Raw genomic sequence first — 72,089 nt, forward strand, 5'->3', positions numbered from 1 at the left:
CGGGGCCGAGGTTAATCCGGCTGCTCACTTAGACAGATGTAGTGAGCTTATTATTATGGAGCCGAGGTTATTCCGGCTGCTCACTTCGGCTGATGTATATATATGTCCATGTGCATTGTTGTTGAGTTTGATATCTTTGTTGCTTCATTTCACTATTGGCATGACATGACACGTATTTTATGATTGACGGGAATTAGACTTTATTTTAAAAAGGCATGAAATGACATATTTCACGTTATTTCTTAAAATGGATTTAATTCTAGACTGCTTATAAGAAAAATATTTGTTTCAGGTATGCATGGCACCTCCGGGACAGAGGATGTCTCGGGATATAGAAAGACGGGCTGAGTGAGTGAACTTACATCTATTGTATTATATGTAAATTTTTAATAATGCGCTTTTATGGTTAATTTTAGCCTTAACACTGTATTGTGGGGCCAGAAGTAGGAGATGACGACCTCATGATGCAGTGTGATGGTAGCATTTCTAGTATGAGTCAACTGGGGGTGTTACAAGTTGGTATCAGAGCATAGGTTTGGTAGACTTTGGCTCTTGTGATTAAAATTTTTTTAAAAATAATAATGATATTGAATTGGTTTCGGTGAGGTTTGGGTTTTGTGGGTGCATTCATGTTAATGTGATTTATGCTTTAATGTTATACATAGTTTAGTTGTGTTGCTGAGTTGATATTGAATCAAGGAAGTCGGGGGCAGTATGTCGAATTCTCGAGGTGGTGGTTTACGTAGGGCTATTCGAGGCCCAGAGCTAGATCCTTCGTCTAATGAGTCACAATATCCTGTGCCAGAGAATGTACCAATAGAGGCACTTAGTCAGGATTTCTTCTGGAAGTTTATGGCTGCGATGATGCCTCAACAGAGGAGTTTTATTGATGTTGTGATACGGCATAACCTGCCAACATATTATGGTTCCGTAGAGCCTGGAGTTCTTGAGTTCTGGGTTGAGAAGATGGAAAAGGTATTTCATGTTGTTCAGGTTCCACCAGATCAACGAGCCAATATCGGGGCCTATTTCTTGGAAGGTCGAGCAAATCGGTGGTGGTTTGGTGAGGAAGCTGTGGGAGTGGACCAAGTGGATATGACTTGGGATGAGTTCAAAGTAAAATTAAAAGCAAGAGCTGCTGGACTTGAAGCAGGGTTCGATGTCAGTCGAGGACTATTTTGTAAAGTTCAATAAGCTGGAGATGTATGTTCCTGACTTTTTTTCCTGTGAGCGAGATAAGATTGATTATTTTGTAGATGGGTTGCAACAGAGGATTCAAGATGCTTTAGCTGTGTTGGATATCAGTTTGTTGTATGAGGCTTAAAAGCGTGCTGCTCGATTCTATCAGAAGCAGGAAGTCAGGCAGAAGAACAGTGAGAAGGAAATGGGGTATCAACATCAGTTTCGAGATAAGAGAAAAGCTAAGGTGGAGGATGAACCAAAGGGTAAAAATAAATGGTGGAAAATATTCAGGTCTGGGCCATTGTATAAAGGAATTTTGATTAATAAACCGAGTCAAGAGAGGTTTCAACAATCGGGGGTTGTTTGTCGGTGTCGTGGAACAATTCATTCAGATACCCGTTGTGATAAATTTCCATTGACATGTTTTAAGTGTGATGGAGTGATAAGAACCCCACATCAGATGGTACTCTTGAGCTCCCCATGGTTAAGTTGTCATTTCATGAATCGTTAAGACAATTGATATATTTATCCAAGTATGTCACCTTGGATGTAAGCTCCAGTTTTATTTGTGAAAAAGAAAGATGAAAGCTTGAGGTTGTGTATTGACTACCGTGGGCTGAATAAAGTAACGGTAAAGAACAAATATCCTCTTCCGATGAGTGATGATCTATTTGATCAACTGAGAGGTGCAAGTATATTCTCCAAGATTGACTTGAGGTCTGGATATTATCAACTAAGGATTGCAGAGCATGATATTTCTAAGATAACTTTTCGTACTAGATACGGTCATTATGAATTTACGGTTATGTCCTTTGGGTTGACCAACGCCCCGGCTGCGTTTATGGAATTGATAAATCAAAATTTTCAACCATACCTCAATCATTTTGTGGTGATATTTATCGATGATATCTTGGTATATTCTCCAGATAAAAAGACACATGCAAAACATTTGCGTGTAACACTAAATACACTGCGTGCGAGGAAGTTAAATGCCAAGTTATCCAAATGTGGGTTTTGGTTGAAAAAAGTTGCTTTCTTGGGGCATGTAGTTTCTGGTAAGGGTATCTCAGTAGATCCTTCTAAAGTTGCGGCAATCTCGGATTGGCCAAAACCTACCAATTAATTAGAAGTAAGAAGCTTTTTGGGTTTGGCAGGATATTACCGAAGATTCGTTCTTGATTTTTTGAAGGTTGCGAAGCCATTAACTAATTTCTGAAGAAGGACACAATGATTAATTGGGGTCGTGACTGTGAGTCCTCTTTCGTAGAACTGAAAAATCGATGAACTTCAGCACCAGTCTTGGCTTTACCAATAGAGTGTGAGGATTTTGAAGTTTATAGTAATGCTTCAAAAAAGGGATTGGGATACGTCTTAATGCAGAATCAAAGAGTTATTGCTTATGCGTCACGACAACTAAAACCTCACGAAGAGAATTATCCTTCACATGACTTGGAGATGACAACAGTTGTGTTTGCTTTGAAGATTTGGAGGCACTATCTTTATGGTGCCCATTGTAAAATGTTTACTAAGCATCAGAGTCTGAAATATATCTTCACCCAAAGAGAATTAAATTTAAGACAAAGAAGATTGTTAGAATTGGTGAAGTATTATGATCCCAAAATTGTATATCATGAAGGCAAAGCAAATGTTGTAGTTGATGCTTTGAGTCGAAAATCAAGTACTTGGACGGGGCATGACGCAGGGATATTTGCAAATGATGCAATTTGAGCCTGAAATTTATGATTATATTAAAGCAGCTCGAATGGAAGATAATAAGATGGTCGAGCTGGCCATAGAAGTTCAGTATGGCCAGACTCAAAACTTTAATATTGCTTCAGATATGAGTCTTCGATTTCATGGGAGGTGATGTATCCCAAAGGACCGAAGCGATTTGAATGAGAAAATTTTGAGTGAGGCTCATAATACACCATATTCAATGCATCCGGGAGGGATTAAAATGTATCAAGACTTACGTCGACATTTTTGGTGGAAGGGTATGAAGAATGATGTAGCCAAATCTTTTGCACAATGTTTAAACTGTCAAATGGTGAAAGCAGAACATCATAGACCAATGCGGTTGCTACAACCTTTAGAAATTCCGCTCTGGAAATATGATTCTATTGCAATGGATTTTGTGACAGGACTTCCAAGGGCGAAGTCGGGAACAGATGCAATTTGGGTGATTATAGATAGATTGACCAAGTCAGCAGTGTTCATCCCAGTACGTATGACTTGGAGTATGCAGAAGTTGGCCAAATTATATGTTCATCATGTGGTTAAACGACACGGTATTCCTGAGGTAATCATATCGGATCGTGATCCATGTTTTCAATCTCGATTTTGGCAAAAATTGCAAGAAGCCTTTGGTACTCAGTTACATATGAGTACTGCATTCCATCCAATGACTGATGGTCAATCAGAGAAAACTATCCATATTCTAGAAGATATGCTAAGAGCTTGTGCAATATAATTTCAAGGAAGTTAGGAGGACCACTTGGATTTAGTGGAAATTTTCATATAATAATAGTTATCAAACAAGTATTGGAATGGCTCCTTTTGAAGCTCTTTATGGCCGAAAATGCAGGATTCCTTTAAGTTGGGATGATATGAGTGATCGAAAAATATTAGGTCCATAAATGATAGAAGAATCAAAAAAATAAGATTCGAGTTATCATAGAGAAGATGAGGATAGCTCAAGATCGCCAAAAAAGTTATGCCGATAAAGCTCGACGTGAGGATCAATTTCAAGTGGAGATTTCGTCCTGGTGAAAGTATCTCTAATGAAATGTATTAGAAGATTTGAAATTAAAGGAAAATTGAGTCCGCGTTATGTTGGACCCTATGAAATCATCGATCGAGTTGGGGATTGGGCATATGGGTTAGCACTTCCAAATTCCATGGAACGAATTCATAATATGTTCCATGTATCACAGCTTCGTAGGTATGTCGCAGATCCTTCTCATATTTACTTTCCGGATAAGTTAGAGCTAAACGAGGATCTTTCGTATGAGGAAATGCCTCTTTGGATCATGGACACAAAGGTTCGAACTATGAGGAACCGAGATATTCATATGGTGAAAGGAATGTAGTCCCGGCATAGAGCGGAAGAGGCCACGTGGGAAGTAGAACAAGAGATGTTCAAAACATATCCACATTTGTTTAATTAAGTAGTGTTGTTATGCGTTTGACTTTAGATTTCGGGGACAAAATCTTTTTAAGGGGGAGTGAATTGTAGTGTCCCGATTTCGAAGTGTATAAAATAATATTATTATAGCAAAAAAATATTTCATAATATTTTGGGATCAAGAAATTAATATTTTGAAATAAATTTTATTCATATTTTATATATTGATTATAATTATAGAGACTGTTAAACGGATAAATATCGATAAAGATAAAAATAAATATAAATAAGAATAAATATAAAATATAATATATAATTTAATAATACAATACAATAAATAAATAAAGAAGATAACAGATTGTTTATAATAATAATAATAATAACGTTAATAATAATATAATACAATATAATAATAATAATAATAATAATATAATTATATATATATATATAAGAAAACAAACAAACGAACCAATTTTCGAAGGAAAGGCAGAAGCAACGTCAGGGAGGAAAGAAAAGAAAGGAGAAGAAAAAAAAAAGAGAAAAAAAAATATTTAGTCGTCCGATTTTGATTTTGATTTCGGTATTGTATTTCTTATTATACATAGAATTTAATTATAGATTTTAATATGAATTTCGATATTTGGGATATTAAATTAAAAAATCTTCAAAAATTCATAACTGACTATTTGACTATTTAATTGACTAATTTCTTTAGCTAATAGCCTATTCGTAGTCCTAGCATTATATTTTGAGAATTTTGTATGATCCGAGCCAAATTGAAAACGGCAGTGTACTGCACCTGCCTGTTTGTTCATATATTTAAGTATTTTTATTTAATAATCGGGCGATATAAATATTATGAGGTATAAGAGTTTTATAGCTAGAACATCGTATTATACTAAATATAAAAGTTTGAAATCCCTAATTATAGAAATTAGCTTCTGAATAAGCATGTAGCTCATATGACTAAGCATATAGCTCATCTGATTTGAGTAAATAATGGGGCAGGTGTACGTTGGAGAAGATTTGGGTGAGATTGCAAAAGTTATGGAGTGTCGATAAGAGGTAAGCAGTAAGGAATTAAATCTAATTTTAAGAAATCAGGTATGCATATTGCATGAGATTCTGATTAATATGTTAATGTGATATTATGTTAATCATTTTGTCAGTGCATGTATATATTTATATATATGTGTGTGTGTATGCACGTGGGAGACTTCACGGTTTATGGTATTTGATATACGTATTTCATTCCGTAGGAGAATTTATGAAAAGGAGGATAGATGAGCTGTCTCACCAGCCCTTTTCGGTAAATTCACTTATTTTAAATGATGCTCACATATTGCACGGTTTATCGGATATGTTTTATGGATCTATCGTTTAGTCGCCGTGTGCGGTAGTGCTAGGCGAGAGCATTCGACCACGAAGTACCGTAACACTTTGGCGATAGTGGACGATAGTAGTCGGACAACTGGGTGACTTAGTCGCACGGTCATTCAGGGATTAGACCCATGGTAGTTGAGACATATTTGGTCTAATCATTCGTGTTATGTGTTGTTTAACTCATTTGACTGATCAGTGGTGAGGTCTACCGGTAGTTTAGGATCATATGCCAAACTCCAAATGTGATCCCAGGTGATTCCAGGTTGCACGGATTCTACTACATTACACGGGATAGGGCTAGTCAGTGGGGGTTCTATCTTTGCTATCACAGACTATGGGGGTTCTATCTTCGCTATCATAGACTATGGGGCGTCTTGTGGTTAATGGCGACAACGTTCGGCTATTCATGTATTGATTGTGGGAGTCGTATGGTGGGTATATGGAAGTGACCGGATGACCGTTATATTATTATGGGTTTATCAAGTCCATCCTTGAGCTGAGGATTTTCCGGCTATTTATTGATGATGGTTTAGTGAGCTTGTTATTACGGGGCCGAAGTTAATCCGGCTGCTCACTTAGACAGATGTAGTGAGCGCATTATTATGGAGCCGAGGTTATTCCGGCTGCTTACTTCAGCGGATATATATATGTGCATGTGCATTGTTGTCGAGTTTGATATCTTTGTTGCATCATTTCACTCTTGGCATGACATGACACATATTTTATAATTGACGGGAATTAAACTTTATTTTAAAAAGGCATGAAATTGCATATTTCACGTTAGTTCTTAAAATGGATTTAATTCTAGATTGCTTTTAAGAAAAATATTTGTTTCAGGTATGCATGGCATCTCCGGGACAGGGAATGTCTCGGGATATTGAAAGACGGGCTAAGTGAGTGAACTTACATCTATTGTATTATATGTAAATTTTTAAACGGAAAAACCTCTTGTTTAGGAGTATGTTTTGTAAATATTCATAAATCTGATATTGTTATATAATAATGCGCTTTTATGGTTAATTTTAGCCTTAACACTGTATTGTGGGGCCCAAAGTAGGAGATGACGACCTCATGATGCAATGTGGCGGTAGCATTTCCAGTATGAGCCAACTAGGGGTATTACAGTTGCGGTTAATGTTTGTTTAGTGGATCTCCACGATACCACAGTACTGCCACAAGTAAATATATAGTCAGTCTGAGACTTAGTTCTATAACCAACAGGCTTAACACCTTCAGATTTTTGAACAATGGGTCCAAAAACTTTTCGTTTTGCGAGTGAATTTAATTCAGACTGGATCGCATCTTTCCATTTTGGCCAATATTTTCTCTTTCGACATTCATTAACTGAACTAGGTTTAAGATCCTCGTCATCTTCCATTAAATCAAGTGCTACATTATATGCAAAAGCATTATCGAAAATTATATCCTTTCAGTTCAAATGCTTTCGAGTAGTAACTCAATTTATTGAATTTTCAATAACATCATTCTCTTCAGGAGAAATTATATCTGGTTCAACTTCTTCAGGAAATTCATTAGGAATTTGATCCATGTTACGACTTGTTTCATGAGGCTTTTGATATACATTCAAATCTATAACCCTTTAATTTTTACTCTTTTCTTTTGAGGATTCTTATCTTTGGAACCTAAAGGTCTGCCACGCTTCAGACGTGCATTCGATTCACTATCCATAACCTTTTCATTTATTACTCTTTTTTTTTCCTAGGATTCTTATATTTGGAACCTAAAGGTCTGCCACACTTCAGACGTGCATTTGATTCACTATCCATAACCCTTTCATTTGTTACTCTTTTCTTTCGAGGATTCTTATATTTTGAACCTAAAGGTCTGTCACGCTTCAGACGTGCATTCGATTCACTATCCATAACCCTTCTATTTGTTACTCTTTTCTTTCGAGGATTCTTATCTTTGGAACCTAAAGGTCTGCCACGCTTCAGACGTGTATTTGATTCACTAGCACTTTGTATTTTCTCCTCAAGGACAATAATTTTAGCCAGTGCATTATTTGCAACTATATACGATCTCATGACTTTGCTAGCATCACAAAAAACATCAGATAAATGATGTGCTATTCGCTGCAAATGTAAAATTCGTTGCACTTCTAATTCACTTTGGCTATTACGAGGATCAAGAAAATTAAAAGGTATTTTTTAAGTAATTTTCTTTTTCAATTGATCAGTTTCTCCCCCTAATGTCGGGAAATGAGACTCGTAAAATGAAAATCAACAAATCGAGATGTAAGTAAATCATCAGTTGATGGTTCAAAATATTTAATAATAAATGGTGATTCATACCCGACATATATCCCCAATCTCCGTTAGGGTCCCATTTTTATGAGTTGGGGCGGTGCTACTGGGATATAAACTGTGCAATCAAATGTTTGCAAAAATGATATGTTGGATTTTTCATTGTACACCAATTGTAATGGGGAATAGCTATGATAGCTTGTCGGTGTTAATTTTATTAATGTTATTGTATGGATAATTGCATGTCCCCAAATAGATACTGAAAATTTATATTTCATCAACATAGGTTCTGCAATTAATTGCAACACCTTTATAAGCGATTCAATTAAACCATTTTGAGTATGTACATACGGTATATGATGCTCAATATCAATCTCAACAGACATGCAGTAATCATCACATGTCTTTGATAAATATTCACCAGCATTATCAAGACGAATTTTCTTTATTTGGTGATCTGGAAATTGTGCTCATATTTTAATTATTTGAGCAAACAACAAAGCGAATATCAAATTGCGGATGGATAATAAAAATACATGAGACCATCTAGTAGATGCATCAATAAGTACCATAAAATATATGAATGGTCTACATAGTGGATCTAGTGACCCACATATATCACCCTGACTTCGTTCTAAAAATACAGGGGATTCAGTTCCAACTTTTGCTGGTGATAGTCTAGTTATTAATTTCTATTTTGAGCAACCAACACATTTCAATTTATTTGTATTTAATAGCCTTTTATTTTTCAAATTATGGTAAGGGGTATTTTCTAAAAATTTTCTCATTATAATATTACTTGAATACCCAAATTGGTCATATCAAATTATAAAATCTGTAGACTTTTGGTCTACCAGATATGTTTCAACTGTATTAATATTTGTGTAATATAATCCGGAAGACATTAAGACAATTTTTCTAATATAAATTTGTGTCAATCAATGAATTTTTTAATAAAAAAACATTCATTATTTGTCTCGGTTGATGTTTCAATATGATATTCATTTCTACAAATATCATTAAAATTCAGTAAATATCTTCGAGATTTTCTAGAATATAGTACATTTTCGATATCAAGTTTTACTCTTTCAGGAGAAATATCATTGTTTTTCCAAAGTCCTCAATTAATTTTGCACAATCATCTATAGCGTCAGATTGCTAATCCGTTGTACGAGTTAGTCATACATAGGGTTCGAATCCCTCTCTTTCCATTGATGACTTGATTTTTTTTACCAATTTTTAAAAAAGTGAAATAGATAAAATCCTAAAAACATTGGAAAACGAACCCATTTGAATTTTATTCTTCACTTCAAGATTACGCCCGGATTCTAAGATAAGAATCCAAAGATAAAGAGAAACAAAAAAATTACTACGGCATAAACGAAGAGTTATATAATAATTGATTTTAACAATAATATAGTTTTATACAAACATATTGTAATTATGTTTTCATTCCCATATTTTCCTAAAATTCAGATATAATTGATTCTTGTTAACTTATGAATTAAATTAGATTGAATTATGATTTTTAAAAAAAAATACTATATAAAAAAGAATTTTTGTGTTTGCGCCAATTAAATAACACAGTCAATAATTTATAAATATCATCGGAAAAAAATCGCAGAAACACCCCAAGAAATATGATCACCAATTTTTTTTCCCAGAATTTTGATATTTGAGAAGGTGCCACTTTATTTAATTTTTTTATCTTGCAGTACTAGGAATAATTTTTTCTATTCAAGTAATTGGATAAAAATTACGGATAAAGTAATTAGATGTATTTTAATTAAAACTCCAAATAATGCTCCATAACTTTAGTTAGAAATAGTTTTATTTCCTTGAATAAGAACCGGTTAGATTCATTTATATATAACAAATTCAACAATTTTCTAAAATTCGGATATAAATTAATGATTGTTGTTAACTTATATAACAAAATTAGATTAGATTACGATTTTAAAAACTAGCAAAACAGTATTCTTACCTCTCTTTTTTTCCTTTTTTTTTTTCTTTTCCGTAAATTGGTTTATTTAGTCACTTTATTATAAGAATTGTCGAAAAAATAAATTGTAAAAAACTCCCAATAAAATGATGTGGACAAAAATTTTTCTGGTTGGATTTTGATTATTGCGAAACTGTTCGTTATGTTAACAAATATTTCTTCTGTTCTACTTTACAGTATCTCTTTCCTATTTTAGTAAAAATAATTATACATTAATATCAAAATAATTTTTAATTTTTATCTAAATTATAAACATACTATTATAATTATTTTATATATAAAGTCAACGGGCAAAAATGTCAAAAATATCTTACATAATTTAACTAATTAATAAAATATTATTATTGTTTAATTTATTAAAAAATAACTTTGGAGTGGAACAAAAGAAATAGATTTTTTAAAATTATAATAAAAAATATATCACCACAAACTACATATCTTTATGCTGTAATTAGGGACGGATCTGTTAAAGGGTAAGGTGCAGCCCCCTTTGCCCCATCCATCCCAACCCCTTTAGTTTATTTAGTTATTTTTGTGTTATATATACACATATGATATACATAGTGTCGATATACTGATTTATCGATATATCATAGACAAATGTGTGGATATTTGTTATTGGTCAAACATGTCTATATATATGTATGCTGCAATGAAATAAAAGAATACGACAAGATTTGTTTTAATTATTCTCTCTCTCTCCGTCACTTTACTCACTTCTCATTACTATCACTTAATAGCGCTTCACATCGATCACATCACTTATCTATCATACACATACATATATATAGTTATACATCATTACATATTTACATATTACATATATTCATACATCCACCATATACATATATATATATATATGTTTATACTTACAAATATTTATTATATAACACGTTATCAATAAGAAGGTTCTTGCCTATTTTATTTTTGGTAAGTTTTATTTTTATAATATCTATATTATCTATTTTCTACAATATGAAAAATCTTGCAAATTTTTTTTTTAAACCTTAGTCTCTCACCGACAATAATTTTCTGACTTGGTCCCTGAATGTAGAAATGTATCTACTTTCTATTGGCCTTGTTCATACAATTGCCAGTGAAAATACGGCTACAAGCCAAGATCGGACCAAGGCTATTATTTTTCATTCGTCACCATCTGGACATTCCTTGACAGTTCGAATATTTGACGGTGAAAGATCCACTTGATTTGTGGAATGAATTGAGGGAGAGATTTGGGCACTTGAAATATATCACTCCCCCGAAAGCCCGACATGATTGGCTTAACCTGCGATTGCAGGATTTAAAAACTGTTACAGAGTACAACTCTGTTATCCATCGGATTACATCTCAGTTGAAACTCTGCGGAGAAATTGTTACTGAGAATGATAAATTGGAGAAGACTCACTCTACCTTTCATGCTTCTAATGTTGTGCTACAATAACAGTATCGTGAAAAAAAAAATTAAAAAATACTCACAACTCATAGCATGTCTTTTATTAGCTTAGCAAAATAATGAGTTACTGATGAAAACTCATCAGTCCCGGCCCATTGGTCCCAGTCCGTTCCCTGAAGTGAACGTGACATTTTCTGAACGAGGCCGAGGACATGGTAGAGGCCGTGGATGTGGTCGCGATCGTGAGAGTCAATGCGGTCGATATACCCCTTACAATCACCCCGGTTTTGACATTAAGAGGAAGTAAAGTAAACCCCAATATGAGGATATAGCCGAAAAGGCTAAACAAGGAAAGAGACAAATCGACATTTGTAATCGGTGTGGCATTGAAGGCCATTGGACTAATACCTGCAGAACAACCAAATACCTAGCCGATCTTTATCAAGCCTCAGTACAGAAAAAGGGGAAGAAGATCGAGATTAATCACATTGATAATGATGACGACCCCGATGATGATCTTTTGGATTATGACACAACGCATATTGATATAGCGGATTTTGTCGTAGATCCAGCAAACCCCTAATGACAGACATATTATGTCATTTTACATATTTTATATTTTTTAATATTTAAATTATCGCATATTACCTTTTTTTAATGCATTTTGTAATATTTATTAATTCAACATTTATTTATATTTGAAGGTTAAATAGATGCCAATAAAAATGATGCAAATATGTATTTCATTGACAGTGCAATGACACATACTATATTGAAACAAGAAAAATATTTCTCTAATTTTCTACATACTTTTATCAATACTTTATCTTGTAGTGAAAAAAGAAAAAAAAAACTATTTTGCTCATATATTTTTTATACTGAAAAGTACATAAGTTAAAAAAATATATTTCCACATTATTACATGTAACCGGTCAACGAGCAAAGAATTACATAAGTAATTATTATTGGTATAAAAAATTAAGAATATTACTATATTTATATATTTTTATTATTATTTAGTTATTTTTTATTACATGATTATATTTAATCTAGACTATATTAATATCTAAACATATCGAAGTTTATCTTCACTATTGTTGTTTTCATCATGTACGCTACAGTTGTTTTTCTAGACTTTGGTTTTGAATAGAAAGCAAACACACTCTCAATATTTTTTATAATTTATTTTTTGTATTTAAATTCAGTATTTGATTTAACTAGTTACTAAGTGCAATTTCAACCGTCGTCATAAATGGAAAAATATGTCATATATGGAGGAAAACTTCTTTGATCGTCCCCATTCTTCCTATAAAATGGCGGAAGACAGCTTCTTCCATTCTTTTATAAAAACTTTTGAAAATTGTACTTTGATCCATTCATTTTAGTTTTTTTTAGTTGGTACTGGAGACAAAAAATTATGTTATTTTTAATAAACATAAAATTTGTATAAATTATATTTGATTTGCATTTAAAGCGGGTCCTATTCTCTACATGGGTCCTTTGATTCTCTTTCCGGGTCGATTTGTTTTCCAACTTGGTTTTCGATGGCTTCTTTGATCCGAAGAGATTTGGTCTTTGGTTTGATTTTGCCGGACTTTGGAGGGCTTTGGTCTCCGTGCAGGTGATTTGATCGTCGGATTTGGATTTGATGTCCTATTTGGACGATCCGAGACTTTGATATTTGATTTGGTTTTTCCGCCTTTTGGAGAGCTTTGGTCTCCGTGTAGGCAATTTGATCTTTAGCTTTAGATTTAATGTCTTCTTTAGACGATCCGCGGCTTTGATCTTTGATTTGGTTTTGCCGCCTTTTGGAGGGTTTTAGTCTCCGTGTGGGCGATTTGATCGTCGACTTTGGATTTGATGTCTTCTTTGGACGATCTCAGGCTTTGATCTTTGCTTTGATTTTGCCGTTTTTGAAGGACTTTGGTCTCCGTGTGGACGATTTGATCATCGGCTTTGGATTTGATGTCTTCTTTGGATGATCCGTGGCTTTAATCTTTGGTTTGTCTTTTCTGCCTTTTGAAGAGCTTCGATCTCCGTGTGGGCGATTTGATCATCGGCTTTGGATTTGATGTTTTTTTTGGATGATCCGCGGCTTTGATCTTTGGTTTGGCTTTTCCGCCTTTTGAAGAGCTTTGGTCTCCGTGGGGGGCGATTTGATTGTCGGCTTTGGACTTGATGTCTTCTTTGGACGATCCGCAGCTTTGATCTTTGCTTTGAATTTGCAGCTTTTCGGAGGGCTTTGGTCTCCATGTTGGCGATTTGATCGTCGGCTTTGGATTTGATGTCTTTTTTAGACGATCTGCGGCTTTGATCCTTGGTTTGCCTTTTCCGCCTTTTGGAGAGCTTCGGTCTCCATGTGGACGATTCGATCGTCGGCTTTGGATTTGATGTCTTCTTTAGACAATCCGCGGCTTTGATCTTTGAGGAGGTGGATTTGGTGCTCCATAACACTTTTGGCGGCGTGTCCCTTTGACTTTTGGATCAAAGAGGCCCTGGTTGATGCTTTTGACGAAAAACGCGACAAACACCTTGACGCTTTGGGATGAACTTTGGATGCTCTTCCTTGGCTTTGACGAATTCCTCAACGGCTTTGGGAGCTTTGGTCTTTCCTCCGGCTCGGACATACGACGAAGAATGTTAACTTCATCGATTTGTCAACCAATATTGGATCATTTGTCTAAATCAGTGACTTTCGATGAAAAACGCTTCGAATGACACGAAGAACATGATGAACAATACGGAGAGAGTCTAGAGACTTACCCATTTGCTTAAATCCTCGATGTAACTTCGATGTATTGAATGAACTGGCCATGGCTCCTATTTATAAGGGAGGGGTGGCCTCGGCTTCCTTTTTGGATGGTGCCACATGGCGCGTCTTGATTGGCCAATAAGAAGATTTTATAATCTTTTCTTTTCCATAAGATGTCGTTTTCCATTCTTGAATGATTTGATTGTGCGCTTTCCTTTCTCGCGAAGATATTTATATTATTGCCTTTTTCGAAAGATATTAATTTATATACTTCTTTTATTAACAAGATTAATTTATTTTGCTACCAAATTTATTATGGCTCTATTTATGCTCGTAATATTTGTACGCTATCTTCCATTTTAAGTAGATTTTTGCATTAAAGTTTGGTATTTATTATACACAAATTAATATATGTGCATAATTAATAATATATATTTATTTTATTGGAATTTTATTTTCTTTCAAAATACATGATATTTATTTGAATTTAGACATTTAGTTTTTAATGCCTACAAAATGTCCCATCGAGACTTGTTTAAGCTAACGCAAAACTTTTAAAGCTTGAATAAGTCTCGAAATATCAAGTTAGTCTATTTTTTGGACTGAAATTCTATTTTTTTTATGGCTATCATTTTTTTGTATTTTTTTAGTCAATATTTTTTTCAAAGGGCTTTTTCCTTTATTTTTTGTTTTTTCTTTTTTGGACAAGATTTTTTTTTTAGTCCAAATCATTTTTTTTAAGCCCGATTTTTTTGGACTTTTTTTTTCTGACATAATTGACTGAACTCAGAGTTATATTCTAAGTTTCTTACATATCCGGTGAAGGAATAAAGTAATAACGTAGTTCGAAACAAATTGAATTTTTTTATTTTTGTTAAACAGTTTATTCTCGTGTTAAGGAGTTTTGTAGAAACTTTATCCTCGTTTCTAGGAGGCTGTAGAAAGTTTATCCTTGTTTCTAGGAGGCTGTAGAAATTTTATCCTCGTTTCGGGAGATTGAAGAAAGTTTATCCTCGTTTCTAGAAGGCTAAAGAAAGTTTATCCTCGTGTACAGGAGATTGCAAAAAGTTTATCCTCATTTTCAGAAATTGAAGAAAGTTTATCCTCGTTTCCAGAAGATTGAAGAAAGTTTATCCTCGTTTCCAGGAGGTTACAGAAAGTTTATCCTCATTTCTAGGAGGCTGTAGAAAGTTTACCCTCGTTTCCATGAGATTGTAGAAAGTTTATCCTCGTTTCCAAGAGTGTGAGGAAAGTTTATCCTCGTTTCCAGGAGATTTTAGAAATTTTATTCTCGTTTCGAGGAGATTATAGAAAGTTTATTCTCATTTCGAGGAGATTATAGAAAGTTTATCCTCGTTTTCAGGAGATTGAAGAAAGTTTATCCTCATTTCCATAAGTGTTGTAAAAAGTTTATCCTCGTTTCCAGGAGTATTGTAGGTATGATTGCCCTCACTATTTGAAGTGTTATATTTCTCGTCGTCTAAGAGATCTTGGGTAGGCGGTTCATATATTCCACTAGTCATCATGCTCAATTCCATATCATGAGCGCGAGTGGCGAGTTCTTAAAAAACTATGGGTTCGGATCCCTTGTAGGATATATTTCAAGCCTCACTGCATTTCTTGAATACACATTTCATGCCGGAAGCCTCAGAAAAATGGTATTTGCAGTTGAGACTTAAACTTCTCCAACATTTGATGTATTCAATTACTGGCTCATCCTTTCATTGGCGGTTGTTGGTGAGTTTGGTCATGCTGACGGTTCTCTTTGTGTTGTAGAACTGGTTCAAGAACTCTACTCCAATTGCTCCCAATTGTCGATGGAACCAGCCTCTAAGTCGATGTACCAGTCGAAGGCGTTGCCTTTTAGTGACCACACAAATTGTTTGACTATGAGGTCTCCATATGTTCCAGCATCGTTGCATGTCTCGACAAAGTGCGCTATATGTTGCTTTGGGTTGCCTTTGCCGTCAAATTGTTGAAACTTTGGTGGTTGATAGCCTGTTGGCATTTTGAGAGCGTTAATCCTTGCAGTATAAGGCTTAGCGTAAGTGCGCGTCAGCCTTGAACTCCCTTCGATTTCTCTTTTGATTGCCCTCTTGATGTATTTGTCAAGTTGGGATATATGGATGAACGAGTTTGATGATCCTTGAAATGGATTTGGTTCCGCCACTTTTTCTTTACCATGACGTTGCTCCACAAATGTTGTTGTTTTATTTTGGACCGCTGGGAAAGATAGTTGCTTTTCGGTTGCATGGCCGGCTTCTTTAGCTTTGTCCAACTTTGTGAGAATTTTTTCGATGAGGGCGTCTTGTTGTTGCATGTGTTGAGACATCGCTTCAACGATTTTGGCCAATGCTGCAAATTGGTTTTCTAAATTTGAAGCATTGATAGCCATCACCGGAGCAGAGCTTGATGCGGTTGAATGACTTGAAATTGGCCGATGAGTAGGTGGCATGAAAGTGCCTTTGAAGGTTTGATCTTCCTTGCAGAGTAGACTTTGATCCGCGGTCTTTGGGTCCTCAATATTTGAAACTTTGGTAGTCATCACCGGAGCAGAGCTTGATGCGGTTGAATGACTTGCAGTTTGTTGAGGGTGGCAGTACTCTTGAAGCTGTCGTCTTCTTCGTAGAGTGGAATTTGCTCTGTGATTTTTGGAGGAATGTCTTCAGAGACCAACAATGCTCTTTTGGTCATGCTCTATGTTGTCATTCCAACTTTTGTCGAAGCACTTGAGTTTTTTGATGCGATGGATGCAACGACTCCTTTGGCGGCAGCGGCTTGAGCAGCTTTCGACGCAACGTTGGACGTCTTGATATTGTAGGAAGCCATTTGTTGTTGAAAGTTCGTCGGAAAGAGAGATGAAATGTAGAGAGGTCCCACTGGGCGTGACAAAAATCCGTGGACAAAAAATTGTATTATTTTTTATAAATACAAAATTTGTACAAATTATATTTTATTTGGATTTAAAGCGGGTCCTTTGATTCTCCTTCCGGGTCGATTTGTTTTCCAACTTGATTTTCGATGGCTTTTTTGATCCGAAGAGATTTGTTCTTCGGTTTGATTTTGCCGGACTTTGGAGGGCTTTGGTCTCCGTGCAGGTGATTTGGTCGTCGGATTTGGATTTGATGTCCTATTTGGACGATCCGAGACTTTGATATTTGATTTGGCTTTTCCGCCTTTTGGAGAGCTTTGGTCTCCGTGTAGGCAATTTGATCATTAGCTTTGGATTTCATGTCTTCTTTAGACGATCCGCGGCTTTGATCTTTGATTTGGCTTTGCCGCCTTTTGGAGGGCTTTAGTCTCCGTGTGGGCGATTCGATCCTCAACTTTGGATTTGATGTCTTCTTTGGACGATCCGAGGCTTTGATATTTGGTTTGGTTTCGCCGCTTTTGAAGGACTCTGGTCTCCGTGTGGGAGATTTGATCATCGGCTTTGGATTTGATGTCTTCTTTGGATGATCTGTGGCTTTAATCTTTGGTTTGTCTTTTCCGCCTTTTGAAGAGCTTCGATCTCCGTATGGGCGATTTGATCATCGGCTTTGAATTTGATATCTTTTTTGGACGATCCGCGGCTTTGATCTTTGGTTTGGCTTTGCCGCCTGTTGAATAGCTTTGGTCTCCGTGAGGGACGATTTGATCATCGGCTTTGGAGTTGATGTCTTCTTTGGACGATCCGCGATTTGATCTTTGCTTTGGATTTGCAGCCTTTCGGAGGGCTTTGGTCTCCATGTTGGCGATTTGATCATTGGCTTTGGATTTGATGTTGTCTTTAAACGATCTGTGGCTTTGATCTTTGGTTTGCCTTTCCGCCTTTTGAAGAGTTTCTGTCTCCATGCGGGCGATTTGATCGTCGGCTTTGGATTTGATGTCTTCTTTGGATGATACGCGGCTTTGATCTTTGGTTTGTCTTTTCCGCCTTTTGGAGAGCTTCGGTCTCCGTGTGGGCAATTCGATCGTCGGCTTTGGATTTGATGTCTTCTTTAGACGATCCGCGGCTTTGATGTTTGAGGAGGTGGATTTGGTTCTCAATAACACTTTTGACGGCGTGTTCCTTTAACTTTTGGATTGAAGAGGGTCTGGTTGATGCTTTTGACGAAGAACGCGACGTACACCTTGAAGCTTTGGGATGAACTTTAGATGCTTTTCCTTGTCTTTGACGAATTTCTCAACGGCTTTGGGAGCTTTGATCCTTCCTCCGGCTCGGACATACCACGAAGAACGTTAACTTCATCGATTTGTCAACCAATATTGGATCATTTGTTCAAATCAATGACGTTCGAAGAAGAACGCTTCAAAGGACACGAAGAACATGAAGAACAACACAAAGAGAGTCTAGAGACTTACTCTTTTACTTGAATCCTCGATGTAACTTCGGTGTTTTGAATGAACTGGCCATGGCTCCTATTTATAGGGGAGGGGTAGCCTCGGCTTCCTTTTTGAATGGTGCCACATGGCGCGTCTTGATTAATTGCACGCTTTCCTTTCTCGTCAAGATATTTATATAATTGTCTTTTTCGGAAAATATTAATTTATATACTTTATTTATTAACAAGATTAATTTATTTTGCTGTCAAATTTATTATGGCTCTATTTATGCACATAATATTTGTACGATATCTTCCATTTTAAGCAGATTTTTGCATTAATAGTTGATATTTATTGTACAAAAATTAACATATGTGCATAATTAAATATCATATATTTATTTTATTGAAATTTTATTTTATTCCAAAATGCATAATATTTAATTGAATTTCGACATTTATTTTTTAATGCCTACGTGTACTATTTATTTAATTTTTAATTTATTATATGGTAATGGAAGGGGGAATTGGTGGTTCAAGATGGTTTGATTTTTCTCAAAAATTATTACATAATATATTATATTATATATAAATAAACAACATAAATAATACATAATATAATATTACACATAAATATTACAATATAAAATTAAAAGAAAATACAATTACAAATATTAAAAAGCAACAATAATTAAATTATTAGAATAAAAATAATTTATTATTATTATTATTAAAATTGCCCACATGGTATAATTTGAATTTATTGAAAAACGCATTGTTTGCTTTTTTGCAAATAGATTTTTAATTATAGTATTATATTAATTTATAGTGTAAAGATAAAAATATCCTATTGTATAATATAAAAGTAATAATACATAAAAATATTCTATTGTATAAAATATAAAAATAATAATATTTATGTAATATAGTTAGAAATTGTAAAAATATTAATTATGTTAGGTTGATATTACAATTGCTAAATTAGAAAATATTACAATTGTTTTAAAATGAAACATAATAGAAAATATTTAAGGAGGGGCAAAGGGAGTATTATTTTTCTGCAATTCTTTCTCTATAGCAAATATATTCTTATCAATAATAATTTTTTTAAAAAATCATAGCATTAAATATTTTATTCAGTAAAAATCATTTTTAGTTCTATTTAATATTATAATTATCAATTTTCGTCCTATTCAAGAAAAAATTTATCAATTTTAGTCACACAACAAACAAAATACTTAACATAAAAGAACACTTAAACTAAAATCTCTGAACAAAATATGTTGTTCCCAAACACATAAATTATGGCAAAAGTGTAAAGACACAAATCCAATGTGCACACACCTTAACAAGTAACAATGTTCATCAATCATCAATTCAAGAACTCAATAATATAGATATGTATGTATATATATATAAGCTGCATAATCATCCACAGATTCAAATTTAGAACTTTACAATACACAGTTGATCATCATTCCATGAAACAGTTATGCATCCACAAGAACCTTCATCTCCAGGCTTCCGTTCGTCCCGCGCGTGAATTCTCGTGCCGGATCGCGCTAACTTCCTCGTTGGATCGAAGATTATGCTTTCTCGACCCTTTCTTGACGCCATTTGCATCACTCGACTGCCCGGTTTTCGCCCTGTGGATTCTCAGCAGACTTCTTCCACTTGACTTGTGAGAAGCATTCCGATTTGTCGTGTCAGCTGAACAAGTATGAGTCTCGTCGTCTATTTCAGGCTTGGACAAAGGAGGGTCAGCTGTCCGAGGTTGTTCGGCTACACTGACTGCATCATCATTGTCGTCGTCGTCATTGTCATTGTCATTGTCATCACTTGCTTCGTCAGCTTCTGCTTTCGTTGGCTTCAAAACACTGCAATGTCCGTCGTCATCCAATGGCTCCTCAGACTGCGTCGTTGGAGGAGCTTCCAAAACAGAATCTTCTCGTTCTTTTAGTGTTTTGACGATGAGGGTCTTGAGAAAGTTCATCACTTGGACAGCGTACATCAGCGCCGTTAGAGGATCCGACATTTGGCTCATGTTGGGGGCGAAGACCATGGCGACGTTGCGCGCGTTCATCTTGTTCATGTTTTCCAGCTGGGCAACATCAGCCATCAGATTGATTGCCCAATCCAGCAGTGCTGCTTCTGTCGGGGGAAGCTGACGGACGAGATGAGTGCACTCGTCCTCTGATTGCGCCTGCATTACTTGCTCCGGCGACAGCGAATCCAATATCCCTCTTGGGAGTTCTCTAAACCAAGCCTACAGAAGAATCAAACCATCAGGATCCATGAAAAAAAAAAGACAAAAATTCGATTCAAGAACTAAAATTAACTACTGAATTTGGGCAAGCAAACTTAGGATCATCTTACGAAGAGGCCAACATACGATACCTTTATTAGACCTGCTAAGCAATGGACATCGATATTATCTGGAATCAATCCATTGTTCAGCTGTTCCCTGACAAATGTTTCCTGTCCGTTCTCCGGATTGATTCTGAAGATGCCTTCAGCCTGTGAATTCGAATCAAAACCTCTAGTAAATGCATAATCAAGCACTTCCACATATATGGTTCATCAAATATGTTTTTTCACAGAAAACATATATGGAAGATGGTGTTACCTGCAAGCCGCCTTGTGAATACAATCGACGTTGCATCATCAACAGTATCGTAGGCACGCAGTTACCTCTGGAGTCGAACGAAAGGTGCATGGACTCTGTTGAAACTCCAAAGACTCTTGTGCTGAAAAAAATGGAGGTATAAAGACAATGAAGCCAATGTGGAGTCATTAATTACAGCAAGGGCCAAAAGCAAAACTTTATGCAGGACTAAAATCCATAAGAACAAACGAGTTTTATTCTGTTGTATAAATTTTTGTTCCTAAACATTTTCAACAGATGCAACAGTTAAGATCTCAAAGAAGCAGCAACCAACTTGAGAACAAAAACATAAAAACAAAATTACCACAAACATAAAAAGGGAGGCCAAGAAAGCAATTGAACAAATACTGACCTTGCACTGGGAGGCCTTCTGGGGACTTCAGGTTCAAACTCAACAGGGAGGCCAAGAAAGCCATTGAATCTATCATAAGTGACATGAGCCACATGCCTCACATTTGTGGGAGATCCAATTTCCATGAGCTGCTGCTGCTGCTGCTGCGGCACTTGCTCCTCAACCCCACCCACACTTGTGCACCCCACCAAAGATTTCCTCAAGACAGTGGAGAAAACATCAAAAACATTAATTTGAACCCCTCCAAGTTGTGAAGCGTTTCTGAAACCTCTCCTGTAAAGAGCTACAGGGCTTCTCCTAATAAGGGGGCCATGGCTGAAGAAGGTCTGTTGGGATAGCCCATCATTGGGTGAGTTGGCAGAACTTGAAGGGGAAGGCAAATGGTGTGGAGAGTGGAGGATTTCGGTCATTGTTTTTTCTGGGAGCCCTTTAAAAATGGAGAGTGAGGGTGGGAATTGGGATGAGGATGGGGGTTTGTGTGTTCTTGAAGATTGGGTGTTTTTAGGGAGGGGGAGAAGGGAGTTTGGTGGGGAGAGGTTTTTTGTTTTAGTTTTGGTTGTTTTTTTAGTGTGATTAGTAATGATGGGTTGGTGGGGATTAAGGTGCAATTTGTGGGAAGAATTTGAGGATGGGGAGGATTTAAGGTTGAGTGGAGTTTGATTCAAGCAAAGGTTTGGAGAAGGTGAGACTTGGACATCATGATTCACATCCCTTTATGCCACTTTCTCCTAATCCCCCCATTTGCTTTTCTTGAAACCATAACGTATAGTTTGCTCTTTCTAAGCTGGGGCGGTAGCTTTTAGAGAGAGAGAAAAGAGAGAGAGAGGGGGGGGGGGGGGGGGGGGGAGGGGGAGGAGCAGTTAAAATTGGAGTTTAGAGTTGATCTAAAATCTCAAGATCCAAGATTCTTGGGGAGGCTAAGGATCTCAACCTCCAAGATGAATCCACACCATCAACACAAGTAGACGAGACGTGTAGATCCACCCTGGAGTTGGGATCCCGGGACCCCTCAAGAAATAGGTTAATAGCATAATGAAACAATAAAGAAAACAAATGCATCTAAATCATGGAGCCCTAACTAAAACATATCATGCAAGGGAGATATTAAGGGATCTCATATATCATATCATGTTCATGTTCTTGAGAGGGCACATGAAACCAGAGATGGGATGAGGCTGGAATTGAGGGTGTGATGTGGGTTGCACTTACACAGCATCCACAAAACACAAGGGAATGACAGGCAGGCAAGATTGCCCCAAAACCAGGCACTATTATTTTAATCCAACGCACATAATGCCAACAATGACAGGTTATCTTGTTGCCTGGAGCCACCAGCTGCAACTTCACTGTCCAATTCCCCAATTGATTACAAAAAGAAACAAAAACCAGCAAGAGTGGTCCCCCTTGGAGGGAGCCATTGTTCACTGATTAGGCTGAGTTATAGCATCACCTATATATGCATCAAAATCTCAAAAACAATATATTTAATTTAATATTCATGCTGCATAGGATCATCAAAGTGAAGTGAAGAGTGTACTTACAGATCAGATACATACATTCCTGTATAGGTCTGCATTGATTTCTTGTAGACCATGGGTGCATTGTTTGGCCGATTCAGTGTGTGTGATGGCAAAAGGGTAGTTCAGAAAACACTTTATGGAGCCTCGGAGAAATTAATTCACATATTATGGGAATGTTAGAATCATTAAGATTAAAGGGCACAGTCAGAAAGTTAGAAAAATTAAAGAGATAAAGTGGAATGGAGTTGCTGGAAAACATATAAAATTCAGAAGAAAAAGCCAAAGGAATGAATCCCTTTCTTCTACCAAACATGTGGGAATATTTGGCAGATTAGTATTTGGGATTTTCCCCGGCATGTGTGTCATCAAGGATGATTAAATGACTTGTGAAGTATCTTGTAATAATGCGATATAAAGAAAGTTATTCTAATACAAGAAAGGGGAACAAAAACAAAAAAATGTACAAGGAAAAAGGACACACTTAAAATATTATTCTTGGATCTATGGTTAGCTCAAAGACACACATGAAAAGGATTTAATAGCTTATTACCGTTGTGAGATGTAAAACTAAACACTAAGTAATTTGATGCTTCGTTCAAATAAAGAAAAAGCATCAATACTAACTGCATAAATGTAATGAGACAGTTAACAAAACTAAAATAATGCTAGGGAGGCAGGGAACAGAGAAAACAACATTGACCATTAGGAAGCAATCGTTGAAGAAACTACGTATTATTCTGAGGGATTTCAACTGATCTAGCACTTTCGGTGAAGTGTTTGATAATATTGGAATAACGATAAGCATCAATAATACAGTGTATCGCCTTGAATTAGAATGAGAGCACATGTACATACACATACATACATATTGTGCTCTAGTAACTCGCTTGAGGGCTTCAACAACGGCAACACTGATGGCCTGCAATGCAAGCAAATAGATTATTGTAAGCTTGACCTTTGCAAGCTGATAGAAATTGAAAGTTCTTGCAGCCACCAAGAATCGAAAAGACGGACAACTACGTTCATGAACTCATCCAAACACCAAACGCCCCAACCACCGTCCGATTTACATTAAGTTTTATTGAATTACAACAAAAGAAAATGAATTAAATACGGTAGATGTAGGGAATGTGAGTTTCTGGAAACTGCAGTTTATACCTTTGAAAGCTTTAAATGTAATATATCCTTTAGCCAATATATATATTCATCACCAAATAAAATCCAAAGCACAAAAACACCTTGAAAATGGTTTTACCTTAGATATATACATATGAAAGACTAAACTTATCACTCATCCTATATATTATTATACAGAATTGATCACTACATAAATTTATTTAAAGCTACATGAGAAAGGACTAGCCCGAAGGGAAATAGATGACTATAAAAGTGGAATATCATGAGTGTTCATAAAATGATTTTACTCATCACCCTCAATACAGTATCTACTAATAAGCTAACTGGAAAGCTTCAAAGCGGTGAAGGAATCATCCACACAAATAGAAAATAAAGAACCATATAATTCCTTCAATAACAAATCATCATTGACGAAATGATTCATGCCAAATAAGTTATCGTATGTTTGCTTATATTCTCAATCTCATTTTCACATACTACAATCAATTGTAAAATATATTTTCTCACAACATAGAAACATAAAATCCAAAACTTATAGTTTCCATCAAAACATCACATGCAATGCTTGTTTTTCATATAAAAAATTCACATCCAAAAACACTATTAAAGCGCGGTATGGCTTCGAACAATGACTGCTACCAGACTGTTTCACTTGTATAGGAACACCAAACTAGTTCGTGGTCCAACAATTAGTTACACTTTAAACCAAATCCTCCCCACATAGACAATAGACAACCAGAACTAGAATAACACTTGTCAAACTAAAGTTGCACAGGTCCATGTCCCTTATATTGAATAACAAGTTCTTTAGAGACACATTTAATATCACGAATGGATTGCAATACGAATCAATTAGGTATGCCTACTTTAGCAACCCCTTAACTTATTTCAGAGTCTCAACTTATCTTGGGTTTTAATCCATTATAAAGAACATGTAATAAGGCTGAATACATGGATTATGCATCCTACCCCATAAAATAATCATATTCAGAAAGATTTGATTCGGCAAAGGAAAAAAATCTGAGAAAAATACTAACTTCTGACCATAAAATAATTCTTTCGACCATTCAGCATAGCACACAAAATCATGCTCAGAAACAATTTCGACTTTCACATCCACATTATTTGATCACATTTATCAACAGACCACTACATTCTAGAAAACTTGAAGGCAAGTTAGCAATCAAAACAGTATGTCAAAAATATGCACCCACAACTTATCTGTCGAATCGAACTTTGTACTTAAGTTACAATGGTAAGAAAGGGTTGTTGAACATTTGCATCTGCAACTCATCCCTTGATCCTTTTGATGGTGGAACCTCTTTGAACCGTTGCTTATTTGAGCCTCTCTATCACTCCATTGTTATAGAACCAGTCCACCAAACCTCTGTTCTCTGCAACATGTTCATCATTAGGACTACACAATATAATACAATACAATGCAGCTCAGCTCAGCTCAAGATATCTAGGCAACAGTAAGTTAAGTGCAAAATACTAAAACGATGATATATAGCAGCAAAATGTCACCAACAGAGTGAGGCGAAAACAAATCAATGAAATTCAATAAAAGTATCCAACAAAATAAGTATATAACATTTACATCGTATATACATATGAATCCCAAGTTAAAACAGATGAAATCAGGCCTGGCAAAGGAAATAGCAAAGTAGTAATATATCCAGAACTAATTCCTTCGATGTAAGTCATTCATTTATTTTTTTCATGGCAAAATTTAGTTAGAAATTCCTTCTCTTACATTTGACTGAATGATTAAGTGGGCACTTAGCGGCTGCGGTTCCACAAAAAAGAAAAAAACCCAGGTTACATATATTTAGAACAAATTTTATACAAATGATGAGCAAAATTTCCAAAGACACTTTGATCACCGAAGAAGAATTTAATCTCTGATATTGGCATCGAAAATGATAACCATTGATAGTCAAATTGAGTTTCCGATTTTGCCGGTTCAGATGATCAGATCTGAACCTGTAGTTGTGTGATCGTTTTCAACAACGGAACAAGGAAACGCACGCACCGTCTGGATGTATGTCCGATTGAAGAGCGACTGTAAATTCTGCATACCCGACTGTGGACTAGGAATGTTGGATTGACGATTCCTTCCGAAGGCCCCGATGATATACAGACAGTGAAAGGCTGAAGTGAAAGCCCGATTCTAATGCCCAGACGCTATGCTGGATTTGCGTCCAACTCTCTTCTTTCACTTTAATCCAAATATAATGTCAGTTTTTCCATTTATGTCTTTACATATTTTTTATGTCATATTTATTTTTATTTATTTATTTATTTTTTGTATAATTTATAATTAATTTGTATTATCTTAATTTTAATTTATAAATATTTATATTATATTATAATTAATTTTACTCATATTTTCAATTATTTACTAATCACATCCTTATTAAATTCTTATTTTTACACAATTTAGGAACTCAAAAATTATATATTTTTAATGTATCCATTATTTTTTCTAGTAAACTAAAAATAATAATATGATATTTTGATATTTAAATATAATTAATAGATATTTTGGAAAACGAATAAAAATACTAAAAAAGATACATTGAGTTTATATTTAAACAATATAATTTCTTGTAAATGTAATATTAAAAAAATATATTGTATACACATATTAAGATAATATATATAATATATACACTTTATCAATTTACCAAAAAAATTAATAATTAACATAAAATATTATTTTTTATATTATTGTCACAATTCTTTATATTTAATATAAAAACAAATTCATCCAAACTGCATAATAATTAGACATAGGGAATATTAGTTAATAAAAATATATACCGGCATATTTATAATTGATGTAAAAATTTAAAATAATTTTAATATTAATATATTATAATATGATTAGCATTACCTGACTTGCCTTATCGATCTAATTTGCGGGCTATTATGTTCGGACGAATCGATCGTAGATGAATACTAAGGTTCCCACATCATAAATAAAAAATTAAATAAACAAAGGCAAAAATAATAAAAATCACGTGTAACTAACTATTATAGAGAAAATATTTTTTTATAAAATATTTTTTTTAAAAAAAATACTGTTTAAATTAAAATTTAAATAAATTGTTTATATTTACTTCTAAACCAAAAAAAAATCAAAATTTATTATTGTCGATCAAAATTTTTTTGGCGGCTTAGCAAATTGAGCTGATAAAAATTTAATGGTCCTTTGACTTCAAAGAATGAATCCGAAACCGTGTTGCGTTGTCCGAATAAACCAACGAATGAATTAGAGTAAATTAAACACTGAAAATTTTTAGAAATAAAGATGACACAAAGTGCTATTGGAATTGAAAAATGAAATAAAAAAAACAAAGACTGAAATTTGGGTGTGTTTGTTTGGGTGAATTTTGCCTCAAATATAATATTCATCCAATTTTTTCATCCAAAAAATATTAAATCAAACACCTATTTCTTATTTTTTATATTATACAAAAAATTAATTTTACATTTAAAATATCACATCAACACTTATTTATATCACATCAACACCTATTTATATCACATCATACAACTATTCAAATTCAAAATTTTTACTATTCAAATCTCAACTCAAAATCCAAACCTCCAAACAAACACACCCAAATAAATTTAAAAGTAATTTAATGCATTATGAAAATAAACGGATGATTGTTATATTATCAAGTCTTTATTTGTAGACGATAGTCTAGTGAGCCCATTTTTATGGGATCGAAGTTATTCCGACTGTTGACTTTGATATATATATATACATAGTTGCATTGTTTTACTGTTTGCATGCCATGATACTTATTTGTGGATAATGCGAGGTTACATTTTGTTTTTTTATCGTGACAAATTTTATGTTTACTTCTCAAAATAGATTTTCTTTTTAATTTTTTTTATTTTAGATTGCTCTAGAAACATATTTAATTCAACTATGCATGACACTTTTATGATAAGGGACGTCTTAAGATATAAAAAGACAGACTGATTGAGTGAACTTGTTATTATATATTTTATTTAAATTAGTAACAGGAAAAACCTACTTGTTAGGAACGCATTTTTGTAAATATTCAGAATTTGGTTTGCGAAAGCTAATAAAATTTATAGTTCATTTTAACTTTAACATTGTATTGTATGTCACGGACCGAAACATTGGCCGAGGATTGCCGAGGAGAATTCCAAGAAGCGCCACGGAGGGGCCCGCGGCGCGCAAACACAAAAAGGCTAACTAATACCCTTTCGAGACGTTCTGGAACCTTCCGAAGTGTTCTGGAATCTTCTGGAATATTCTGGAACATTTTAGAAATACCAAGATCGCCTATTTGACCAAGTTGGTATTTATGCATTAGACTTAGTTTATCCATATTTCCTTATTTAGCTATCTTTATTTGTATCTCGTATAGATATAGTCTATTCGAGTGTGGATATGCTTTGGCCTATGTTAGACCCGGTCCGTTAGAGTGTCTATATATATGGGAGAACCTCTCAGTTGTACTTCACTTCACTTTTCAGAGAGCTAATATACACTCTTCTTTGTCGGGTGCATTTTGTGGTGTTCTTGCTTTCTAGCTTAGAGTGGAGTCGTGTACGAGGCTATAGCGAGTTTCTCGTGAGCGTTGAGGAATTGCTAAGCCGATAGGAAGGTGTTCGAGGAGGAACAATCTGGCCCGTTACAAGTGGTATCAGAGCTGCGTTTAAGGGATGGTGACCGACAAGTTTAATGTTGAGTTCGATGTTGAGAACCAGGTCCCGAGGCGAAGCCGGAGGAACGCGAGGGACTAGTCTGCAGATATCATGGGATCATTTGAGAATAGGTTGGCTAGGGTGAAGCTGTAACATCCCAGCCGGCTCAAACCGGAGTGTCACCACCACGTCACACCAGGAGGCTCATTCATCAACCGATGAACCCTACATTGTGGTGCTAAGGCTAAAATCAATGAATACAAACAACTAAATAGAGATTTAGAATTAAAGCGCACCGGCTTATCATTTAAATAAATAAGGTTCAAGTCAAAAGCATAAGTCGGAAATTAGTTCAAAATGCATTAGTTTTTAAACATAATTAATGGATTTCAAAAGCATTGTAGAAGATAAAGTAGTTCTAGTTTCCCCCGATGGATCATATGACGTGAATGCATCATTTAGGTATAACGGAAACACCATTGCCTACAAAAAGGTTTGTAGAAAGAGGGTCAACACAACGGTTGAGTAAGCGCAATTAATCGAAGATAAATCAATACAGTATAATGCCACAAAATCATTTGAAGAAGGTAATTTGAATAAGATGACACATATCACATAAAGATAACTCACACACACGAGTCTTTTAGCGCCTCAATTATATCTCTTTTTCATTCTCAAATAATAATGATGAGCACATCCCGAAGAAAACTCCACTAGGCCTTAATCAGGGCCAGCTCGACCCAATTTTCCAACTTTCACATCACATAGTTACACATAACAAGCATAGGTACACAATCCTCAAGGAAAGCTCCACAATATGTACATAAGAGTTCGAAGTCCAAATGTACACGAAAGTTAATTTATTTATTAGTTTGCTAGGGGCGCCAAACGGCTCACAACCCTCTAGTCTCCAATATAATATACCAAGAGGGGATTGTACGCAATTCATCCCTCCATCATGGATGGCGGTCTAAAGACCTTTTCATCGTGAATAATGGGCACCTCGGAATCACCCAAAAAGGGAACCCGCCATCTTGATCCCTCAACCTAGCCCATTTGGGATCTAGTTCAAGATTAGCTAGTTATCCTAAAATACTGGTATACCTTCACGTGTTTGCAAGACACAGAGGTGGAAGGCTATGCCTTATCATCCAAACAATCGACGAGTTGATCGGGCTCGATGGGTAATTTCAATTACCAATTTGACCAAATACTCAACATGCTCTTAAGCAAATTTCAAAAAGAGTGTTTTAAACTCAAAATATTCCAATTGTCAATATTTAAACAATCAAAAGTAGGATATTAGACCCAACAAGTTTGCTATAATCTCTTTATTTCGCCAAATAAACATTTGAATGATATGTCAATCACAATAGGCATGGTCTAACTCCAAAAAATCATAATATTTAAATATAATCGCAAATATTTTTCCAAAAATCATAACTAGGTTAGGGCAAAACTAGGGTTTTAAACCCATCCCATAAATTGTACGATTTTTAATTTAAAATACAATAATAATCTTCACATAAGCCTTAGATGGCATTATAATCAACTTTCTAGAAGAAATTGACAAAACCTAACACTTTTAGGGCAAACCCATTTGACAATAATTTTGAAAAAATATCAATAGAAGGGGTTTAGGGATTAGAACATATCATCTATCTAAGATTAATCTCACTTACCTTAAGAGAAAGAGACCTAAAGGAAGAGTTTTGGAGAAAAAAAAAAAATTCCAAGGAAGAAGAAGGGGGCTGGACGGCGATCTGCGAACCACGTATCTGCGAACTCGAGGGCAGTGAGTTGTGCAATGGGATACTTGTTGCGATCGATGCCGAGAGGGAGGAGTCTCCAAAACGGGAACTGACAACGATGGAGCTTACCGAGACGCTGGTCACTCTGAATGAGACAGTGGCAGCGTGCAAGGTCCAGATCGCGATGCTGGAGAAAGCCAAGGTTGCGAAACCTTTGAGTATTCAAGATAAGTTGGCAATGTTAAGGGTAGCACTAGCCGAACTCCAAACGAGGAGATAGATTAGGGTTGCCTCGGCAGCCCCAAAGAGGAATACACCGTGCCTGGAGAGTTATGCCAGGGAGTGAAAGACTCGAGTTGTGGATGATTTTCTCTATGATATGGAGAAATACCTCGAGGATTCTAACATCATGGGAGATTAAGCCAAAATCCAAACGGCATCTCGGTTCCTAAAGGGCTTGGCCCATACATGGTGGAGGCGGTATAAGGGGATGCATGGAAATTAGGGAGGCATCACGACTTGGAGAATATTCAAGTATGAACTTAAGGCAGAATTTGCACCGGCCGATGCAGAGGAGGAGGCATGGTGTACAATTCGTCGGCTGGAGCATCGAGAGGGTCACTTGAAGGAGTACATCGAGAAGTTCTCCAATCTATTTTTGGAGGTACCAGATATGTCCCCTAAGGAGGCATTGTTTACATTCTTGAAGGGCCTGAGGCCGTGGGCTAAGTTGAGGATTAAGGAGAAGCTCCCTTCAACTGTCAACGAAGCAATCAGGTACGCTTAATGGTTACTTGAGGTTGAGCAAAAGGAGCCAAGTAAAGACGACCAATCAAGGAGGATTAACCAAGGCAGAATGGGGGAGACCCAACCTGGCAGACTCCACGGGCTAGTGATACCAACGAAACTTGGCAGTAACCCGTAGTTAGGATCGGGAATGCGAGGAGGCCAGGGCGGACATATGATGGATGTTTTGTCTGCAGGAGCAAGAATCACTATTCTAGGTATTGTCCAAGTCGATGAGGCATTGTGGTGATGGACGTACCACCAGAGGCGACAGAAGGCCGGGTAGCCTACACAAAAAAGGCTGCCCCTGCTAATACCCTTAGAGGAAGAATGCTCGTTAAAGCGTGGATAGGTGGAGTATTGGTGACATCCTTGCTCGACCCGGGTGCTGATGACAACTACCTGAGCGAGTAACTAGCCCGTAGGATTCGCCTACAGTGGGTACTTTCTTGAGGGCGATGCAAGGGAGTCAATGGTGGGTGGAGTCCCATATCTGGTGCGGCTAGAGACGTGCCCATCCAGATCAGCGATTGGAAAGGTACGGAACTATTCAATATAGTTTCTATGGATGATTATACGGTATTTCTAGGGATGAGGTTCATGGGCCATGTCAAGCCCATAATGGTCCCGCATGAGCAAAGGTTCAAAATCACAGAAGGTGGGACACTGTGTAATGTGACAGTTTATAGGGAGAGGATCATTATTTGTGATGTGCTTCAGTGCATCCTGCTACATAAATAACTGTGATACAAAATATTATGTGTTGCTAACGATAAGAAAATAACAAGATAAAGGAAATTAACATTTATTGTTGATAATAAAGTTATAAGGAAATTGAAAGGCTGAATATGCCCACTTGCAGGCATGAAAGCATGATCAAGAACAGAACATCCAAATAGACACGAGAATTACCTGAGTCTATCCAGCAAGAAGATTGAATTATTAGTACCTGATAACATATCTACATATGCATACATATACATATACAACACTATAATCTTCCAATCTTTTGCGGATATTATAAGCAGACAAAATAAAACTGCAATGTGCTTCAGATCCATAAATATTTAGGTTCGCAGGGGACACCTCATTCGGGCGAAGGCATATGAGTTTTTGGAGTCAATCACCTATACTACTTTAGACTGTAATTATCTAAAAATCATTGGTTATCCTGAGATGGAGGCTGCATACTGCCACAAAACCGGATATTATACTAAGAATACACCGGGAAATTTATAGGCTTTCTGTATGTTTACCAAGTGTTGATTTCGACTCTTCAAACCGGGATGGACATGCTGCATCAACTACATAAATCACGGCATGCGCCTCTCCATAATATTTCTCCCAAATGGAGTGAAGGCTCAGCTGTTGAAAATTAAGACCTGAATCAATATAAATTGCTTTAGATAAGAATAGGCTCCCGGCGAAAGAAGAAATGAATTTGTTATTAACTATTTTACATTAAAATTAGGTGCCCGATGTAATTGTTTTTTAGAGGAAATTTGTTTGAATATATGTTATGTGGAAAAGAAAAGTTGAAAACATAAGTAACCATAGCATAAATTTTAAAGCAAAGCTAATCTCACCATATTTTGGCATAACCCAAGAGCATAAGGAGCCATCTCTTCACCAAACTTGTCCACGATTGTTTCAAGGGTGAATACTAGATATTCATTCTCAATCTCGTTCATTATTTTGAAGAACTCTGAAAACATGAATGCCAAGGAAACGAAGTTAATTGAATGTTGTTGCTATAAACGTCAAGTAACTGTGGAAAAATATGCTGAATTTCGCCCAAATCTGTACATAAAAATTCTCATTAAAGATTACTTTAGATATTAAAGTGGTACGACATACATAACTAAAGACTCTTTGCAAGAGGAAAACTACACCATTGCAAGCATGGTTCGCCGTTGCGGACCGGCGTCGCGGATCGGCTTTTATCGTTCCAGATACGTCGCGGCGTATCGGTCGCAGCGTATCGGTCAAATATTGACCTATATGATTTTTTTATATAAAATTTATATTTTTTAAAAAAATAATAAATAAATAATTAAAATACATCAAATTATAAATATAATTAATTTAAAAATATATATTATTGAAAAAATATATTATAATTTATAATAGATTAAAATTTAAAATAAATAATATTTCAACTCAATTGTGCATATATATATAAATGTAAATGCTAAATTTTATGTTTTGCATATTGTTATTACACTAATAAATTTATTTTAATAACAAAATGATGTATCTTGTGTCCGTCAATGTCAAGATTTCATCTTTATCATCTGAATTACATATAAATAAAAATAATTACAAAAAAAATACCAATAAAATTTTATAAAATGTTCAAACTATGTTTATACTAAATATTTATATTTACCATTCAATATCATATGGAATGTCGTGGAGGCTCAAAATCATTTTCATCTGCCGATCGATTATAGTATGAATATGCTTGTTCTGGATTCATATTGCGTGGATAAGGGGAGATGTTCGAACCATATTGATTTTATCTAAATGAACCCCTTCCATATACATCAAAACCTCGATATTCTCTATTATCATTGCTTCTGCTTGATGAACCACAATTTTGTCTACGATCATCAATACTACCCAAACCAGATGTAATCCCTCCGTAATATGTTCCAACTTGTTGGTTGGATCCAAATATAGGAAGATTGGCTGAATCCTGAAGATGTCTGGGTAGATTAGATATGCATTTGGTTGGTCCCACTCCTGTCTCCCCAATCTATTACTCGAGCTGTGAGAAGAATCTCCATAGGAATAATCTATATTCAAGTCTTGCATATGTTCGTGAACTCCATAATATCTTCTAGTATCTGAAAAATTTGAAGCATCGGCTTCTCTTAAAAATTCTGTTAAACTATTTAGAAAATCTCTTTGAGCTTCTATACCAGGACGATATCCATAATCAGTGTCTTGGGTAGCATAATAATTTTCATTTCCTTGAGCCCATCCCATATCACTTGAGTATCGGCTATCCCTGTAGCTCCCACTACTACTACCACCACCACCACCACCATCATTATCATCATCATCATCATGATCATGATCATCATTGTTATTATTCTTATCTTCACCATTAGTTGATGAAGATAAAGATTCCAATATGATTGTTTTTTTTTTCTTGGCCGTATTTTTGTTTTCTGATTTTTCTCTTTCGCCTTCTTTTTTCCATCAGCTATAAATTGAGATAAAAGCATATCACTGTCATGATCTTTATGCTCACTTTGACCTCCATCTCCACTTTCTTCAATAGCCTAATCCAACCAATTCAAATCACTATCACGAATAAGTGTAGATTCATTTTCTCTAACCTATTAATCTAAAATATCATTTTCATAAAAAATATGATTCAAATCAATTGGGTCATAAAAATCATCTGTGTCTGTCATTTGCATAAAATGTTTTACCCGAAGACGCATGTTGTAGTGGACATAGACTAGCTTATGCAGTTTCTCAATAGCTAATCTATTCGAAGTTTAGTATGGATCAAAGTCCACGTACTCCAATTCTGCTCACAACCCGATGATGTGCAAGTTTGACTCAAAACTTTTAATGCAATTTTTTTTAAATTAGGGGCTTCATCACCGTACGTATTCCACCAGTCAGCTATTAAAAATAAATAAAAAATTATTAATAATGCAACATTTTATAACAAGTATGTTTAAAAATATAATTAAATGATAAATTTCATAATACATACCTGGTAAAGATGTAGATACAGCTCTAATAGCAAGTGCACTTCCAAACTCTCCAATTTTGTTAACAAATGTGTTTATCTATAGAAAATATAATGGTAAAATTATTAGAAATTAATATATATATTATTTATAAATTTCACACAATTTACCTCATTCATAGTCTTTACTTGTATATCCAAATCTGGCTCGAGTCTTTTGATAATTTCTTTTACTCATTTTCGATCCTCCGATGAATCAAATTCACAAGTGCCAGAGTATTGAAGACCAGGATTTAAAAAATAAGTTGCATGAAATGTATATAAAATTAAAAAATAAAACAAACGATTAGCACAGTATAAAAACAAAAAAGTAACAACAATAGTTACCTGTTGCATGCAAATCTTGATGCAATTGATTATACCATCTTCCATCGATGATATCCCAATATTGTTGAAAATCTTTCACCGCGGTTTTTATTGCCATTTTTGCCCTATCCATTGCCTCATAAATGATAGATAGTGTAGTTTTTTATCTTGATCAACCACTTTTAAAACCTTTATGAAGGGTTCCATGACCCCACAAACTCGGCGTATCTGTTTCCAAAATCTTTCATTCAAAATCAAGTCTGATATATCTTCGGCTTCATGTCTTCTCCTCGAGGTATTATTGTACTCAACCCATTCTCTAGAAGTACACATTCTTTTCAAATCGGTTGCATATCTCAGAAGACTTTTCATTGCAACAAACTCGGTTGCAAATTTTGTTATGCCTGGTCGCAACAGATCTCGGCCATTCGTATATGTTTTCATCAAATTGACCACTTTATTACTGTTGTATATAAATCCTGTAATTCTTCTGGTTTCTTTTATCGTATCTTTCACTGACAATATATCTCCGATGTCTTCTAACATCAAATCAATGCGCAGCGCAGTGCATGGAGACCAAAAAATGTGTTTCCTTTTCCTCATCAGTTTTTTCCCAGCCGCCTTCATACTAGCTTCACTATCAGTTACAATTTGTACAATATTGTGAACCCCTATTGATTCAACCACCTTATCCATTAGGGTGTAGACAAAGTCCGCAGTCTTCGCCTTATTTCTACAATCAACCGAACTGTGATATATCATATCTCTATCACAGTACACCATAAAATTTATGATTGGATGTTTTGTACGAGTACTTCAACTATCACACATAATTGTACATCTGTATGTTTTCCATTTATGCTTTAAAGATTCAACATACTGTACAACTTCTTGCATCTCATCGTTTAAATATTCACCACCAATTTGTTTACCAGTAGGTCCTTTACTCTAGGTCCAACCGATGCAATCGTGTCAATCATCGTTTGGTAGTAAGGACCACTATCGGCAGCGTAAAATGGTATTGCATTAAAATGGAAAAATTTCGAAATTGCTCTACCCACTCTTTTCGCATTATCTTTTGAAAACATATTATTTAAAGACTTATTCTTCGATTAAAACATATATGGATCAAGTCTGTTTTGATGCAAACCTTCTGTCTTTTTCATAGAGTTTTCGAAAAAATTTCTTTTACTTCCTTTTGTATTCGAGCTGCTTCCTCCTACAAAGATAAAAAAAACAAAACATATGATTATATATGGTTGTTATCTCAAAAAAATATACTAATATTTAAATATATTTTATAAATTCAATAAATATACCGGCTTTAAAATTCAAGCTTGGTAGATCTCCGGATACAGAATGTCTACGCTGCTGCTCCATAAATTCCATATTTCTGCTTTCAGCCATTACTCTTTTTAAGTGTTTTCTTTCAAGAGCATCTATCTCATCTTCATTTATTTCAATAACTTCATCTTCTTCCTCATCAGAATCATCTTCCAAACAAATGGAATTGTGCAATGCTTCTAACTTTTTTTTTATCTGCTGCTTGCATACTTTTTCCTTGGATCAAGTGTTTTTTAATAACTTTCTTATTTCTTTTGGAGCTCTCGTGCATGCTTCAACTTGACCTTTAACATGTGCTATATGTTGTTTCATCCTAGTAATTCCGCCGTGAACAATTTTACCACAATAATTGCATTTTGCTTGTTTTCTATCGTTGCTGATAGGAGTAGCATGATCCTAACCAATATGTTTGTGCGGTACCATTTTACACCAACTTTGTAATTGAATAATACAATTGTTAAAATATTTATAAATAGTAATTCATTAATTAAATAGACAAATTATATATATTAGTTTATTAATAAATCAAACTTATACAAAAATTTAACTAGATAACTAATTTGTTTATATAAAAAATCTAGTTAAAATATTAATTTTTTACAATAAATTTACAATTAATATAATTTTTTTCTAAAATAATATTAATTTTAAATAATAAATTTATAAGTTATTCTAAAAAATTAATTTTAATAAACTCAATTTATATAGATTAAATAAAAATTAAATACAATCCAAAATAATTAAACTGAATTTATCAATTAATTAAACAAATTATTCTAAATAATTAAATATAAAATAATTAAACCTATCAATTAAATAAATAAACTAATCAAAAATAATTCAAAATTAATTTCAATAAAATAATTAATTTTATACTTATATTTATAAATATTTAAATTAATTAAAATAATATAATAATTAAATTTACCCTATTTCTTCCCACTTTTTCTTCCCCACTTCTTCCCCACAATTCTTCTTCAGCGACGCAGAACGGTGGTTTTGTTCTTCAGCGCACAGACTAGCGGCGAGCGACGGAGCAGCGAAATTTCACTACAAAAAAAATAGTATATTTGTAACGAAATTTCGTTCCTAAAGTTCACGTAGCTAACGTAATTCCATCTCTAATTCCGTCTCTAATATCATTAGTAACGGAAAAAGTGAATTTAGGAACGAAAAAACCTCGTTACAAAATTGATAATTTCTTGTAGTGTTTCTTCGCCAATTTTTTCTCAACACCGACGATTCCAAAATCCACCTTCCAGCACTGCAATACCCAACCAAAACACCTCGTTCTCCGGGTAAATGTTTCTTCTCCAATCTGGTCGAATTGAGATGAATTTGTACAATAATATGAATAAAAAGTAGAAAAAAGGGTAAGAATAAGTATAATCGATTTATAAATAAGATATGAATGGATAGAAGAGTTTTTGTCAAATATCGGATATATTTGATGAACCGGATCGGCCGAATCGAACCGGACTCGGCCAATCCAGCGAACCATGATTGCAAGCTTCCACAAAAGATCGCAATGCAAAGACAAGAATCTACACGAACCGGAAGATCTAGGCCGCGCATCCCAGCAACAACTCTGTGCAGTGCTCTTCAGAAATTACTTGGATCCCAAAAATTAATGTGTGCATATTGCCCAGCGACCATGCTGCCTGTAAATAAATATGCAAATTTCAAATTAAAAATCAATCACCATGACGAAATAAAGGTTTAATAAATTGAGGCCTTTGTTTTTATCAATAAATTGAGGCTTTATAACTCAGAGAATCTTAACATGTGTCGAGAGATTTTCGATATTTAGTTTTAGATTTGTTAGATTTAGATTTAGATTTGGTCATATCCATTAGATTACGTTATTTAGATTTGAGTCTATCGAATCTGTTTTAAGTTGTCTATATATAGGTCCCTTATTTTGATTATCAATAATGCAAGCTTTAAAGTTTACGCAAAATATTTTAACATGGTATCAGAGCCTATTTTTTTCTTGGGATAGACATAGCCTACTAAACCTCGTTGTTCCGGGTAGATTCAACCTGGAATGTACCCGGAGGTCTTTGATTTTGAGATATGTCTACAATTTTGTCCGAGTTTGAGTTTGCTTTAGAGTTTGTGTCTGCATTCAAGAACAAAAGATTTGTTGAGAGCGGCGGAGGCGACGTCGGACGAGCAACTATTATGTCCGAGAACAGAAGTTTTGTCGGGAACGGCGGCGGCAACGGCGGACAAAGCAATTTTTATTTGCATTTGCATTAGAGTTTGTGTCTGTGTTCGAGAACAAAAGCTTTGTTGAGAGCGGCAAAGGCGACGTCGGACGAGCAACTATTATCTGCGAGAATAAGAACTCAGTCAGGAGCGGCGGCGACAACGATGGACAAAACAATTATTATTTGCGTTTGCATTAGAGTTTGTGTCTGCGTCCGAGAACAGAAGCTTTGTTGAGAGCGGAAAAGGCGACGTCGGACGAGCAACTATTATGTGCGAGATAGGAGCTCAGTCGGGAGCGCACTATAAGAAAAAATTATTTTTGTAACAAAACATTTTTGTCTCTAAATCTACTTTTTCCGTTACTAATGACATTAGAGACGGAATTAGTAATAGAGTTACGTTAGCTACGTGAACTTTAGGGACGGAATTCCGTTACAAATATATTATTTTTTTTGTAGTGGCGGCGGCGGCAACGGCGGACAAAGTAACTATTATTTGAGTTTACATTAGAATTCATGTCTGCATTCGAGAACAAGAGCTTAGTTGAGAGCGGCAAAGGCGACGTCATACGAGCAACTATTATGTGCGAGAATAGGAGCTCAATCGAGAGTGGCGGCGCCAACGACGGACCAAACAACTGTTATCTGCGTTTGCGTTTTTTGGTTTTTTTTGTTTAACTTTATTGTCAAACTCAAGTTGGTTTCTGCGATCCCACTCGAGTTTGAGATGGGGTGTCGAGAGATTTTTGATATTTAGTTTTAGATTTGTTAGATTTAGATTTAGATTTGGTCATATCCATTAGATTACGTTATATAGATTTGAGTCTATCGAGTCTGTTTTAGGTTGCCTATATATAGGCCCCTTATTTTGATTATCAATAATGCAAGTGTTGTCGTCAAAAAATCGTCACCGACAGTTTAATCGAAAAAGCCTGTCGGAATTGATTTAATCGTAGGGTTCCCCAGCCTCCTCAAGAAAGGATCCGGACTATCTCGCGATAACCGAAAAATTGATGAAAAAAAAGATAAAATAAACAAGAACGAAGTTGAAAATTAAATTGGAATTAATCGAAGAAAACTATAAAAATCTGGAAAAGTTACAAGAAAATAATGTAGAGAAACATTATGAAAAAAGAAAGAAGATTCATGATGAATGGCGTCTCCTTTTTTATGCTCTCTTTGATCTTCTTTATATAGTTAATTTTTTGAATTTATTTGAATGAGATTTTATCCCACATTTTTCTCCAACAACTCCGATAATTTTCTAAGTACTTCTTTGACCTTCTTGCATCCATTGGACTGCTTTCAAGTCGAGCTGGACCTCCTTGAAAGATGGGCTAGACGGGTCAGAAGGTCCGTCTGCTATTTTGGCCGCATGTTGGGCCGCAAATGTCCTTGGACTTGGGCTGCACTTGCACTGGGCCGGCCCAATTAATTTTGGGTGTGTACAAACGCCCCCGCACAAAATCATTTGGACAAGAATCAACTCGTGGTCCTGATGATTTTGTCAAATACCTGAGTATTTCCTTGCTTTCTCTGCCTGTCCAACCATCTTTTTTGCTTCTGGAAGGTCATTGTTAACTATAGCCAGATCGCGTCTTCTTTCGAGCTCCCAAAGAGAAGGATAGAACCTTTTAAGATATCCTCTATTGATAAATGTCTTCAGCTCCTCCCCTTCGGGCTTCGTCAATCTATATGCGCCGTTATATAACTTGGCCGATATGATAAACGGCATTTCAACCAGATTAGCAATGGCAGGTCTCAATAAAGGCAGTGCAATTTCATTCTCATCTACTAAGCCAATGCGGAGTATTCCAGAATAGAACAAAGCAAACAACTAACAAACCATTGAATCACCTATCACAAAATGCACTTATGACTTTATAACTGACATCAAATTGCAATTCCAGAATGTATTTACCCCAAATCAGTGCAGTATATCCCAAAATTGAACTTATGTCGAACAAATTAGAACTAACATGCCATCATCATTATCACTGCAAAGAAAACTCCACATCAAATTCATGGCAATTTCATAGTAATTGGAGTTCACAAATTGGCAATTTCAAAACAGCGATCCCGCATCTCAACATATTATCCCAAAAATTGAAAATAGAAAGTATTGGTAGGGATGAAAAGATAATACCCAATCCAAGAATGAAGATCGGCATTGGCTGGAGGCGGCAGAGGGCTGTTCGGCGGTGGAAGGAAATCAGCAAAGAAGAAGAAGAAGAAGAAGATGCGGAGGAAGAAGACGATCGCAGGCGTCTGAATCGGAGGGCTGGCGGAAGGGACCGGCGAAAGGGAGGCTGCGTTTGGCGCAGCGACGTCGCGGCGGAGAAGGCGACGCGGTGAAGAGGAAGAAGAAAAGGAACGGCGGAGGCGGAGGGCTGGGGGGGAATCGGCCGAAAGGGATTAGGGAATTTTTTATTTGTTTTATTTATTTATTTTATTTTGGAAATTTTAGGGTTAAAGGGGGATTGAAATAATGAAAGGCAGTATGACAAGCGGTTTTTAGTCATGATCATGACTAAAGACTACCTTGCATGCTGGAAATTGGAGGGATTAGGAAGTGTTATAGGTGCTATTTAGTCATGATCATGACTAAATGGCACCTTGTGATCTGATTTTTTTATTTTTTTTATTTTTTTTAAGCGCCGCGCCTTCGTTAAGAATCAGTAATTATTTTCCAAAAGACCTGCATCAAATCAAACGAAACAATCAACAGTATTATTAGCAATTAAAAAAAAAGCAATTAAAATTAAAGAAAGCAATTAAACGGTTTGGGTTGTCTCCCAAAATGCGCTTTTCTTTATAGTCTTTGAGCTAGACTTTGCCTCGCATCAATTCTGTACATTGAAATCGGCAACGGGTGCCGACTTTATAGGATCAAGTGAGAGTCCCTCGTGGTATAATTTGAAGCGATGTCTATTGGCCACACACTTTTTCTTCGGCTTAGAATTTTGATTCTCCTTATGACATTTTTTTGCTACCAGCAATGGTGATCCCTTGGGAATCCATCTTCACTTTTCGACAATTTTTTTCTTTTCTTACTCTCCAGTTGGTCTTTTCTCTAACTGTTTTGTCAACACAGTTCTTCGTTTATTCTCATTACCAACTTCACAAGTTTCCTGCACCACAGAATTAATAACATTAATTGCATATAACGATTCAGATTCAACAGGACATTTGACGGGATTAAAAATATTGAAATGAAATTCTTCTCCATCAAACTCCAAGCTGAGTGTGCCCTTTTTAACATCTATCTTTGTTCCTGCACTGCACATAAAAGGTCTTCCTAACAAAAGAGGCGGCGGATTAAAACAATGTGCATCGTGCATATCAAGAATATAAAAATCAACAGGAAAAATTAATTCATTCACTTGAACTAATACATCTTCTATCATACCATCGGGATAAGCATGGGTTCGATCAACAAGTTGGATAATAATTCATATTTCTTTTAGAGGCTCTAAATTTAAAGAGTTGTATATTGATCGAGGCATGACATTAATAGCAGCTCCAAGATCTAGCATAGCCTTAGTTATCTCAGTTTTTCCAATCTTACAAGAGATAGAAAACATATCTGGATCACCTGTTTTAAGTGGTACCTTTCTTTTTATAACAGCAGAAACGTTCTCACCCGCTATAATACGCACGTCCCCTCGCAATTTTCTTTTGTTGGTGCACAGTTATTTCAAAAACTTTGCGTACTTGGGGATTTGGTTGATAGCTTCCAGGAGCGGGATATTAAGTTCCACCTTCTTGAATATTTCCATCATCTCTTTTCGTTTGTTTGCCTTTTGTGGTTTCTTCAACCTGTCAGGAAAAGGAGCTGATTTAGTTTCAGTAGGAGGAACAGAGTCAGGAAGTACCTTTTCGTGAAGTTCAGCTTCTTTTTCAATCTCCATCTCAATCTGATCTTCATTTTGTCCCTTCGAGATAGGAGGTGGACCTTCCAATTCCTTTCCGCTACAAAGGGTTATAGCACTCGTATTCTTTGGATTAGGCCGGGAGGAACATTCAATCATCGTATCACCGCAGATAGTGATGGCGCTAACATTTGCTGGATTTGGCTCAGGCTGAGCAGGCCACTTTCCTCTTTCACGTAGCTGTCTCACCTCCTCTGACACTTGATTGATCTGACCTTGTAATTTTTCGACAGTTGACTTCATCTCTTGCTGGAATTGCAGGGTACTGGTAGCCATAGACTTCACCAAGTCTTCTAAAGATGGACTGGAGTTGCTTGTGGGTGCTTGGGGCAGCTGTTTCTCATAGAAACGAGGTTGTTGCATCTGCTACATAGCTCCAAATGGTTGATGAGCATTACCCTGTTGTGCGTTTCCATAACGCAAGTTCGGATGATCTCTCCAGCCTGGATTGTAGGTGTTGGAGTATGGATTGTACGCTGGAGATCTATTCATACAGTAGTTTGCAGTGTTCACATCCACTGCACATTCTTCTTCGAGGGTCGGACATGCATCTGTAGAGTGTCCTGCACTCGTGCATATTCCACACACCTTGACCTGGACACTCGGGTTGGATTTTTCCACGACTATCTTGCGAACAAATCTCGTCAACTCAGAAAGTTGTCGTTGCATCGATTGGATGGCATGGTCGCTGTTGTTTCCGCTTATATGTTGTCCAACATCTCTTGAACCAAATTGCTGCGTGTTTTCAGCCATCCTCGCAATAAGATCCCAAGCTTGTGCCGACGTCTTATTTACTAACGCTCCACCACTTGCAGCGTCGATGATGTTCCTGCCCATCAATGATAAACCATCATAAAAATATTGAATCAATAACTGAGGGGGAATTTGATGTTGTGGACATTTAATGATAAGCTTATTAAATCGCTCCCAATATTCATGGAGCGTTTCACCTGATTGTTGATTGATGCCACATATCTCCTTCCTCAGAATCGCAGCCCTGGAAGCTGGAAAGTACTTCTCCAAAAATTTCTTTTTCATATCGTTCCACGTGTCGATGCTTCCATGTGGGAGATAGTAGAGCCAATCCTTTGCAGCTTCTTTGAGCAAGAATGGGAAGGCTCTGAGTTTGATCTGTTCATCAGTAACACCTGGTGGTTTCATGCTGGAGCACACCACGTCGAACTCTTGCAAGTGTTTGTGAGGTTCTTCATCTGCAAGTCCATGAAAAGAAGGCAATAAATGAATTAATCCAGATTTCAGTTCAAAAGCAATAGTGTTATTCAGAGTGGGAAAGTTAATGCATAAGGGCTGCTGCGCCAAGTCGGGAACAGCCAACTCCCTTAAAGTGCGGGTATCCTCAGTCATGACAGTCTCTTGATCACTTTCACAGTCGCTAGAGCTAGAGATTTTGTGGTGGTTTAAAGATTCTGTCAGCTTCGCAACCTGAGCAGCTTTTCGTTGCTTGGCTTCCTTTCGTAGCTTTCGCTCAACCTTCTCGATCTCAAGATTAAATATCAGTTCATCTGTACGAGAAGAACGGGGCATATGATAAATTAAAATAACACAAAAGAGAAACAAAGCAACAATCCCCAGCAACGGCGCCAAAAATTGACCTGTCGCGCGGTTAATCAAATATTTCACCTACTCTGTGATCACAATTTAATGTAATATAGGGGAAGGGATCGTCTACACAGGGATTGTGTGATTCACTCTTTCGTGTTCTAATACAGTAAATAAAGGGGGAATTTCCTTTTATTATCTAATGAAAATAAAATAACAAAGCAATTAAATTAAGGGGGAACTGACTATCAAGGGGATGCCTGGCTCAAGGGATGATGCAGTTATGGCACTTGTGTTTTATCATTAATTCAATAAAATTAATTCTTATTAAAGTATCAATAAATTAGTTATAGTTATCAACAAGCTCTGACAACCAATTTTTTCTTACATTGTAGGTAATTAAGGTACGACCGTTAACTACCCCTAATTAAGCAAGTAAACCTAGGTGCGCCCATAAGAATATTGCCTAACCGCATTGTAATCTAGAAAAACCCAATTCAAAACAATTACTACCTAGGAGAAGAAATTAGATTTGATTGTCTAATCCCCAGGAAGGAACTATTCAACCCGGTTATCACCTATTCAAGTGCGAATACAATTACGGATATCCTACCTGAATTAATTTTAGATTATCAGACTAATTTAAATATCGGTACCAAAATATTCAATCAATCTAATAATCACAAAGTCTATTCTCAGAATTAGACAAATATTGATAATCAAAAAGAACTTTTATAAAGAAAATCAAGAATCTCCAAAACAAAAGAACCAAAACATTATCACCTCTCAAACCAGAAAAGTATCTACTCCATAATCAAATAACAAAGAATAAAAGAGAAAGATGAAGTCATAGTGGGAGGGGGAAATCTTCTCTGTTGATTTGCTCCTGCGCGATCTATGAATCTGTCAGTCTCCTGCTCCTGTGCGTTTCTGCCCTAGCCGTTCTCTTTTGCCAAATAGGCGTGTCTTTTTCTTCTTATTTGATTTTTGCCCTAATTATTTTGTAGATGGGCTTTTGGGCCTTTAATTAATTTTATTTCTTTTTTTTCTGCGAATTATACCAAATTTAATATTTGTCCTCTGCACACAACAAATAAACAATTCGCATATAAATTAGGTAGAATCCAATCAAAATCACCCAAATATTGCGTATGATATAAATATAAAATGCATGCGATTTCTAACTATCACTCAAACCCCACGTAGTCTAAAGGAATGGCCGGAATCATCCCAGGATGTTCGGCCAAAAGATCTGTACTGGCTTGTCCTTTTACGGCCTTAAGGGACTGGTACATTAATGCAAACGATGCTAATTTCAGCACCCATTTAACTAAACGGCCTCGGAGGACTGGCCTGTTTAATAAATTGCGAAGAAGGTCGACTTTGCATACTAATTCATCGTCGTCCTGGGCAAGGAAGCAACCTGTCGTATCGCCTATCGCGGCTATGTACAGCTTCAGCTCTCTTCCACTGATTGGCGGCATTAATACCAGAGGAGATGCTAACGCCTACTTAATATGATCCAGGGCTTTTTGTTGGGTTGTTCTCCACTTAAACACGTCTTTATTCCCACGCAACGGCACTAAGAAGGCCCTCAGTCTCCTAGCTGTGTTGACGATGAATCTTCTCAAAAAATTGACCTTCCCCATCAAGTTTTACAGCTCGTTAATGTTGCAGGGGGGCCCAAGGTCCTGGACAGCCTTGGCCTTATTCTTTTTTCAATTTTGACCCCTCTTTGATGGACCAAAAACCAAAGAAATTCCCTGATTGTACTCCGAAAGCACACTTCGCCAGGTTCATCTTGAGGTCATGCAGTCTCATCCGTGCAAAGGTCTTCTGAAGGTCCAGCATGTGGTGATCGAAGGCTTGGGACTTCACGACCGCGTCCTCTATGTATACCTCCATGCAAGCACCGGTCAAGTCGTGAAAAATTGCGTTCATCGCCCTCTGGTAGGTCGCTTTGGTATTTTTAGGCCGAAGGGCATTATTATCAATTTGAAGATTCCAATTTCTCTGGGGCAGCAGAAAGCTGGCCGTAGAATCCACGAGCATGTCGACAACAGGCATTACGTATTCGTCATTCGGTGTCGCTAAATTGAGATTCCGGAATTCAAAGCGTACCCGGATGTTTTTTTTTTCTTCTTGACTACTTGATCAATGTTTGGAAATCCACTTCGGGTACCTGCATGTTCGAATAAAGTTAGCTTTAAGGAGTTTTTCGACCTCCTCTTTCACTTTCGACAATACTTCCGGGTTGAAATGCCTAAGGGGCTGTTTGTGCAGTTGAAATGATGCTTTAGTAGGTAATCGATGCTCAACTATGTTCCTTGATAACCCCGGCATCTCATGGTAATCCCAGGCGAAACAATCTTTGAATTCTCGGATCAAAGCAATCATTCACTCTTTCCTCTCGACATTCAGCAAGGTGCTGACCCGTGTCGCCTGAGGGGTTGCCTCATCCCCCAGGTTAATATCCTCCAATGGGTCCTGCGCTTCGAAAGGTGGAGCAACTCTTTGAATCGGTGAATGAACATCCTCTTCGTCTTGATTGTAATTAGGCAGCTGGGAGGATGTCCCTGTCTGCCCGTCAAGAGGTTGAGCGGCATGATTTCCAGCCCATATAAATGTACAGTCGGACCTGTCTGCTCTCACCTCCTCCAAATCCTGTAAAATTAGAATGTCAGACATGATAAATACATGAGTTATTAGGCCGTGCATCGGCCTCAAATTTGATTTCGAACCCCTTCATGGTTAGATTGCATTTTTTCCTCATTCCAACGTCCTTCAGCCTTATGGACAGCGGGAATATATCGAGGGAAGAATAAACAACCTCTGGGAAATGCACCTCCATAGCTAGATCAGCCTTGGCCTCTACCGTCTCGACTTGGTCTCTGTTCCAAAACATAATTTTTTGGTGCAATGTCGAAAGGACGCACTGGGTAGTGTGGATCCAATCCCTCCCGAGAATGGATGAATAAGTTGGCTTTCCTTCGTTGATGAAATAAGCCATTTGGTTCGTCATTGTTTCGACCATCACTATCTTCACCAACTCATCTGCTGCCGTATACGCATTTTCGGTGAAGTCGGTCGTTCGCATGATTGTCCAAACGAGATCATTTATGTTTTTCTTAATTTTTTCCAAAGTGGATAGAGTCATCAGGTTGACGGAAGCTCCCCCATCTATCAGGACCTTGCTGATCATCCACCCATCAAGATGCACCGTGAGGAATAAGGGTTTCAAGTGGCGCGTATTTTTGTCCGCCAACTTCTGAAAAATTACTGGTTTTGGACCCTCTTTCAGAATGTTGGAATCTTGCTCTACCTAATATAATTGACCAGCTCCTTCCAACACCACATCTCTCTAAAGATAATCGTGTTGAACCTGAGGGGCTTCGAATTTCCGAGGTAGCATCCCTATTATGTTGACCTTGAGATCTTCTTCACAATGCGAAGCTCGTTCGAGGTCCTGGTCGAAGGCAATAATGTCCAAGCTAACCTCCGTCGCCTCATCGCAATCGAGAGCATCGATCATCGGCTCACCTTTCGGAATCTGGTCTTTCCTGAGTGTCACAATAAATTAAGGTTCATTAGGGTGTTCAACCCTTGCAAGAAATCTTTCTTGTCTCCATTCCTTTCGGGCCTGAAGCTGGTGACGAAGGTTCTTCCAAGCAAGCTTCGACCTTCCAGCGATAGCTCCTTCTGAGCTCTAGGTCTGCTGCCATCTAGCCTGGCCTTCGTGGTTAGCAGTCTGCTGCCCCCAACCTGATTCTCTTGGGAAAGGCGAGCGGCCAAGCGTTTTCGCTGCATCCTCCTTTTTTTAGTCCTAGTAGGAGGTCGAATCACCTGCTCCTTCCGGTTCCTTGTCCAGTTCCCGTCGTCTGGAGCCTTCCCAGGATGGTAGGTCTGATGGGGTGTGATTACCACATGATCTACAGACGTTACTTGCCAAACCTTGCCTCCTTTTACAAAGCTTCGATCGTATTCGGTGGGGAAAGTCTGTCCCACACCGAACTTCTTCTTGGAGGTTTGATCGACCTTCCAAGCTTTTTAAACATTGGTTTTTTAGGGCCTGTTCTCCTACCATCTGCTCCAAACCCCGAATTTGACTTTTTGGACCTGGCTAGACATACTCTGACAATGATCATCAGCGTGAGGAACGGCTCCATGTCTATTTTCATGTCAAGTTTTTTGGCCAGCTTGAGACGGCCTTCTTTGATGGCTTTTTGGACCGCATTTCGGAAGGAAATACAGTTCCTGATATGATGGTCATATACTCCATGCCACATACAAAATAATTTTCCATTCAGCTCATCTTCGATCGGCAATTTGTGACCTTCTTTAAGTCGGAGCTGGTTATCTTTCAGCAAGTAGTCAAAAATCTGCTCCGTCTTTGCGATATCAAATGAGTAAGATACCTTCAGATTCACCTCATTCCGTAGAGGCGGCTTAAGAGCCGGGCATGTATATGCCTTCCCCCGCAAAATTTCAACCAAGTAGGTCTCCTCTTGCTCCTCGTCGACCTCGGCAACCCTTTCTTGGGCAAACATGCAATGATTACCACTCTGAAACTTTTGATTTCGGGCCATTTGAGCTTCTTTGAAGGGCTGCTCGGCCTTCACAGCTTTGGACATCGGCTGCTGAAAGTCGTGACATTTCTGAAGAGCCAGGCTATCACACAGCCGGTGCGTCATGTTATTTATTGCCACATTCACCACCTACTCCTCTGGTACACGAACTTGGCATCTAGTTTCTATGCTTCTTAATTGTTCCAAGAACTGCTCGATCGAATCCTTGCTTATCCGATCGCCGTATATTCTATGAATCACATCTTTGATTACCTGTGGATTTATGATGGGATGTGGCAGCAACACTATTTCTGCCTGCCCCCCATGCTATTTGGAAGTTGTTTGAACGGACGGAGGATTGTGTAACGCCAGGTGCGAAAAGGCTTGTTGAGTAGGTCCCCGTTGTGAGAAACAAACTCGAGGGCCTTCCGTAGGTTCTCTAAAGATTGGAACTTGTTGCAATGGTTTATTTTCGTGGGCTGGTTGGGCAGAATATTTGAAGGTTTGTTCCAGCCCGGAACCAGCAGGAAATCGACCTTCCCCAACAGCTTTCTGCCCCTCAGTGTATCGGGATGGTGTTGGGACTGGTCCCCTGGTTCCCAAGTCATTCCAGAAGGCTTTGGGACCAAGGAAGGTGCTGGAATCAATGTCGGCCCTGCCCCCCATGCATTAGAAGTCTTTTATCCGGCCATTGGATTTCTTCGAAGGCCTGGAGTGGTGACTACGGTTCTGAAAGTATTTCTAGCAAATAGGGGATTATTTTGCCCATGTGGTATTGATGAAACTGACCCGAAGGTCATCCCAAATCCGTCGGTTGGAGGCGGCCCAAAAGAGGCCTGCCTGGTTGACGCTTGAGATCCTTCGACCTTCTGGATGGTGATCGGTGGTCCTCCAGATTCGGTATCTCTACCGAAAAAAGTAACATGGTCATACTTAAGTGCCTGGGAGGTCGGATCTGTTGCGAAGCTGGTTGTAAAGCCTGCGGGAGGCCAAATCTCTGGTTGGTTGGAATCAACCTTCCGGGCCTTTCTTTTTCGAGTTTCTTCCTCCAGAAGCAGCGCAAACTCGTTCCAAATGGTGGGTTTCAAAACGTAGCTAATGTATTTCGATAGTTCTTGGGCGGATCCGTGAAAGGACAACCGAATTTCCCCACGGATCTGCTCCTAAAGGACGCTGGCTGGAAAACTAATGTTCTGGTCCGGCCATCCAGCAACAACGGAAGTCTCGTCGTGCGGAGCAGCTTTCTAAGCTGGGTGCGATGACAAATCGTTGACGATTTGTATTTTGACATCTCCATAATCAATGGCAGTATCAATTTTCTCTCGAAGTTGCATGTAAAAGTCGCGAGACGTCGGAGTCCCACCAGGCATGCCAATCTGTTGTCGTAAAAAAATCTCCACCGACGGTTTAATCGGAAAAGCCTGTCGGAATTGATTTAATCGTAGGGTTCCCCGGCCTCCTCAAGAAAGGATCCAGACTATCTCGCCATAACCGAAAAATTGATGAAAAAAAAAAGATAAAATAAACAAGAACGAAGCTGAAAATTAAATTAGAAATAATCGAAGAAAACTATAAAAATCTGGAAAAATTACAAGAAAAATAATGCAGAGAAAAATTATGAAAAAAGAAGAAGATTCATGATGAATGGCGTCTCCTTTTTTGCTCTTTTGGATCTTCTTTAAATAGTTAATTTTTTGAATTTATTTGAATAAGATCTTATCCAACCTTTTTCTCCAACAACTCCAACAATTTTCTAACTACTTCTTTGACCTTCTTGCATCCGTTGGACTGCTTCCAAGTCGAGCTGGACTTCCTTCAACGATGGGCTAGACGGGTCAGAAGGTCCGTCTACTATTTTGGGCCGTATGTTGGGCCGCGAATGTCCTTGGACTTGGGCTGCACTTGCACTGGGCCGGCCCAATTAATTTTGGATGTATACAACAAGATTTAGAGTTTACGCAAAATATTTGAATAACATGGACTATAATTTAGTTATCATCTAACTTATATGTGCACACATCTATGTATCCATGTTCTAAGAAAGACAACAAATATAAACAGTAGCTAAGAACTTACATAGGTTCCATATTATACATAAAGGATACGGCGACATCAAAATAAATAGCATTTACAAAATCAGCTCCACTGGTGCTTGTGGAACTATCCTCATACGAATCATCCTGAGATAATCAACCATATCATTAATTCCAAAAAGTAAACCTTTCAAACAACATACAAGAACAAAATCCTAAACCGCTGCACCTAAGCTAATCCTCCAAACCCCAACTTTTACACAAGAGAATTAGGAAGTTGTTGTACCTGAGCCAGAGTAGCCAGGGCTGCTCTGTATCCAAATTTGGTGATGAACCAGCTAATGACGAGCGGGTGCGTCTGGATCTCGGGAAAGTTGTGTAAGATTCCCCAGGTGAGTCGCTCCACGGGAGATCGGAGATCTGACAACTCCGCCGGCTGTGGAGGATCTTGATTAGGGTGGCGGATTGCCAAATATTGTTTGATATTTAATGGAGAGAAGTGGGGACTTGGGCACTGCTACACTTTAAGTTTTTGTTTTTAAGAACTGAGGCACAATTTTCGACTCCTCCTTGACTTTTTTATTTTTTTTAAATAGATATTCAAATTTGCATGTTATTCTTATATTTTTATTTTAAAAATATTTTTATGGTAAAGGCACTATTGTCCGTGCCTTACTTTTATTTTTTTTAAATAATTTTATAATTAAGGCGTGATTGTTTCTGACTTTCTTTTTTAATTTTAAAAAAATAATTGTATGATAGAGGCGCGGTCTACGGCACCTAATTAAGGCGCAATCATTCGCGCTTTCTTTTTATTTTAAACAAATAATGTATAGTAGAAGCACGGATTTTCGCACCTCCTTTTTTATTTTTAAAAAATAATTATACAACTTAGGCGCAGTTGTTTGGGCCTCTATTTTTTATTTTAAAAAAATAATTAACATTGTCGTACATTCGTAGAAAGAAGTAAGATAAAAACAAAAATAAGAGTACTAGCCATCGAGTTTCGGGGGCAAAATATAAATTTATTTCTGCTAATTCAATATTTTTTTTCCTTTGGTGCAGCAGTGTAAAAAAGAAAAAAAAATAAAAGATAAAAAATGTCGAACAAAAATAATATATGTTTGAAATAGAAAAAAATTTAATATAATTATATAAATTTTATTATTTTTTACTATAAAATTAAATACTAAAAAAAATCAATAAATTACATAAATTTTATTATTTTTTATACATATAAAAATAAAGTTAAAATTTTGAGGGGGCAAATTACTTAAAAATATACAAATTTATTATTTTTTAAATTAAAAAATATATATTTCGGGGCTAACAGGGTGCCCCTAAGCCCCACCTAGTTTCGTCCATGAGCGCCAAGTGTGGTACCTGCATTGTTTATTTATTTATTTATTTTACCTAATAGGCACCGATTGTAGTACCTACTACTATTATCATTATTATTATTATTATTATTATTATTATTATTATAGGTATCAACTTGGCCCCTTCAGATTTTATTAAAAAAATTAAGAATTAGGTGCATAAAAAATGCCTACTTAAAACAATAATTATTTATCGCCAATGTTTTTATTTTCATATTTTGGTGCGTTTTTTTTGTACTACATTTGACGGCGATACTTCACACCTCTTTATCCATGCCAAATGTCATTTTTTCAGTTAGTGAAAGTCATAATAATTTAATTTTTACTTGTATAATTTTGTACTACTTACTCAGCAATTTGGTGATGTTGAATAAAAAAATTCACTCTATGCATCATGATGAGACTAATGTCAGACTCAGAATACTTAATTAATCAATTAATACTACTCCATCCGCCCAAACTAGAAGTATCAATTTTATTATTTTCGTATGTCCTATTAAAAAAAACTATTTATTTTATATTATAGTAAAGTAGTTATAAATTAATACTAAAATACTTTAATTTTTTACATTAATTACAAATGTATCTTTACACGTACAGTTAATATATATACAAAGTACAAAAAAAATGTCAAACTATCTTACACACTTTAACTAACCAATAAAATTTAAATATACTACAAAAATCTAAAAGGGTACTTTGGACCGGGACAGAAGAAATATTATTCTATTAATATTAACTAATATATTGTAAAACGAGTTCTGAAACCTAAACTATATTCCTCTCAACACAATTGTTAAAAGAAAAGAAATTTCCTTATTTTATGAATTCTGAATCTTTTATTTTCATTACATGAACTTTAACATCAAATTAGGTGGGTCAACTAGATTAAAATCAAATCTCTTGGTTTGATGTGACCGTAATATTCTGATACGAGTCGATCGAGGTGTTACAATATAATGTATTTTTAGTAATATTTTTCAAAAATTGTGTATGATGAAAAAACTTAATGAACTCAATCTTTGAATCTTTTATTTTGAGTCGTTTAGAATTAGATTCATAAAAAAATATATAAAAAATAAAAAATCATAGTTTTAAGAGATCTTTTTTTTTAGATCTATGAGGTTTAGTTTCAAATTGTGAAAGATCTTGAATATAATATGTGATAGAACAATTTGAAATTTAGATCCTTAAAAGTTTTTGTTTATAATCATAAATATCATATTTGTAGATATTGTTAAAGACTTTTAAATTTTAGATCTATGAGTTTGTAAACAGGATCTAAAATTTTACAACTATTTTTAAAACTCTAAAACTACTTTTAATTTTTATTGGTGAAATAGAAATTGTATATGGTTTTAAAATCATAGGTAAGTGCTCTCGAAATAAATTCTTTTATGTTATATTTGTTAGTTACCCTAAAGATCCCAAAAATGTTTTGTAAAATCATATATTAAAGGCCGTGATATCCAAAACACGATTGGTGATCATATATACAAGATGATATACTTCTATCAAGGTGTGATACTATATGTAGCTAACTATTTTCTATCTTGGCTACATAAAAGTTTGTATTCTTATTTTTAGGAATTCAATAATTCACAGTGAAAGTGTTTGGAGTTGGTACAAACTTTCTTAACCCCTAAATCTTGTTATTGGTGAATTTTTACGGTGTGATTTGTGGTCTTATTTGTTTAGTTCTCTATATTGTTATATATTGTGTCTTATAACTATCTATCAAGATTGTTTTGGCTTTGAGCATTCTTGACCCTACCTTATGAGTATAGTTAAAACCTATGGTGTCAAAGGATCTTTCATTCAATTTTGTAGGTTCTTGTTTTTTCTTGTGTGATGTTATATATATATATATATATATAGATATTGCAAGATTTGTTTGTTTCGTTCAAGTGTGTTGTTTATTGTGCGTTTAAGTTCAAAATGTGGCTAGTATAATTGCTTATTTTAATATTCTACTATTTTTTTTAATGGTAGTAATAATGTTGTTTGAAAATAGAAAATAAGAAATGTTTTAATAACTCGAAAATTAATAAAATCAGTTAAAGGATAATATCCAACTTACCATCCTCTTGGAAAGAGAGTTGAAATAGATGAGTTGGAATAGATGAGTTGGTTTTATTTTGCATTATTTTAAACTTAGTTGATCATATAATAAGAAAAGTGAAAGATAGAAATCAACTAAAATTTTATAGGATAGAGTAATTGATTTGTATACTTAAACTTCTACATCTATTCCTAACCCTTTGGCAAAATAAAATTAGTTTCAAACTTGATCTTTCAAAGACGATTGATGAAAATAATAATACTTTTACAAAACTTAAACAAAATATTAAGACAACATGTGATAATATAAATGACGGCTAGGATTACATGCTGAATAATAAAATTCAGTTTTATAGTGATTGAATTAATGACTTGTATTAACTTAGAGATATAATAGTAATTTTTTTAGTTCTTCTAATTTATATAACTACCTCAATCCTCCATTCTTCTTCCTCCTTCAATGCAACATTTATTAGAAAAAAATTCAAAATCTTCCAACATGCAGCTTCCTCCTTCGATGTGGCATTCATTAGGAAAAGGATTCAGAATCTTACAACACAATTAAAAAAACTTAGAAGTTTAAATATAGGAATCTTCATCTTACTATTTATGAGAAAATATTTTATAATAAAAATCCCAGCATATTGTTTGACATATTTTAGCATTGAATATATGCAAACTTAATAGATTGACATGCAATGAAATTTACAAACCAGAGTAAATACCTTATAACCTTATGCAATTTATTGGATTGAATTTACTGGATTCAATTTGTTGGATTGAATTATGGTACTTTTAGTCGGATTTGGATAATAATTTATATAATTGTGTTCATCTAATTTTTTTCATAGCTTTTCAAGATTTAGATATTAACGTAACTATTAGAATCTCGTCTGGTGTGTTAAGAATATGGTAAAACTATATTAGCAATCATATTTAAATTAAAACATTGAAATTAATTTTAAAAGAAATAAATTAGCATCCCGTTCAGTTGACTTCAGCATTAACCTATGCAAAGGGAATCATTTTATATTATGTTATACAACACCATATTTGATGAGTTTAAAGAACTCAACATCTTCCTATTTATGGGAAAGCATTTTATAATAAAACATTCAGCATATTGTTTGATATATTTCAATATTGAATGTATGCAGACTCCACAGATTTACAAAATCAACAACTTCTTAAACTCAAAAAGACATCTACCACTCTTCAATTTTAAGTAATTCGATTTTCATCTACTATGATGAACGATCCAAAATTTATCAGTATGGTGTCCATCAGCATCGGATCCACATCCTATAAATAATTATAGTCTTTTTATCTTATTACATGTTATTCTCATTTCTTACCATGGTATAAAATTTACTATAAAATACAGTAGATATAATTATGTTGTATAATGGAGTAAATATTTTGAAAAGTAATGAGATTGATCTTCAAATATATAAGGCTAAGAAACATATATTGAATAAAGTGATACATGTTAGGAAACAGATCTTCATATATATCAAATTAAAAGAGGTCAGGCTTCAATATAACAAAGGACGCGGGTCAGCAGCCGGTGCATGGGTTATGCGGGTCGGGTTGGACAAGTAAGTAGGTCAGCACGGAAATGGGCCAAACCAAGGTATTATGGCCATTTATTTTGAGCTTTGTGTATATTTAGTGTTGGATTCAAATTGGTCTCAATAATAAAAAGCTTAGACCAAAATTTATAACAACATCGTCGTTCAAGAAACATTTAAGGAATCATCGGAGTTGTCATCCAATTAGAGTTGTTCACCGTGAACTTGCCGGTCCGAAGCGCCGGTATTGCCGTTGCTAGAGGAGGACTCCGCCCATCTTTCTGTCGGAGTTGTTTGTTGGTTGTTTCCGCCGGAAGTTGCAACCTACCTGTCGGTCGTCGCTGTTATCGGCAGCGGCGGTGTTCCGCCAGTGTGAACATGAATTAGGGAGTGAACTTTGGATTGCTTATGGGTGGAAAAAAAATACTGAAATACCGTACTTATCTAATCGGATGAATATCAAAATATTTTCTATACCAAAATTTTGATACGGCACTACTAGAAAAAATGTTGATAATTGTGGAAATTTATTGCAAATTTTAATCTGTGACAATTAAAAATGTAATTTCATGACAAATTTATGTCACAACTTTTTGCTTTGACTATTCCGTAAGTAATATTTGTAGAAAAAAATACAAACAATTTTCCGTGACTATTTAAAGTAACGGCTTATGTAACGAAAATGTCCAAGATATTTCTATTCCGTGTCTTTTGACTATTTCGTCACAAAAATTGTCACGAAATTTTTTCTTGACTATTTTAAGTTGCGGAAAAAATAACCAAAATATATTCAACATTTTAGATTGTTACAGATATTGGCATAGTATAATTTTCGTAACTTTTTAAAATCAAATATTACAACACAAGAAATGAAAACAACTACAAATTTTTCTTATTGTTGTTCGTAGCTATTCAAAGTAATAACAAAATAATAAAATTATTTTCAATATCTTTATTCAATATCGTTCGTAACAATTCAATTTTTTGTTAAAAATTCATGAGGATATATTAAATAAATATGTATATATTTTTTAAAGATAAATTTATAATCAATAATATTTATATAGTTAAAATATAATAACAAACAAAAAGGAACATTTTAGAGTAGATAGCTAAGTTGGCATGACAGGTTGTGTAAGTCTTTAATAACTATAAGATCACTAATTCGAAACCCTTCGACTTGCAGATTAAATTAAAAAATAACTATAAGGTCATTGGTTGAAAAATAGTGTGGTACGAAGTAATTCCGAAAAAAATAATCATGTGTGGTTACATTGAACAAAAATTATAATATAATAATTATTTTTTTTCAAAAATATAAAATCACGGAATTGTTACAACTTTCGATAATATAAAGTCATAGAGGTGTAATGGTATTATTTTGTAACTTATTGTCACAAAAATGTCACCATTATAAAATATTCACGAAATTTTGTTGCAGTTTTTATTGCTATATAAAGTCACGGACATGTCATGGTATTATTCTATAACTTATTGTCACGGAATGCACCACTTAAAAAAAGTCACCAGCAAAATTCCACGGAAATGGTTCCGTATATTTTCCCGTGACTTTTTAGTAAAAAGTCACCAATTTGTATTAAAACTGTGACTTTTTTTACCGCAACTATAACCTAATTTTCTGACAGTGAATAGTATGTAAATTGAAATTTTTGTAATACCAACATACCAAAAAAAATTTGTATATGTCGAAAATTTTGGTATACTGAATTATCGGTACAGCATAGTAAGTATATCTATTATACCAAAACTTTGGTATGATATCAGTATGAAAACTATTATGTCGAATATTTCGGCACAGTATATATAGTATGCGGTATGATTTTTTGTATACCATACTGATTCACTCCTAGCATTGCTAAATTCAATTATCAGAATTAGCAAATCTTCTTTCATCTGTGTTATGCTTGTTTGTTTTGGTTAATTATATTTTTAAACCTTGTTTAGCTAGGTTGTTAATTTTCTAATTTTCAGAAATCATCTTTACCTTTTGGCACTTTCTTGCTGGTGCTTTTGTTGTTTGACAAGTTATAAAATCACAACACTATGGCTAAGATTAAATCAGCATGATGATAATTCTATTAATTAGCACCATAAGTGAACCGTTACAATTAAGGTGAAGCGAAATCATGTGTTAATTTATGAATCATAAACTAATATATTGATGTTATTGAACAGGCTGCTAGGCACCTCAATATTTCATTGAATTTAAAACTGTTCTAAATAGCTTACAAGAATTAGAAATTATCAACTAACAAAATATGAATTTAAAAGAATGAGAAGTAACAATATCCAAAGTCTAAAAATAATAATAATAATAATAAAAACTATCGAATATATGAGACATGTGATGTACTCAAATATCATAAACTCGATAATGTACTTAATAGAAAGCACATATATTTGGTCTAGTAGTAAGTTGTTTAATTTGATAGATGTCTAACCCCAAAGTTTTGAGGACGTATTTATTATCGTTTTTTTTATTTATCTATTTTATTGTTTCTTTAAAAGCCAAATAAAAGTGTTACGTACGAAATTTTAATTAGGGTAAAAGGCCCAAAATAGGGAGATATGTGGGCCCGTTGTTAGGCCCACCAGTTGGTTACAGGGTTCTCAAGGGAGTCGGTTGGTCTGCAGTCCGTCTAAGGAGCCAGGGGTTATTACTGAGCGGTTGAGTAGTTGTTCGGGACCAGCCGTCCATTTAAGGAGGTAAAGTGGCCAGAGGCGGTCGGTCGAGCCAGTTAGGTTTTGTAACTGGTAGGAGCGGTTGGTGAGACGGTTAGGACGCGTGTCAATAGAGGAGGAATTGGTGGGCAGTTGATAGCAGTTGCTGTAACCGACTAGACGACGGTTAAAAACGTTTCTTTAGGGAATATTTAAGGATTTGGGTCTGTTTTGAAAAAGGATCTTCAATCTTCAATCGACATCAAATTCAGTGGAATTTCCTTTGGGGATCACCATTTTACTTTTACAGTCTGTAGTATTTATTTTTTTCTATTTTATTTATATATCGTACGGTGTCTAGAGATTCTTAAATCTCAGGCATTTTATTTTATCAAATTCGAAGATAATTTCTATTTTCGGGTTTTACTTTTTATTGTTGAAAATCGGTATCAACAAATTGGTGACCACAGTGGGAGAGAAAGCAAGATAGCTAATCCTACTTCCAATAACGACTTCATACGTTTACATTCTGGGCGAATTATCAGTAGAAATACAATGGCAAGCACTCAATCTCAGAACAACCCCACCGGCGTCGGAGTTTCTGCAACAACATCAAATCCAACATCAGTTGTTCCTACTACATGAGGGACATCTCAAGTGCAACCTGAATGGTTGACTTATGTTCAGCAATTGAACAATCAACAGATGACTACCATAGAAACAATGTTGCACGATCAACATAATTTAATGCAGAACATGTTGGATCAGGCGTTGTCCAAAGTCACACTACATTCAAACACACCTCCAGCCTTGTCACCTTCTCGCTTTCAGGCAACTTTTCCAGGATCAACATTTGCAGGGCTATCATACGTTGATAGTACACTACCAAGCGCCACAACTTTCAACCGAACAGATAGGGGAAAGACTCATCTAACTTTCCCAAATAATGTTCCTTTGGGACCAAGAGTTGATAATACTCAGCCGAATATCGTAAGGGAAGACAGACAAGGGGGACATATACATGATCCCATTCATATCCCTGATCATCAACAACCTCATTTGGATCATGAAGAAATTGCGCATGTTTTAAGGGTTCATTTTGGTTTGAATCCTCATGTGGCCAACCGCTCGGCCTATCAAAGACCTTTTCCAGAAAGGATCATTAACGATTATCTGCTCCCAAGGAATTATCGACCATCCGACTTTCATGCTTTCTTAGGAAAAGATGGATCCTCCACCATAGAGCATGTGGGTCGGTTCACAGCGCAGTTAGGAGAAGTCGGTAATAACCCTTTTTATAAATTACAACTATTTGGTTTATCTCTTACCCGGACAGCTTTTTCATGGTTTGTCAACTTACCACCTGGACAAATACAAACCTGTGAAGGTTTAGAGATGGTATTTCATGCTAGATTTTTCAACCCTTTACCAACCGTCTCTCTTATCGATTTGTTGGAAATAAAACAATGTCCAGAAAAGTCAGCCTTTCAGTTTATCGAAAGGGTACGATTGATGAAAGGACGATGTCCTACAATAATCAATGAAAAATAGATGACCAATTTAGTGGTTCACAATATGCATGTTCGCTTGAGAGAGGCACTCACTACACATGACGTAGAAGATTTGGCAAGTTTGGCATCCAATGTTGGACGTTTAGAATCTCTCTTCAGAGAAAAAGATCAAAATTTTAAGCGTAATAAAGTTCAGTATATGGCTAGTATGGAAACGGAAACATATACCCTTGATTTTGATCAAACAGAAGAAATGGCAGCCAAAATCATCTTTGGAAAGCCTTATGTGTGCTCCAAATTAAAGTCATTACTAGGAACTGAAGGAAGAGACCAACCCACATTCGACAGTTCAAAGGCTGACGAAATCTTTGATATTTTGTTGACAGATGGACAGATCCGAATTCCAAAAGGGCAAAGATTGGCTACTTAAGAAGAAATCAAAGGAATACCATATTGTAAGTGGCATAATTCCTTCACACACAATACAAGCCAATGCACACACTTCCGAAAGGAGATTCAAAAGGCCATCAAGGCAGGACGGCTCAAATATATTACTCTGGGTGTAGAACAACAACCTTTTCCAAAAGTAACCACAACAATGGTTGAAATACGAGCAAATCCCAGGTTGAGAAGAACAGATCAATCAAACAATTACCAACAAAAAGAAAGATTCAAGATTTATGAAAAGCCAGTGGCAGAAAAATGGGATAACCAAGACGGTTCTTTTGAGGTGGAGCTAAAGGAAAAAAGTACTGGTCCGAGACTTTCCGACTAGCAGGACCGGCCTAGTCGGAGGCAATTGGGTTCGGAATAAAAAACCTCTACAGGAAAGGAATCCCTTCAACAAAACAGCCGAATGACTTCCAAGTCGCTTCTGATAATCCGACAAGAGGTCGGTCTATACAGAAGAGGGGTAAAGAAGCATCATACGAAAAAGTTGAAGGTTTCAAATTTCAGTATGGTAAATAGATCAACATCAATCCATCCCTTGAACAATTTCATTTATAATCACTGACAGCCCAACCCAGAAGTGAAGCAAGAGAAGAATTTTGTTCAACAGAAGGAGATTCAAGATCTGTCAAATCTCGGCTAGGTCCACGAGTCCCATGCCGAATGACAGAAGTTTATTGGATTGAAGAAGAGCCTTTACGGGCAAGTCTGGTGGATGATTCTACTGAGGAACCAGAATGGGCGAAGATTTCAGATCCTGATTTTCAGTCAGAAATTCCTCCACTAGTTTTCTCTCCCATTCCAAAAGGTACAGCATCCCATTTAAAACCTCTGTATGTTGATGCGCACATTTTCGGGAAACCAATCACAAAGATTTTTATAGACAATGGAGCCGTCTTCAATGTTATATCATTAAAGACCCTCAAGAAGTTGAGGAAAGGAATTCATGATTTATCTCCAGTGGATTTCGAGATGACTAGTTTTACAAGGCAACCGACCAAATCAGAGGTATGATGGTAGCCCCAATTGAAGTTGGACCGAAAAAAATTTCTTCCGTGTTTTTTGTACTGGATGGAGACACTGCATATTCGGTCCTACTTGGGCGAGACTGGATTCACGCATCTCAATGTGTACCATCAGCACTACATCAGCAATTAATGTTCTGGGAGGGCAATCAGGTCTTTAAAATGAAAGCAAATGACAACCCTTTCGGCGCATCGGAGAAGGTTGAAGAATCATTATTTTATTCCAGTCACCTGCCCCCAATGTCTCAGGCTGTTATGGCTAGTGAGTACCCAAGGAAGGGTCATAGATTCACCGGCCAAAATTCAATGTTCTTCTAAAAAAGAACAACCTTATTATATGGCTTATAAGGACACCAAACCTATCTTATAATATATATTTTATGGATAGTACAAATTTGGAAGATTTTAGTTTACTTATTAATCAGTTTTACTCAAATCAACTTTTGGAAAAGGCAGAAAAAATTAAAAAGATGCATGATGTTCATTACCAGGAGGATGAGCAATTTCGGTGGCCAGATTTGTTAGAAAAGACAGAACCAACCTTTTCAGCTCAAAACCCTTTATTGGAATTCAATTTAAGAACCGACTTGGTTCCGAAAATAAGAAGGATAAGTGGTTATTTGTCTGAGGAGCAACAAGTAAAGATACTGGAGGTTATCAAAAACAATATTAATTGTTTAGCTTGGGATTATTCAGAAATGTCTGGCCTGGAAAAAAGGCTGATAGAACATCGGTTGCCTATCAGAGAAGGTTTTAAACCTTACAAACAGCCCCCAAGGCGTATGAGTCCTGATTTGATGCCTCAAATCAAAGAGGAAATCTAAAAGCTTCTTAAAGTGGGTTTTATTTGGCCTTGCCGATATGTAGAATGGTTGGCAAATATTGTACCAGTGGTTAAAAAGAATGGTAAGATCAGGATATGTATTGATTTCTGGGATCTTAATATTGCCACTCCTAAAGACGAATATGTGATGCCTATGACCGATATGCTGATTGATTCAACAGCAGGACATAAAATCCTCACTCTGATGGATGGTTATGCAGGATATAATCAAATCTTTTTGGCAGAAGAAGATATTCATAAGACAGCGTTCAGGTGTCCAGGAGCTTTAGGTATTTACGAATGGACGGTTATGCCATTCGGTTTAAAGAATGCTAAGGCAACTTATGAAAGGGCCATGAATTCAATCTTTCACAATCTTATTGGCAAATCTATGGAAATATATATTGATGATGTTATCATCAAATCTTCCAGTTTCGAGGAACACTTGAAAGACCTGAAAGATGCCTTCAAACGAATGAAGAGGTACAAGTTGAAAATGAATCCAACTAAATATGCTTTTGGTATATCAGCTGGAAGTTTTTTAGGATTTTTGGTACATGAAAGGGGAATTGAATCGGTGCCAATAAAGCCAAGGCAATTCTGTCCATCTGATCACCCAAAACGGTCAAAGAAGTACAAAGTCTTTTGGGTAAGGTAAATTATCTTAGGAGGTTCATTTCTAATGCTACAGGAAAGGTCAGGCCAATTACTAAATTATTAAATGGCGGAGCGAACGCTTTCGATTGGGGGCCAGATCAGCAGACAGCTTTAGAAGCTATAAAACAAGCCTTGATTCAACCACCTGTGTTAATGCCTCCCAAGGAAGGTCGGCCCCTCAAACTTTATTTGGCAAATACACATGAAGTGGTCAGCTACTTACTAGCACAAGATGGTGATGATGGAAAGGAAAAGGCAATTTATTATTTGAGTAAGACCCTCACAGGAGCATAAATGAATTACATAATGCCAGAAAAAATGTGTTACTTATTGGTGTTTGCATGCACCAAACTTGAGCATTATATGCTGCCTAGGAGAATAAAGGTTATCTCAAAGGTAGATCTTATCCAATTAATTTTGTAAAGACCTACCATACAGGGCAGACTTATGAAATGGGCCATTAAAATTGGCTCCTTTTGATTTGTAACATTCTCCATTGAAGGCAGTTAAAGGCCAGGCCATAGCAGATTTTTTGGCAGAATTTTTTGGCGGATAATCAAGAGCAGATCGGATACATATCTTATGTGAGTACCCGGAATTGGTTAATGTTAATTTATGGTTCTACTTCTGGAAATAGGTCAGGTGCAGGGGTCTTATTGAAAGGACCAAATGGCCAAAAGATCAAATTACAGCTGCAATTAGAAGCCATGACCCATAATTTGGCAGAATATGAGGCTGTAATCTTGGGGTTAGAAGCCTTAATAGCCAGGAGTGTTCAGTCGGTGATTATAAGAGGAGATTATCAATTGGTAATCAATCAGGTAACCAAGCAATATGTTTGCAATTATCCTCATCTACGCAGATACAGAGATATTGTATGTCGGTTGTTATCAAGAATCTCAGAGGTGATAATTGAGTTCATCCCTAGGAAAGAAAACCAACTTGCAGACGAGTTAGCTCAAAAAGCTTGTAAAGGAATCCCGAAAGATATCTGTGCGGAGATCGAATCGGGAATAGAAGATGGGACCGACTGGAGAACAGAAATTGTCATGTATCTACAAAATCCAAGAGCGAATGTGCCGATAGGGATATGGTTAAAGGCTCTACGATTCCAGTTGATAGAAGGACTCCTATACAAAAGGACGTTCAACGGATTACTTTTAAGATGTTTAGGATCTAAACAGGCTTTGGAAGTCATGACAGAAGTACACAGTGGAATCTGCGGAGCTCATCGAGCAGGCTTGAATATGAGATGGGCTATTCATCATTTGGGTTTCTTTTGGCCAAAGATTTTCGAAGATTGTATACAATTTGCCAAAGGTTGCCAAGAATGTCAAAAACATGGACAACTGAATCACTTGCCAGTCACTGAGTTGCAAGCTATGGTAAAACCATGGCCTTTCAAGTCTTGGGCCATGGACATCATTGGTAAAATACATCATTTATAGATATGGTATTCCTCATTCTATAACCACCGACCAGAGTTTGGTTTTTACTGGGGAGAAATTTCTAAGCTTCTTGGCAGAGTTCGGTATTCGGATGAACCATTCTTCGCCTTATTATCCCCAAGCTAATGGGCAAGCAGAGGCGGCCAATAAGATTATTATTGGAATTATAAAAAATATGGTTGAGGGGAATCCAAGAAAGTGGCATTTGATGTTACCTCAGGCCTTATGGGCACACAGGAATAGCAGGAGTTCAGCCACGGGATTCTCACCATATCAACTCACTTTTGGGCAAGATGTTGTGTTACCAGCCGAAATTCAAGTGTCATCTGGACGTATAAGTTTTACTACTGAAGATTTTACTGAAGAATATCAGCAAGTTATGTTGCAGCAGTTGGAGAGTCTGGATGTCAACCGACTCCATGAAATTGATCGGATTGTGAAACAGAATGAAATCAGGGCAAGGTCTTATGGAAAGAAAATCCTTAATAAGACTTTTCAAGAAGGAGATTTGGTTTGAAAGACCATTCTTCCTACGTACAAGAAGATTGATCAACTAGGAAAGTGGTCTCCGAATTGGGAAGGGCCATTTATTATTCAAATGGAGATTGGAAATGGTGCCTTTATTATAATAAATCAAGAAGGTAAGAGAGTACATGATTATATTAATGCTAGATATCTGAAGAGGTATTTTCATGCATTTTCAGATAAGAGGAATGCATGAAACAAGAATATTTTATTCATAACCCAAAACATAAGAGGTTCAGACCTAAAATGGGGTTCACTCATTATCAGATTGATATGTACGGGGGACCTCCTTCTTCCGAGTCAAAATCTTCATCCCAGTGATCGGAAATTAATTCTAGTTCCTCATCAAGAAGGTCTTCTAAATCAGATCCGTATCATTCCCATTGATTTTGCATTTCTTCTAAGGTCGTGATTAGTACGAGCTTTCATGTCTGTTATGGCCTATCGTTCACGATCAACAAGAGTGCGTAGTCTTGAGAAGACTGTGCGCTGATTGGAAAATATATAATCCCAACCAAGGTCTGGAAGCATGGCTGTCACGTGATTTTTAATCAAATCCATATGATGATCAATATCAGGAAGGCGGCGTAGGATATCACGAAGGGTTTCACATCCTCCCAGAACGTTTTCCATCAGGCGAATAACACGATGAATGGTCTTTCTTCCTTGCTGGGAAAATCTGAATTTAAAATCCAGTTGCTTGAGTATGTGTAACAGGTCTTCAGCATGGCCACCGACAGGATGGTTACCCACAAAGAAGGGTTGAATGACACCTTCCCAGTTTTTTGAAGGAATATGGGGTCGATTGTGTGACATCTCAATAAATACTTCAAGTATGCCCAAGGTTCAAATCGTTTCTTGAAGATTGTGTATTTTACTACAAAGGGAAATGGTTTTTATAAGGGAAGTAAGTTTGATTTGGTCCCTGGAGATTCGGAATATGGAATGTGATCCTTGTTGACAGGATAAACAAAAAGTTTACTAAGTCAGAATTTACAAAGAAAATATTATTACAAAAGGGCCCCCAGGGCAGTTTTAATCTGACACCATTTGTCTTTGACCCTGGATAGCCGTCGATTATTAGCAGCCGCCTGATATCGTCTGATAAATTGAGAACGGGCTTGAATATTTAATTCTTGATCCAAGTTGGCCTCATTTTTCTTATATCGCTCAATCAGACGCTACTCGTCGGCCACATGGCCCTCCAGGACGGATTGTTCTTGACGAAACACCCTCAATTCTGTCTCATTCCTCTGGATTGACTCATCTATTTGAGTCTTGGCACTGAGGAGTTCGTCCAGCCTTCCCGTGGCTTGCTGAAGGGCTTCCCTAGTTTTAGCCAAGGAAGCCTCCAGATTTATTTGATCTGAACTAGGCTGGGACGTTTCGGCTGATAGGAGTCGGGTGAGTAAAATATCGTTTCGGAGTTCGTTTAATCTCTCCATCAGCCGGTGCAGAATTGGGATGGCCGCCGATTCCGACGGGGTTTGAAATAAAAGGCCACCAATCGCCTGAAGAAGACTTTCCAGAAATTCTGGCTCCAAGACCGAGAGAGGTCGGTTGACGGCCTGTGCGAAGATGGTCTGGACATCTGTCGGGATCGGAATAGCCAACAGAGGGCTGGATCAAGATGTCCCTAAGAAAGTCCAAATGTTTAGATTTCATGGAGAGAATGTGTTAAATATCACTTATGGGATTTTTTATTTACTTCCGGGCGGACCGTGGTTATGGAGGGCGCAAGGAGTGTCGTCGGTCGGGGAGGACGGGCAGCTGGCACTACAATAGCCGACTCTTCGGTTGCTGCAAATGGTCGCTGCAGTGCTGACCTGGGCCCCTGAAGGTTGAAATATGAAGTGTTAAGTATTTGATAGAAAGGGTATTTAAGTAATGTAATATCGAAACGAGGGTTTGAAGTTTTTTACCAAGTTAACAGAGGTTTCCGAATCAGAAGAAGAAATTTCTTCTATATCCTGAGGAGGGCCTCTTGGCCGGGCGGCTGCAGGTCGTTCTACTGCCCGTCTTTCCACCTCTGGGGCTGGGACGGATGCAATCAGGACGGCTACGTCTGGGGCGGCCACGGCCGGCACATCAGGTGCAACTTGGGCAACCCCCGTTGAGATGGCCGCAACCGGGACGGTTATAACAGTTGGGCCGATCTCAGCTGGAACGGAACCAACGGCAGCAGCTGCAGTGGGGTCAGCTACATGACGGGCAGGTGGTTCTTCGTTGAGATAGGAAGATTCTGCAATCTCAGCACGTAGTCCACCCATCTGTGAAGCAGTCGCCTCACTATCGGACGAAGCTGCTGCTACCACCAGTTCGGGTGGTGAAGGAGTCTGTGATAAATATGTTAGGTATTTGTCCCAAGTAAAAGTTCAAAAATGTAGAAATCCGGTGATTAGGAAAGTTACCGGGTCTCTTGGGGGCGCTGGAAAAGATTGCCTCCTGATCGGGGCACCCTCCCGACCACTCATCGGCAGAGAGGGAAGGGATTGCCTCCTAGTCGGGTTCCCCTTCCAACTGATCATCGGCAAAGCAAGTAGTGGTGCATGTGTTCGGATGGGTAGAGCCTGCGATGGGATGACGTAGGTCAGTATGTAAATTGTTAAAGTTTAAATATGAGGAAAGTAGTAAACATGAGTCAGTTACTTGAGGTTGGTCGGCTGGCAAGCTTGGTGGTTCGGCCGGGGCTAGAGTCAGTTGGATAGTCGGTGCTGCCGAGGTCTGGCCTGATAGTAAGAGTAATACAGGTTAGAAAGTTAAGGAAATACCAGAATAAATCAAGACTTTTTGAACATAGCTAAACGGGGCCGGGTCCTTACTGGCATCCAAACTGATAAGAAGTCGTTCGGGGCCTGCTGGTCTGTTTCAGAGGTCGGGACTGTTTGGATCTGGGAAGTTTTCCTTTTCCTTTTTAGAGCGCTTGACCCGGCACCCGGGGCGGCTACCTTTCTTCGGGCGCTAATCGGTCGAGCTGCCCCTAAAACCAAGGTAGGTTGGGGGAGGAGAACACCCAGCAACCGATCCTTTTCAGGGGCAATTAGGGCCCAAGTGACCGACCACCATTCACAGAAAGACTCGACAGTTTCGGAAGAAGAATGGAATGGAGTGTAAGAATTGGAAGTTATGTAGTTAGTAAGTTGGGAAATATAAGGAGAAATCAACTCAGGGATGACCCGCCCATCCGGACTTTGAGGTATTAGGTGAGGACGGGCGATGGGGCCAGGTAAGCCTTGGCGGCAACCGAATTGGCGTGCCAAAAATTGAGGCTGATAACTAAAAGTATAAAATGATTTTTGGCCCTTTTTATCAAATTTTTTACTAACAAATAAGGACCTGGGTTTTAAGGGCAGAATCCCAGGCAAAAGAATAGGTCGGATGAGGAAGAGGGTCAGGTTCGGCCATGGGTGAAGACACAAGAAAAGGCCAAAAAAGATCAGACGCGTAGGCAGCATACTTCCTGTATATGTAAAATCGGGAGTTGCTGCAGTCATCGGCTAGAATAGCGGTTATGATAGGGTCGGATGATTGGAGGTTGTTGTGGCCTAGGCAGAGTTGGTTAAGGGCTAATCCCAAAGATTTGTCGGGTGTTGGGGAAATAGTAGGACAGCCGAGTTGGAACGCGTCGGGAAAATAAAGACGGAACCAAAGTTCTAAGAACCAAAAAGGGCCCGACGCGGTGGTATCTAATTTTTTACTATCACTATCTACAAGATGGGTACTAACCCTAGAAAGACCTTCAAAAAGATTGGTTAGGAAGAGAGTGCCAAGAGAAAAGAAACGACCTAAAGCTATATAGATAGCCAGGTCGAGGTGGGAGGAAAGGACACATTTGGAAGAGAAGACTATGACATAACTATAGAGCCAAAAGAGGAGAAAGGCGACGTGTTCGCTGTCGGTCACAGGGGTCCCTGCTGCCCTTGCTGGTCGGTCGCAAACTTGGTCCAGCCTTATTCTTTCATGCCGGCTAAATACCAGCCCAAGTGGTCCGCATCTAGCTCCTGCCATCTAAGGCTCCCATCACAGGATCCTCACCCACGACGGGAAGATGGGCGATCATGGGCACATCCATGAGAGTTGGGCCAATGGGGCCCGTCGGCAGGAAGAAGCCACCCATCTCCGAGTGCCAAAAAGCCGACATCACCAGGAGCACTTTTTCGTGCAAGTGAAATGGGAGACTAGATAGGAGTATCGCCTGGTCGATTTGTTGGTGTTTCCACTGGTCTTGAAAGCGCTCCGCTACCCTATTATACCAGGTGCGGTAGGGGTCTTTGGGGTCCGTCAGATGTGTTTTGATACTGTCATGGAGGCGAATAGCATTGTAGCTCGGATTGTTGACGGCGAGGGGGTTGCCTGCTTCCAATACCTCCCTCATCCGACTGGAGTCTTCGGGAGTCGTACAATACGGACAGATGGTGGGAGTCAGGACCTTCGTGGCAACAAAAGGCACTTCTGGGGCGGTTCCGTCAAACGGGAGTGCAGGTACGTATAGGTTTGCCATAGTATATGAGTTGTAGAAGAAAAACACCAATGAAGAAGATGAGAGGTTTTGTGGAAAGTATTTTGCGATAGTGGATGCGTGAAATGAGTGAGGTTGAATGGGAGGTTTTTAAAAGAGATATGGGGTAATGATTTCAAAATGGGGTATTTAAAACCCCATTGATGTGACGAGAAAACAGAGTCAGACCAGCACTGTTACATAGGTTGCAGACTTCCAAACGTCTTGTCATGCGGCGATCGAGGAGTGATGTTTGAAAGTCCGATTGTGGTGGGGCAAGTTGTTACGTACGAAATTTATAATTAGGGTAAAAGGCCCAAAATAGGGAGATATGTGGGCCCGTCGTTAGGCCCACCAGTTGGTTAAAGGGTTCTCAAGGGAGTCGGTTGGTTTGCGGTCCGTCTAAGGAGCCAGGGGTTATTACTAGGCGGTTGAGTAGTTGTTCGGGACCAGCCGTCCATTTAAGGAGGTAAAGTAGCCAGAGTCGGTCGAGCTAGTTGGGTTTTGTAACCGGTAGGAGCGGTTGGTGAGACGGTTAGGATGCGTGTCAATAGAGGAGGAATTGGTGGGCAGTTTATAGCAGTTGCTGTAACCGACCAGACGACAGTTCAAAATGTTTCTTTAGGGAATATTTAAGGATTTTGGTCTGTTTTGAAAAAGGATCTTCAATCTTCAATCGACATAAAATTCAATGGAATTTCTTTTGGGGATCACCATTTTACTTTTACAGTCTGTAGTATTTAATTTTTCCTATTTTATTTACGTATCATACGGTGTCTAGAGATTCTTAAATTTTCGGCATTTTATTTTATCAAATTCGAAGATAATTTCTATTTTCGAGTTTTACTTTTTATTGTTGAAAATCATCATCAACAAAAAAACAAAAATTCAAAGTAAAAAATAAAAAGTAAGAAATAAAAAATTAAAATTAAAATTAATTTTATGTTTGAATGAAATTTTATAAAAGAAACGTTTTAGACAATATTTTTAAAAGTCAAAATTACCTAACAGAATATGATATTAATGTAAATATATTTTTGTGTTAAACTTTTAAAAATTATATTTAATATTTAATAATTATATTTAAAATTTAAAATTATCTAGTATAATTTAAAATATATGTAGTTTTTTAAATTTGGTACCTTATATTTTTAAATTTTAATTTAAATATAATACTCCGTCCATCTACTTTAAAAGTTTTGCGTGTTAATTTTTGAAAATTAATTATTATATCAAAATGTAGTACAAATGAAAAAAAATGACAAAAATACTTCTATTAGTAGCTATAATGACATTTCTATAAAAAAAAATTATACAAATATAATGAAAATTTTTAATGTTAAATACAATGATGCAAACGGTAAATTTAAACTTATTAAGTAGACGAGAAGTATAAAAGTTAAAAGTACAATTTAACTTCAAATTAATTGTACTTTACAATTTATTTTGAAATTTTATGAATTGTATTAAATAATTTTAAATTATCTAGTATAATTACAAATATATATTTTTTAAATTTGATATTTTAATTATTGTTTTGAATTTACATTGTGAATAGACTAAAATCCGAACAAATCTAGTAAACAAAACCACAAGTTGAATCAGCGAAAATGAATTCGAATAAATCCAAAATATTAATGAACCTAATCCAAACTAAAATTATATAATAAGGGCAAAATCATATTCCGGAATGGGATAAATTAAAAACTAAGGAAACAAGGCTTGAATTGATATTTAAGCAAAGGAAAGCTTCCCTGTTAGCTTTCCTTCCTTCTTGCATGCCCAAATTCAGGAACAATTGAATTCGGATCTTGGATCAATCCTTCCAACAGAGACCGACACGAACGGCTTATAGCAACTTGGGTATCCTCCGATTCCAGTCACCTCCTCCGGCGATGGCTCCACCGAAACTCCTGCCATCGTCTCCGACAGCCAATGTCCCGCAAACCGCTTGGAACTCCTTCGAACAGCCTCCGATCGACTCCTATCTTTCTTCCTTCTTATTTATTCCGACCTTCTTCTGGAAAACAATGGCAGCGACTGCTGTTCCTCCGACGACAAACAACAGCTCCAATTTCTTCCTATTCCAACCTATTTTCTTCCCAAGCAACCTCAAACTAGCATTTGCCGCGAATCATGATTTCGGATTGCCCTTGGTCGTTCCAAATAAGTCTTAACATATTGGTCAAACAGTGGCTATTAATTTACTTTACAAAAAAGAAAAAAATTTATAAAATGGAGGTTTGATCAATTATTTGTTTATTAATTTTATTCAAAAAATTATTCAATATGTTTTAGCTCTTTTATTTATATAAAGCTAGCATAACTAAGGCTGTTCCAATTAAACGCAATTTTGGACGAACATGGTGTTTTATATCTAATTTAATTTAATACAATGAGATGTTATATAATTTAATATTTTTT

At 36.6% G+C, this 72,089-nt stretch overlaps 3 protein-coding genes and 1 non-coding gene across 9 annotated transcripts; 1 reads left to right on the forward strand and 3 right to left on the reverse strand.

The window, feature by feature from the left end:
- Positions 1 to 19,720: 19,720 nt before the first annotated feature.
- LOC127264876 (rho GTPase-activating protein 5-like) lies at positions 19,721 to 26,283 on the reverse strand. Of its 6 annotated transcripts, XM_051294442.1 has the most exons (7): positions 25,965 to 26,080; positions 25,835 to 25,867; positions 25,293 to 25,472; positions 21,422 to 23,860; positions 21,031 to 21,151; positions 20,802 to 20,921; positions 19,721 to 20,670 (listed from the first exon to the last, which is right to left on the reverse strand). In XM_051294442.1, the coding sequence occupies exons 4-7, from the start codon at positions 21,829 to 21,831 to the stop codon at positions 19,915 to 19,917; spliced, it is 1,407 nt and encodes a 468-aa protein (XP_051150399.1). In that variant the 5' UTR covers positions 21,832 to 23,860; positions 25,293 to 25,472; positions 25,835 to 25,867; positions 25,965 to 26,080; the 3' UTR covers positions 19,721 to 19,914. The 6 variants fall into 6 exon arrangements, with proteins under 6 accessions (XP_051150399.1, XP_051150400.1, XP_051150395.1 ...); XM_051294443.1 differs by lacking the exons at positions 25,835 to 25,867; positions 25,965 to 26,080 and adding an exon at positions 26,161 to 26,283; XM_051294438.1 differs by lacking the exons at positions 25,835 to 25,867; positions 25,965 to 26,080 and adding an exon at positions 26,114 to 26,279 and having other exon boundaries at positions 25,314 to 25,472.
- Positions 26,284 to 43,243: 16,960 nt separating this feature from the next.
- LOC127264715 (uncharacterized) lies at positions 43,244 to 44,422 on the reverse strand. Its single transcript, XM_051294216.1, has one exon. It carries the CDS (start codon positions 44,420 to 44,422, stop codon positions 43,244 to 43,246), a length of 1,179 nt encoding a protein of 392 aa, XP_051150173.1.
- Positions 43,761 to 43,867, forward strand: LOC127265121 (small nucleolar RNA R71). Its single transcript, XR_007841914.1, has one exon. It is a non-coding gene; the product is annotated as a small nucleolar RNA R71 (small nucleolar RNA).
- Positions 44,423 to 50,611: 6,189 nt separating the features above from the next.
- LOC127264716 (uncharacterized) lies at positions 50,612 to 59,596 on the reverse strand. The gene is made up of 4 exons (XM_051294217.1): positions 59,531 to 59,596; positions 51,322 to 51,552; positions 51,079 to 51,182; positions 50,612 to 50,909 (listed from the first exon to the last, which is right to left on the reverse strand). The coding sequence occupies exons 1-4, from the start codon at positions 59,594 to 59,596 to the stop codon at positions 50,756 to 50,758; spliced, it is 555 nt and encodes a 184-aa protein (XP_051150174.1). The 3' UTR covers positions 50,612 to 50,755.
- Positions 59,597 to 72,089: the final 12,493 nt, after the last annotated feature.

This window comes from Andrographis paniculata, unplaced genomic scaffold (assembly GCF_009805555.1).
Source record: "Andrographis paniculata isolate CXL003 unplaced genomic scaffold, ASM980555v1 Contig71END, whole genome shotgun sequence".
In the NCBI taxonomy this organism is placed as follows: Eukaryota; Viridiplantae; Streptophyta; class Magnoliopsida; order Lamiales; family Acanthaceae; genus Andrographis; species Andrographis paniculata.

Excerpts from the sequence above, each read along its gene's own strand:
- LOC127264876 (XM_051294443.1), bottom strand. The coding sequence starts at position 21,831 with ATGACCGAAATCCTCCACTCTCCACACCATTTGCCTTCCCCTTCAAGT. Across the intron at positions 20,922-21,030 it reads ATTCACAAGGCGGCTTGCAG|GCTGAAGGCATCTTCAGAAT; the intron begins GTAACACCATCT and ends TCGAATTCACAG. Across the intron at positions 20,671-20,801 it reads GCTTAGCAGGTCTAATAAAG|GCTTGGTTTAGAGAACTCCC; the intron begins GTATCGTATGTT and ends ATTCTTCTGTAG.
- LOC127264716 (XM_051294217.1), bottom strand. The coding sequence starts at position 59,596 with ATGATAGCCCTGCAAATGTTGATCCTGGAAAAGTTGCCTGAAAGCGAG. Across the intron at positions 51,553-59,530 it reads AGAAGGTGACAAGGCTGGAG|CAGTGCCCAAGTCCCCACTT; the intron begins GTGTGTTTGAAT and ends CTTAAAGTGTAG. Across the intron at positions 51,183-51,321 it reads CCCTGGCTACTCTGGCTCAG|GATGATTCGTATGAGGATAG; the intron begins GTACAACAACTT and ends TGATTATCTCAG.
- LOC127264715 (XM_051294216.1), bottom strand. The coding sequence starts at position 44,422 with ATGCCCCGTTCTTCTCGTACAGATGAACTGATATTTAATCTTGAGATC.